General features: G+C 39.1%; 2 protein-coding genes across 5 annotated transcripts; both read right to left on the bottom strand.

Moving 5' to 3' along the window:
* Positions 1–38,724: 38,724 nt before the first annotated feature.
* On the bottom strand, positions 38,725–45,021 carry tbxtb (T-box transcription factor Tb). Of its 2 annotated transcripts, XM_077246267.1 has the most exons (8): positions 44,715–45,021; positions 44,078–44,342; positions 43,790–43,924; positions 43,620–43,681; positions 42,773–42,834; positions 42,406–42,582; positions 40,479–40,608; positions 38,725–39,283 (listed from the first exon to the last, which is right to left on the bottom strand). In XM_077246267.1, exons 1-8 carry the CDS (start codon positions 44,918–44,920, stop codon positions 39,013–39,015), a joined length of 1,308 nt encoding a protein of 435 aa, XP_077102382.1. In that variant the 5' UTR covers positions 44,921–45,021; the 3' UTR covers positions 38,725–39,012. The 2 variants fall into 2 exon arrangements, with proteins under 2 accessions (XP_077102382.1, XP_077102393.1); XM_077246278.1 differs by lacking the exon at positions 42,406–42,582.
* A 697-nt stretch (positions 45,022–45,718) lies between these two features.
* Positions 45,719–69,097, bottom strand: LOC143753658 (uncharacterized). 3 transcript variants are annotated; one of them, XM_077246253.1, is made up of 13 exons: positions 68,955–69,097; positions 64,939–65,073; positions 63,961–64,116; positions 61,121–61,207; positions 60,863–60,998; positions 59,590–59,705; positions 56,476–56,577; positions 47,704–47,790; positions 47,473–47,573; positions 47,311–47,374; positions 46,662–46,813; positions 46,454–46,574; positions 45,719–46,032 (listed from the first exon to the last, which is right to left on the bottom strand). In XM_077246253.1, the coding sequence occupies exons 1-13, from the start codon at positions 68,970–68,972 to the stop codon at positions 45,997–45,999; spliced, it is 1,311 nt and encodes a 436-aa protein (XP_077102368.1). In that variant the 5' UTR covers positions 68,973–69,097; the 3' UTR covers positions 45,719–45,996. The 3 variants fall into 3 exon arrangements, with proteins under 3 accessions (XP_077102368.1, XP_077102349.1, XP_077102359.1); XM_077246234.1 differs by having other exon boundaries at positions 46,662–46,816; positions 61,121–61,210; positions 68,955–69,090; XM_077246244.1 differs by having other exon boundaries at positions 61,121–61,210; positions 68,955–69,084.
* Positions 69,098–72,089: the final 2,992 nt, after the last annotated feature.

Genomic DNA, 72,089 nt, shown 5'->3' with positions numbered 1-72,089 from the left:
CTGCCGTCAGGGTCCCACTATGCCCGCTACAGGATATTTCGTGTATGCATAAGGGCTCTGAACAAAGAAGTAATACGGCCTCCTGTGTCTTTCTATTGCTGGCTCACAAAGCCCTGGAAAGTACATGCCATTCTCGTGGAAGTATGCCGTGTTCTGTGCTTAAAACAAAGTTGGGTCGCCGAGTGATCTCAGAATAATGCATTTAATCTGCAGTGATGAATAGTCTCCATCTAATTTGAATTACTCATGAAATTACGGCAGCACAATAATTGCAAGGAAAAAACACACCGATAATGACTGTCCTGTTAATGCCATTAGGTGTTTCTTCAAATATGGGCACTTTTATGTTCCATGGGGTCATCTTGGAAACTTTTTGCCATGCCTTCTGCATTTACTTTTACCTAGTTTTCAAATTTTATTTTTATAAAGATTTTATTATTTTACCACAGACCCCGACATTTCATCTTAAAATATGAAGAAATTAATTATTACATTGTGAAATATATTAATCTAAACAATAGGTGGTTTATAATACTTATAAAGGACTAACTTCAGTTTTTAAAGCCATTTTATTCCAAAAACCTTTGAAATGTTATTTTCATCACAGTCATTTTCACCACTTGCTATTGAGGAGAATACACATAAAACACATACAGTAATTTGAAATGTGGTGGAAAATATATGGTTGTGGAAATGTTCATTAAAGAAATAAGTGATTGATGTGCAAAAAGTGCCCATGATGAAGAAACACGTATTTATCATCCATACTAACCATAGAATGATGGTTCATATGAAGACATTGTGTTTTGTACGATCATGTTTTTTACTCTTGAACTTCAGTATTATGTCACTACTAAAAATGTACAAATGATACAAAATGTAAATGCAATTAGCTATGAATAATTCAAATGTAAAGTATAGGCTAAAATAAGTAGAGTCATAATTTAATTGTAAACCATTAGCAAAAACATTCAGATTAATAAATATCTAGGGGTAAATAACTTGTTGGATTTTAATGATCAGATATGTGTGTTTAAAATCAGTTATAATAAATAGACATTCAAAAATGCTAGGTGCAAGAAGCTTTAAATAATGGATCTATAATTACAGTACAAATGTATAGTAGGCGACGGCATATTCAACATACAGTATGGATATTGGTATCAGAGGGGAAAAGATTATACTCTTCATTAAGAATATAGGATGGGTCAGATATTATGTTTAGGCTTGCATCGATATATTGTCATATATTGTAATAATAAGATATACTAATTTTCAAATTGAGAGAAATGTATATGAATATGGGGAAAGCTGGTTTAGACTAATGTTTTTGTTTTTTATACTCCTACAAATCCATTAGTAATACTCAAAAAGCCTTTCATTTACAAAAGATGTGGCCATTTTAACTGATTTAGTATATAATTTAGTACTAAAATTATTAAAATGGCCATTATTATTATTATTATTATTACATATAATGGCTTTTGAACAAAAAACTTTCAACATTTTGGCTGAAAGACTGACTATGAGTTTCCTCTTCCTTTAATAAGTCAACTAAGTTTGTCTATCTATCACAAGCTTTGACAGTTCAGGGGAACAAGTGTATCTGACATTAATACTGTTGTAAATAAGAGAGAAGTGTGAGAAATTACTCAAGATTCATTATTTTAATTTCTTGATAGCTCTTAAATATAATTTCTGTTTAAAAGATTCTAACATAAAATCGAAATCTTTCCTTGAAGTCTTGTTGTCTTAGGAGAGACCAGGGAGTTTTGTTTGAGATAGTTATATGAAAAATATTCAAGTAGAATGTTAAAATTAAAACTGTAATATTACAACTAGTAGTATATGCATTGTGGTAATCAAATTTATCTGATTAAAATAAGTATTTAGCTACGCCTCATCACTATACCACACCATCTTTTCAATTTATACATTCAACTTCAACATATTTCTAATTTATTTCTGTATGTTTCCTTTTTTCATTCAACTGTTACTGTACGTGTTAACGTAACAGTTGAATGAAAAAGGAAACATACACAGAAATAAATGAGAAATATGTTTAAAAATCAAAATATTATACAGACATGACATTTCACTTTCTTACCTCAATTTTTTTTTTAAATACATTTTGGCACATATTCTTACAATTACTGTCACCTCATAAAGGTGGTTATGGGGACATTTTGTCTGGATAACGTAGGGTTTACCAAGGTCTCTCTCTCACACACACACACACACACACACACACACACACACACACACACACACACACACACACACACACACACACACACACACACACACACACACACACACACACACACACACGGGGACTTTCCATAGACATAATGATTTTATACTGTCCAAACCGTATATTCTATCACCTTGCACTTACCCTACCCTAAACCTACCCATCACAGAATTTTTTTTGCATTTTTAAATTTTCACAAAAAAAACATCACTGATTTATAAGCTGTTTTCCTCAGCGGGATCCAAAAAAATATCCCCACAAGGACAAAGATTTTGGATATAGCCATCTTTGTGGGGACATTTTGTCCCCTATACATAGGGTTTTACCAGGACCACGCACGCGCGCGCGCGCGCGCACACACACACACACACACACACACACACACACACACACACACACACACACTACACTGAACATATTTTTTTCTAATATTTTTCAGAAATCTATGATGTCATGTTAATTCTAGTATGACCCTCATTACACAGGTTCGGTGTTTTATTAGTATTAATTCTCATTTATCTAAATTGTAGCATATATAACAGATCATCATATGACATTAAGATTGTGACTTTTTTGTAAGATAAGTGTGATGATGATGAATGATAATCGTTGCTTCAGTGCCTGAGAAGTGACTCAAACCTTTAATGCCATCTAGTGGTTAAAAGGTTTAGCTATGCCTTTTTTTTCTTAGTAACAATAATATATTTTATTAATAATAACATTAACAAACATCATTGCATTATTATAAATTATTAGTTTCTCGGTTAACTAGCCTAACTTTCATCCTTTTCCACGTCCTTGGCTTACTGCACCACTGTACTGCCTGACAGAGACTTACATGTCTGTTTCATGATGGTTATGCACTGTACTCAACAGATACTCAAAAAATTATATTTTAAGTTTTCCTATAAAGATTGTTGATTATTTTTATTGAAATGTTATGTTTATCTTTTTACAGACAAGCGGTATCTTCATGGATTCATTTTTTTCAGATTATATTTTTTATTGTGCTTGGTATATTATTATTGCTGTTAGAAGGGCTGCACAAGCATCATACACACAATTTACTAAACGGGGCAAATTACCGTGAGAGCGCAATTACAAAAAAGCGCAGATGGGAGTGGAAAATTGTGCGTGATTTACTGACGACACGCAAATTAAAAACAAAGACGCAGCCGGATAATTTCCATAATGACTAATGCAATCTACCAAGAGCAGCGCAATTAAGCTTCTGGTTTAAGACATGCTTTTTTGGGTGGAAAATAATGACACAAATACCAGTAAATTAAATTGACTAGGGCAAATCTTAGTAAATCACCTTGCATGATTTATTTATACTCTCCTCTCATAAATTTTGTGTCTGAAATGGAAACTCCTATACAATAAGGTCAGCCGCAAAATAAGCCTGTCCACGCCTTTTCAGTTCTAATTTTTCACTGCGTACTTTAGTAAATCCTGACCGTAATTTAAGACCAAAAGGGGGGTTGTGCTAATGGAAAGCTGTCCCTATCAGTCAGTCACATTCGACGTAACCTCAGAACTGAATTGACGAATAGGGATCTCGACTGAGAGCCCAATCACCTTCAAGTGGTAACAGAACAAGCAATAGACATTGGCGAGTGAGGTTTGCATCGTGAACCACTCCCCGTGCAACAGGTATATAAGGAAGCGTGCAGCAATCAATCCTTAAGTTTTCGCTTCGGAGCCGAGCATTTCTGGCGAAGGTTCTGCTCTGTATTAATCTCTCATTTGGTAAAGAGAACCAGGAAGAAGTTCAGTATGATTGTTGCACGATGGTACATTAGCGGTGGTCGCCTCCCTGGGAGAACTTTGTACACTATGCAATTTTCTAATGCTGGGTACACACCAAAAGATAATCGGGCTGATTTTCGGCCGATTTCCCCCCTTCAGACAATCCTAGCTTTGTCCCGACTATCTTGATGGTTCTACAGATTATTTTATCAGACATTCCCTTGGTGTGAGGTGTGTTAAGAGTGTCCGAACCTGCTCGGAAGAACGTCGGAGCCGCCCCGATCGCGAATCGTAAATATTCAACATGTTAAATATTTACGACCAGAAATCCTGATGTGTGGGTGGGAACCCTGAGGACAAACGCCCACACGCTCTGGAGATTATCACGTGAAACTGTTATGAGGATGAAGGACGAACCCAATAGCAGACAGCAAATAACTCAAACAGGGGTTTATTAATGACAAAAACAGAAAACAAAACCCACGATTGGGCAAAATAAGACAGGGTAGACAATACTACACTAATACTCAGATAGTAAACTAACAGCTAAGACAGGATCAAAAACTTCTTTCTAGACAAGACTTTCAACAGGTTACTCACAGTTTGTTTCACACAAAGTATGACAAGGTACGATAGAACATCAATCAATGAACCGACAGCAAACACAAGGGGATTAAATAGGGAACACCAATGACGAGGACAGGTGAAACTGACTAGACAATAATGACAAGACGAGGGTAACAAGGGGGCGGAGTTACATAACGAGACAACACAAGCACATGGCCCAAACAACAGACCATGCGCTTTTACACAAAACATGGGTCTGTCATGATCCTGCCACAAGACTAGGACAAATCAAGGACATGATGGCAGAATCATGACAGAAACGAAACAATATCCAATCAGAAAGCGAGATGTTGGAAGAGGGAAGCATAACAAACACAGTCATGGCGCAGCACAAAGTGAAAATGATGTGGACAGGAGAAATGGAGGATCAGCTTGTTGATTTGTGGCAACATCATGAATGTTTGTACAACGTGTCGTGTAAAACCTACCATAATAGACTGGACAAGGACAAGAGTTAGTCAGAAATAGCTTCTGCAATGTTATTACCAAGTAGCTAACCAAATAGCAACAGAGTAGATTTTGTGTGTGTTTGTGTATGTGTGTGTTTGATTGAGTACTGGTTTGACTTACATTATGAGGACCCATATTTATTCAAATGTAAAATTTAGAATTTTCAAATGCTGAATTTTCCGCCATGCTTATTCTGAAGTCTCGTGAGATTTTGCGAGATTTTCTGTGTGCACAGTCGAGACTCTGATTGAAAATCTGTTCATGTATGGTATACTATAGGAGCAAAACCGTTAAATCTAGGATTTTTTGTCCTCTTGTTTGTGGTCTATCACATTTTGAAAATTTTATAAGATGTAAAAAATCTTTTGGTGTGTACCCAGCATAAGAAAGCATTTCGACCTTTCCCATGTGCACTTCAGTAGTAAAGAGCTTCTTTCCCTAAAAGAAAAAAACGTCTTTTTCAAGATGTCATTTCACCTGTGTGTTTCTGGGTGCGGTCATTACCGGGCCCCGGCTGACAGTCAGCGATCACTGTGGACAGAGAATCAAGTGTCTGGGCTGTAAACATGCTGAGACAGTGTTTGTGGATGAGTCATGTGCCCACTGCGGGAAGATGACCCTCGCGATCCTGAGATCTAGACTTAAGTAAGTTGAAAGAAATGAAGTCCCCTCTGCTATCCCCCAATGTAGTTCTTCTGCCCAGCAGAGAGCTACTTTGGTTGAAACACAGGGTGATCTGATGGTTACAGTGGGGGCTCTCCCGCTGGGTCAATCACCATGGCCCCCCACTCTATCGCATCGCAAGCTGTGGAGCTTCCGGGTGGTGGTGCTGGTCCTTCTCATGGGGGACCCAGCATCTCATTCGGGGCTCCACTGGAGGATCAGATGCCGATCGGTGCATTGGAGGGTGGGCTAGACACTTCTGGGGATGAAGATTCGGCTGTCTTGCCTCCTTCAGGTAGAATAACGTTGTTTGACCCAGAGCTAACGGCCATGCTTTTCCAGGCCACCTCGAGTGGAACTCTCCACCTTGTCCCAAACGCTCAAGATTGGATGATTCGTTTCTGAGGGCAGGCGTTACTGAACAGCCACCTCCCTGCACACCATGGCCCTCCAGCAAGTCTACCAGGCCAAGGCACTCAAAGAGCTGCACAAAGGTATTTCTAAGCCAGGGTTGATGCAAGAACTGCGTATTGCGACGGACCTTGTCCTCCGTGCGGCAAAAGTCACTGTGGTCCAAGAACGCCATCTCTGGCTCAACCTGGCTAAGCTGAGGGAATCCGACAAAGTTCGCATTCTTGACTCCCCCAATCAGGCCAGGCCGGTCTCTTCGGCAACGCAGTTCTCGGCAGTACAGAAGCAGATAGAGGCGATAAAACATATCCTGCCCTGGTGGTTTGCTGCTGCTTCCACCAATCCGTCTGCGGCAGTCCCCCCAGCTGCTCATTGCCGAGGGCATGCCCCGTGTCTACAATCTCCACTCCTGTGCAGCCACAGCAGCACAGTTCAACAAGGCTGGAACATGCAGCTGGCCGTAGGAAGGCGACACAGCCTGTTGCAGTCCCAGCCAGACCCTCTAAGCGTCAGACGAAGCGGTATTCCTGAGACGGGCGACCCAGAGTTAGAAGGAGCTGCTCTGGCAGGAGACGGTGGGTGCACCGCTCCTTCCCCCGGAGGGCCGGGTGGTGAATTCTTTGTTGAGTTTATTTTTTGTTCCGCCACTGGCCGCATGGTCAGTGTTACCCACAATTTCAACAAAAGAGAAATTTCCTCAATCTCTGGGTCCCAAAAGGGCTCGTTTGACAGTGAGCAATGCTATGCTCTCTCATTCCCCTCTTCTATTGCCAGTAGGCAGAAGTCTGTGGTTTGAGGATGCGACACCTTCTCACGCACTTCCTTCCATTCCCTAAGCCAGGTAAGTGTTGAACCGCACACTCAGATCCCACTCGGGATGCTATGCCTTCCAGGGCGGCCCCTGTGCTCCATCTTACTGCCCCGCCGCAAGTACGTCTGCGGTCCCCCACTGATCCTGCTTGCTTGGTGTCTGGGAACCTGGCTAGAGCTCCCCAGCCCGCCATGCTGGCTCCCTCAGATGATCAGACTCGGCTATGCAATTCAGTTCACCTGGCGTCCCCTCAGGTTCAGCGGCATCCGGTTTACCTTAGTGGCAGACAAGCACCTCAGCCATCTGGGGCTTCAGGTCAACTGGGAAAAGAGCAAACTTTCCCCTGTGCAGAGTATCTCTTTTCTCGGTATGAAGTTGGACTCTGTCAACATGACAGCACGTCTCACGAGTGAGTGTGCTCAGTCAGTGCTGAACTGCTTGAATTCGTTCAAGGACAGGACAGTGGTTCCAAAGAAACTGTTTCAGAGGCTCATGGGGCATATGGCATCTGCAGCCGCAGTCACGCCGCTGAGATTGCTTCATATGAGACCGTTTTAGCACTGGTTACATGGCCGAGTCCCGAGATGGGCATGGCACCGTGGCACACACTGGGTGGTGATCACACCGGCCTGTGGCCGAGTTTTCAGCCCGTGGTCAGACCTTGCTGTTCTACGGGCATGAGTTCCCCTAGAACAAGTGTCCAGGATTGCTGTTGTCTCAAAAAATCCCTCCACCACTAGCTGGGGTGCCATGTGCAACGGGAACATAGCCTCGGGCTCCTGGACAGGATCTTGACTGCAGCAGAAAATATCAATTGCCACAAGTTGCTAGCAGTATTCCTTGCCCTGTGCCCTGTGCTGGTTCTGTCCGTGGTTGCAGGACAAGCATGTACTGGTCTGGACGAACAACATATCGACCGTTGATGGTTGCCTGGACCTGGTTCCCAGAATTCATGCTCCTCACGAAAACCCTTCCCCGACGGATTCCCCTGAGGAAGGACCTGCTTTCTCAGGGACAGGGCACCATATGGCACTTAGGTGGCCTACCCCCAGCAATCAGACACTATCACTTCAGCTAGAGCCCCCTCTACGAGGTGCACTTACGCTTTGAAGTGGAGTCTATTTGTTGATTGTTTTTTTTTTCTCACCAAGAAGACCCCCGGGAATGCCAGATCAGAGTAGTCCTTTCTTTCCTACAGGAAGGGGCTGGAGCAAAGGCTGTCTCCCTCCACCCTGAAAGTAGATGTTGCCGCTATCGCTGCACATCACAATGCAGTAGACGGTAAGTCTGTGGGAAATCATGACCTGGTCATCAGGTTCCTGAAGAATGCAAGGAGCTTGAATCCTCCTCAACCTCGCCTCATTCCTTCATGGGACCCATTCTGGCGGGCTCTGGCGCCAAATCACCTGATTGGTTCGCGTGTCACAGGCGTTTTGCCATAGTATGTGCAGTTGTAGCAGCACAGACAATGGACCAGCTAGATGCTCTGCTCTGTTTGCTCCCTGGTCTTAACAGCCCAACAGAGAGCTCCTGCAGAGAGCTCCAGACATCTGTAGAGCTGCGGGCTGGGTGAAACCTAATTTTGGTCCCCAAAAATGACTCCAAGGTCACACTCAAGCCAAGGCATGGTTACGTACCCAAGGTGCTCTCAACTCCGTTCCAAGCGCAGGTCATTACATTGTCAGCACTTCCACCCTAGGAGAACGATGGGGAGGCTAATTTGCTCTGTCCTCTCAGAGCTCTAAAAATCTACCTGGAGCGTTCTGCACCGTTTAGGCAGTCAGAACAGCTCTTTGTATGCTTTGGCAGTCGCACCAAGGGGTTACCGATCAGGAAGCAGAGACTGTACAGATGGATAGTGGACGCCATCTCTCTGGCATACACCTCGGTGGGCCAGGTTTGTCCCATTGGCGCTAGAGTCCACTCTATCAGAGGCATCGCCTCTTCGTGGGCCTGGTCCAGTGGTGTGCCAATTTAAGACATGTGCGGCGGCCGGCTGATCTTCGCAGTCCACATTTGTTAGGTTCTAACACATGGAGGTACCTTGCCTGCAGGCTTGAGTCCTCCCAATATGATAATTGGACCCAACGGTGTCCGGTCTTATCAGTGTAACATGATTACTGTACATAAGCACAAGTTGTCAGCCCCTCTTATCATAAGACCCGACTTGGGTCCAGTCCCTGTTCTTGTGAGGGTTTATTATGGCTTGTTTCTGTGAGCCTTGGGATGCTTCCCTAGGCTCCAGTTGGATTAGAGCCAGTTGCTAATAGTGCGGTGTGTTACATTGCGTCCCCACTGCGTATTATCTACCGTTTTCGAAAGGGAACATACTCAATTACTAATGTAACCTCAGTTCCCTGAGAGTAGGGAACAAGTAATGCGTAGCCTGCCGCACTATTGCAATCTCTCAGTGTTTGTCACTTCAGTCGTTTTAACCTGCATATTGCCATTCTGGCGGGCTCTGGCGCTAAGTCACCTGATTGGTTCGCGTGTCAGAGGCGTTTTGCCATAGTATGTGCAGTTGTAGCAACACAGACAATGGGCGAGCTAGATGCTCTGCTCTGTTTGCTGTGCAGCTGCACTGCATATTAAAATATAGGCTGTTGGAGTGTGAGGCAGAGAGGCTACATCGGGGTTACTGCTCACTGGATTGACGAGACACTAGACCAGTAATCTGCTGCTTTAGCTTGCAAGCATCTCATAGGGCGCCACACATTCGATGTGCTTGCATCTGCCATTGAGGTTATCCACAGCCAATATCACAACCGTGACAAGATTGTCAGAACAACTACAGACAGTGGGTCTAATTTTTTGAAGGCCTTCAGAGGCTTTTGGTATGCGGGGAGACGACGTGACAGCAGCTGACACTGAGGCTGAGGATGAATCTGAACATGAAGAGGAAGCAGCACAGTTTCATGACATGTGCACAATTTTGGAAGCAGATACAGGTTTAGAATATCATTTTCCAAAACACCAGCGATGTGCATGTCATCTGTTGAACCTAGTGGACACAGCAGATGCTTCTGCAGCTGAAACTCAGAATGTGACCTACAGAAAGCTGTCACACTCTGCTTTTTCTAAGAGCCATGCTATTTGAAACAAAATTGCAAGATCATCAACAGCTTCTGAGTTTGTGGATGCTGAATGTCACCTACAGTTTATAAGACCAAATTAAACCAGATGCTGTTCACAATACCTGGCTGTCGAAAGGGTGGTCCGTATAATTAAAGACCAAGGTGAGGAGGCAATTCGGAATGTGTGTGGGGCCTTCAAAATAAACATGTATGTGTTCTCTTAGTTATTTTATGTGATAATTTGCCTTTATAAATCAAGGATATTACGGAAGCTTGATTTGCAAATAAACATATATTTTAGGTTGAATCCAGCTGAGATTGCCTTTCTCTCTGAGTATGTAGCAGTGATGAACCCTGTGACATCAGCACTCACTGTCCTACAGTCTGAGAGCAATACCCACGTGGGATGTTTGCTCCCAGCTGTGTTCCAACTAAGGGCAAAACTGAGGAGAATGGAGGCCTCCAGTAAATTATGTTTGCCACTGCTGCAAGCATTAGAAGACGGACTCCAAAAAGTATTAATCTTTATGAAGAATTAAATTGTAAATTTTTTCAGGTTACTTTTGTAATTAATATGGTTTATGTATAATATATTTTTATTAGGTTATCTTTAACTTTTGCTTATCTTTTTTATGGTTCTGTAGTTAGTCTACAGTACACATAAGTGAGCTTCACAGTCTTTTCCTTGCACTAAACCTGAATTTACATACACCCCCATCATTATAGGGTTAGATTACATCTGGAAACATCTGAGAACATTCTCAAACCAATAATCCCAGCCCCAGAGATGTGAGATGTCAGATGAAGAGGACTTCTTTTCATCAATGAAGGCAAGCCCTCCAGATGCCACAGGTGAACTGCAGGGATACCTGACATGCACCTCTGAAAACATGGAGCTTCTTCATGCATTCCCATGTGTAAAGAAATTCTCTCTACGTTTGAATACAGAACTTCCTGCTACGGTAGCCTGTGAACGTTTGTTCTACCAGAAAGACTCGGGAGATAAATTGTATAACAAGCGTATATTTATTAACAGCTCAGCAAGCATAAATTTATAAAGTATTTGCCGTAGGCCCCGTCCTTAGCGAGCAATGCGAGGGTAGCCGAATCTGCATGTCCTGCCTGAAGATGAAGGCAGGGGCGCAGCCGACCCCCTGGAGGTACAGGAAGGGACCATCCTGGTGGTGGTGGGGAGGATGAAGGGGAAGGTACCATCTTGGTGGTGGTTGGGGAGGATGGAGGTAATTTGCAGCGTCAGTATCTGCGAACTCAGACAAATGTAAGTACCAGTTTTTTATACTATGAGTGTTAGCACCTGATTGGTTAGAAGTGAGGTAATACGTGGTGTGCTGATTGATTCTTCCTGAAAGAACTTACGCTTAAGCTTTCATTTTAGTTGTGCTGGGCAACTGTTTACTGCCAAGCGATCTAGGATTGACTGTTCAAACTTTGAAAATCAACTTCTGGTAAATCTAAATGAGGCATTTAAGGAATGAAGTGTCTATTGTGGGATTGAAATTTTGTTGTTTCTGGTAGTTCAGTTTTCTGATAATTCTAAATATAGTGGCCTATAAATTTAGCTTTTAAGGAGTGAAGCATTTGATGAGGGGTCTTTTTTTACAGGTTAAATACTTAGCTAATGCCTTTTCAAGGGCTGAATATTTTGTTTTCAATAAATGTTTGTTATTTATAACATTTAGTAGTTCAGTTCTTTTTTTACTGTTTGGCACTTACTATAAGTGTGGTGTTGGGTATCGTTTCAATTATAGTGATTCTGCTTTTACTTACAAATTACAATTCTTATTGATTCCCAGTTTTGATTTTAAGAACTTACGCTTAAGCTTTCATTTCAGTTGTGCTGGGCAACTGTTTACTGCCAAGCAAGCTAGGATTGACTGTTCAAACTTTGAAAATCAACTTCTGGTAAATCAAAATGAGGCATTTAAGGAATGAAGTGTTTATATTCAAAATTTTATTTTGGCATAATTTTGTGTATATTTATGATCCGTTCAAGTATAAGAAAATATGAAAGGTTAGGCTATTTTTAATATTTGTGCACTGTATGAGAGGTGACTCTGTGTGCGCAGCCCTCAAAACAGTGCATAAGTACTGAATTGAGTTAGTACTTTGTAACGTAGTTACTTGAGTAGGCCTAGTTTTTTTAACAAAATACTTATTTACTCTTACTTGAGTCTTTTTATTTTTCAGTACTTCTACTTGTACTCAAGTGAATTATTTCTTAAATAGCAATTCTTTTACTTAAGTAAAAATTGCTTTTTACTTAAGTAAAAGTAACACTGCAAAGCAACACTGCTTTGTAGGCAGCTAGCATCACGCTGGTTCCCTCGACAAAAACCCAATAGGATTTTTCCATAGGCTTTTGAATTATTGCCAAAAACAATCTCTGAGATCAACAAAGTTTATGATACTTGTAAGTTTTGTCCATCAAGATAATTATCACAGATGAGCTCAACTTTTATGAATTTAAAAGCCTAATGAAGCCTAAATGCAGTCACCAGAAGTTAAAAGCTAAAGGTAGGCTATAAACAAACTACACCAACGGTCCCACAAATTCAATGTCACCATCACTAAGCTGCTTCCGACAACTCTTTTAGCATTTTTCAAAAAAAAAAAAATCCCAGAACGTTTGAGTAAAAATAGTTTGTAAAAGCACAATTATAAGCATGGCGATGCCGTAGAAGCAAACTGAGGTTAACTTTTCGGCGTGATGATGTTTAATCTCCTCGACAGCCTCAGTAGTCCCATTTAGCCATTTGTTAGCAATGGACTTTTTCAAGACACGCAACAGCTTAAAAAATTAAGAGTGGGGTTATATTGATGTATTTTATGTCGTAGAATAAAACGTGAAAGTGTCTTGAGCTAAACAGACCTTATTTCAGCCATTTAACCAAAACCCCATTCAAAAAACCCATTGACTTTGGGACGATGGAACCGGAAAAACTAAAATTCTAACTTGCTTCCATGTTTTGGCCTACAAAGTTATGTCATACTTGCACCACTCTATTACTGCTTATTAATAAGGTAACTACCTTTGTAAGGTAGTTGTTAGGTGTATGTATCGGGTAGGATTAAGAAATGTTAAGGTATCAGCAGCCATATCACCCTGTAACCCAAGACTGGTTGCCCACTGAAGCTAAGCAGGGCTAAGCCTGGTTAGTACCTGGATGGGAGACCTCCAGAGAAAACCAGGTTGCTGCTGGAAGAGGTGTTAGTGAGGCCAGCAGGGGTTGCACACCCTGTGGTCTGTGTGGGTCCTAACGCCCCAGTATAGTGACAGGGAGAGTATACTGTCAAAGAGCACCGTCCTTTGGATGAGACGTTAAACCGAGGTCTTGACTCTCTGTGGTCATTAAAAATCCCAGGATTTCCTTCAAAAAAGTGTAGGGGTGTAACCCCGGCATCCTGGCCAAATTTGCCCATTGGCCTCTGTCCATCATGGCCTCCTAATCATCTCCATATACTGATTGGCTTCATCACTGTCTCCTCTCCACCAGTAAGCTGGTGTGTGGTGGGCGTTCTGGTGCAATATGGCTGCCGTCACATCATCCAGGTGGATGCTGCACATTGGTGGTGGTTGAGGAGATTCCCCCTTCCAAGTAAAGTGCTTTGAGTACCTAGAAAAGCGCTATATAAATGTAACGAATTATTATTATTTTGTAGAATATGGTCATGCAGCATAAGGCATTAAAGGGATAGTTCGACAAAAATGAAAGTTCTGTCATCACTTACTCACCCTTAAAGGGATAGTTCACTCAAAAATGAAAATTCTGTCAGTAATTACTCACCCTCATGTTGTTCCATCCCCGTTAGACTTTCGTTCATCTTCGAAACACAAATTAAGATATTTTTGATTAAATCTGAGAGCTGGATCACTCCATAGGCTTCTAAGGGATTGAAACTTGCCAGCCCCGAAAAGTTATTTAAGACATCGTTAAAATAGTCCAAGTGACTACAGTGGCTCAATCTTAAGTTTATCAAGTGACGAGAATACTTTTTGTGCGCAAAAACAAACATAAATAACGACTTTATTTCAACTATTCACTTCCTTCTCTGTGGGCCTCGAGTGAGTTCACGTAGTGTAATAGCGTAGTGCTTCTGTGTTGTACGTCACACGTAGGCTAAATACTGGGCGACGCTGGTCATGTGTGTGATGCGTGTGACGTACAACACAATCCCTTAGAGGCCTATGGAGGAGTGATCCAGCTCTCAGATTTAATCAAAAATATCTCAATTTGTGTTGAGTAATTACTGACAGAATTTTCATTTTTGGGTGAACTATGCCTTTAAGTTGTTCCAAACCTATATACAATTAATTTTTTCTGCTAAACACAAAAGAAGATATTTTGAAGAATGTTTGTAACCAAACAGTTGTGGGGCACCATTGACTTCCATAGTATTCAAAAAAAAACTATGGAAGTCAATAGTGCCCCACAAAAGCAGAACAAATACATTTGTACACAGTTTTGGAACAACTTGAGGGTAAGTAAATTTTAGAGAATTTTAATTTTTGGGTGAACTTTTTCGTTATGTGCTTTATAAGTACTAAACAGCAAATATCCGAAAAGTGTTACCTGTTTTTTAGACATAGAGTTATGTAGACATTGTTAATGGTTTGTTTGTGAGATCACGATGGACATGGAGAACTGTGTACAAGCCTGCACAGTTACCCAGATGCCACACTCCACAGGCTAAAGGAAGTGCCCACTTCCCCATTTGTGCTAGCCAAGGGAAACTCGCATTCTGGCTCACGCTCACAAAATGCAGTCAACAAACTTGCTGCTGGGTCACACAATGTGTGTAGACAACATGACAGTGCTCCTCCAGTCACCCCGAGAGGGGCCTGACCTTCACATGGATTCACATAGCAACACAGAGCCATGCTAGCAGCAAAGCTGTGCTTAAGTGTTTGCTAATTTTAGTGAAATGCATGCAGCAAACAAACTTTTGACATGCTAAATGGATAATGAATATGGATGAAAAATTTCTATGTAAATACATTCTGAGTGGTTTATATTCTTGAAAGGCCCAAGTCAACAATACAATGTTGTGCGGTGCATGGACGCTAATATGGTACATTATAAATCCAATGTGTTGTGAGGTCATGATACTCTGAAATAATCCAGTGTTTATAATTCAAGCAAGCAATGGTAGACATTTATTGCTTGACAACATATTATTGAATTCACACTGTATGAGCCGATGGAGGCTCCTATATGTGCTATCTTGTACTCCACCTCCATGTCTATCTTGCTTTCAAAGTTCTTCTCTTTCTCATGAGTTTGGCCATGAAATATAGTGGCTCACTCAAAAGTGTTCGTTTTCTGACAGAATGTTGAACCTGAAAGACACATTTCAGCACAAAATCAAAACAGACCTAAACTTTCCAGGAACAAACTTTCCAAACTTTGGCCAATTTTTTAATGGTGTACACAATTATTTTTTGCCAATTGTCCATATTAATTATTTTAATTGTAGTTTTCTACTGTGTATTTTTCGGTTGCAGTATAGTTAACTGAGCATGAACTTGGGTGTACTAAGAAAGTACTGGGTAATATTAAAAGTAACTACATGGGTTAAGGTTAGGTGGAAACGCTTAATTATACAGTACAGTACTCACAGTGTACTTACCTAAAAGTACTGAGTAATATAAGGTAATTACATGGGTTAAGGGTATGTTTAGGGGTAGGTTCAGTGTTAGTACCAATTATTACCCAGTTATTGCCCAGTTATTGTAATTACTATACTAAGTACATGGGAAACAGGACTGTAAAATGAAGCGTTACCGGTTAGACTTTGGAATCGGTTCAGGGGTAGTTCCTAGTTATTACTAAGTTAGTGCAATTGCAAATACTAAAATTTACATGTACAGTACTGTAAAATAAAGTGCTGCTATTATTACGTCGACAACTATTGCCAGGAGTGAAGAGCAAGTTTTTTTTTTGAGAGTTGAAGAGTTTAGGTTTTCTCTTGCGAGTGGAAGAGTTGTGCGATTTTGTAAAATCAGAGTGAAGCTGAATACAGAACACTATACAGCTCCACTCCCGCTTGCTGCTCCGATCCGAGGTTTCAGTCTGTGCATTGCTCTGTTACACCGAATGTTCGATGCTGATCATCACTATCTATCTATCTATCTATCTATCTATCTATCTATCTATCTATCTATCTATCTATCTATCTATCGGTATGTCTATATCATTAGTGCGGTCACTGTCCTTAGATATGGGTTAATACAACAGGGGGTTGAGTATCAATTATTTCTGCCAAAATTTAGACCAAGTTAGAAGAACATTTTCAGAGAATCTGAGGTTAAAGAGGTTAAATTAGAAAATACTATTATGTTTTCTTCCGAGTCTCTGAGAGCCCAATAGTGACATTTAGTCAATCTCAACAGTGATAAACACGACGCTTGGCTTTTGAAATACTGCCTAAGCTGCATATGTGCTGATGCCGTCAACATTTTTCTGAAATGACCCCGCCATGAGAATCTAGTTTAAGTATGGAGGAATTAGCTCATACCTTGCTGAAGGGAATCCTCAGTGCCCGCAAGCTCCCCGCCGCCTCCACCACCGTCGTCTGGAGTTTTGCGTTTCTTCGACATTGGCGGTCTAATATGACGCGATCTCTGGTGTCTATTTGTTCTAGGCTCACAACGGATATACGAATGAGGACGATAAACACTCAGTTGTCTGGTCAAGTACATAAAATTGGCAGGATGCTGGCAGTTGAAATCTTCACAAAGCACGATCCCCATTCATTAGGGCATCCACAGTGTCCAATTCTCTCCACTACGAAACAAGCGCAACGGGAGCAAAAGTTGGCATGATGCGCGGGTGATGATGCTGGTAAAGTAACCTTTAAAAAAAAAGAAGAAGAAGAAAGAAAGACGAAAAAACCTTCAAATATGTTAAGCTTCAGGCTTAAAGTATAAGAAACACGCACGGATTTCCCCTGACAAATGAGAGATGCTGCTACAAAGTGGTTTGCGCATCACGTGTGCCCGGGATTATACTGAAGCAGAAAAGTACGCATCCACAACATTTTGCAACTCAAATCGCAATCACTTCGCAGAAGCACAAGCACCCACAATGTTGACCATGTTATTGTGCTACAAAACAGCACTATCATTTTCAGGTATGTTAGATATCAAACTGTCCGTCAGCCGAGATCGCCTTACAGCCAGTGAACTTGTAACCGAGCTGCAAAGAGTCGATTTGAAAAGTCACCGTTGTCTGTTTCTCAAATCAACGCAAAAACAAGAGTCATCCAGGGAGATTTTCTCTTTTTCTGGGTCCAGTTTAGCGCGCTGGTAGAGCTCCAATCGATACCATCAAATTCTGGACGGAGACGGACAGAACACAAAACTGTACCTTTGCTCTTAAATAGAAATCATCTGTCCATCGATGCATCAATGACGTTCGCCTCTGCTCAAAACTTCTCAGTCCGGTTGCAAGGAAACCGCAACGGATTCATAATCTGGTGCTCTCTTGATTTAAGTGACTTTAACTTTGCGCAGGGATAGCTTTTTTTTCTTTCTTTTTTTTTTGCGTAAACGGTCTGTGTGTGTTTGGTGACACGAAACAGTTTAAGAATTCTGTATCAAAGGCTACATCAGCAGCAGCATCATCAGGGCTTTGGCTTTTCCATTTCATGTCAGAAGCCTCCTCCGCAAGTGGTGCCATGGCTACAGTTTAGATTGACTCAAGAGATAATCTCGCGTATGTTACGCAATAACATTCGAAATGACCCGTTTGTCAGACCTCACGAATGTTGCTCCGATTATTTATTTATTTATTTATTTATTGCCTACGTTTGATAGAAAAAGCCAAAGAAAAGTAAAGCAAAGAAATTTCCATTCAGTCAGTTTTTTTTGTGTGTGTGTGCAATTATCACATTGCAGAGCACGTTTGCATGTTTTAGGTGATGTGCTCACGTGAGGGATTTTACTGTGTTGGTTGTTTTTACGATTTTTTGACATGCTGGTCATACTGATTTAAACCATATAAAACCAGCAAACCAGCTTAGGCTCGTTCATACAGTTTTTTAGGGGTTTTTCAGCAGTTACCCATATGCGTATCGCAAAAAATACAAGAAAATATTAAAGGTGCATTGTGTAATAATTCTGAGGATCTATTGACAGAAATGCAATATAAGATCTATTGCCTAACTATGTTTTCAGTGGTGTATAAAGACCTTGCATAATGAACCGTTATGTTTTTATTACCTTAGAATGAGACATTTATATCTCCATAACCGCGGGCAACCCCCTTCTATGGAGGTCGACATATTGTGTCGTCATGTTTCAACCGTAGCCGACAGCGAACACACAGCGCTACAGAGCGTGTTTCCTCACTACCTTGTAGGCTAAAAGAAGTTTTCAGTGGTGTATAAATTAACCGTTATATTTGTATTACCTTAGAATGAGCAGTTTCTATCTACACACACCGCGGCTCCCCTTACATTGAAATGTGCCGACATGTTTCTACAGTAGCCCTAAACGGACAAACGCGTTTCGTTACTATGTTGCTCTTCGTGCAAGGAAGCAAGCTTAGTTCAGGGAATAAAACACTGACACAATGATGAACAAGTAACAATGATATTCGCAATAACAGTTTTACCGAATGATTAAGTAAACATAATTTCTTGATTTATCCTTGTAATGAAACCTCATTGCTAAACTGGCTACTCTCTGCTGTCTCAGACGATGACATTTTCCTGTCGGCCACCGTAACTGTTGTTGGATGCAATTCGTAACCTAACCACTAGATGCCGCTAAAAATCACACACTGCACCTTTAACTTGTATTTTTTAAACCGAAAACAGCACGCTAGGAATTCACACACTGGATATGCCGAAATCAGGACAATGGGCAAAGTTCTGTGTGCTGAAAAAATAACTGCATTAAATAACAGTTAATACTTTTCCAGGACACATTCTAAATTGCATGTTCACGGGTTTCTAAGGATAATGGGTATCTTGCATGTAAAAATATGCACTCATTAATTGCTGCAGTCTATTTCTTCGTTTGTTACATGTTTCTGTCATTACCACCTAACCCTAACCCTAATCTCACTGTTTGTTTGTTTGTTTGATTTTATTCGGATGGCCAGTTCTATTTGGGATAGTTCACCCAAAAATGTTGTCATTACTTAGTCATCGTCAGGTTTTTACAAACCTGAATGAGTTTCTTTCCTCAGTTGAACACAAAAGAAGATATTTTGAAGAATGCTGGTAACCAGACAGTTGGTACCCATTGACTTCCATAGTAGGGGAAAAAAATACTATGGAAGTCATTGGGTGCCATCAACTGTCTGAGGTTACCAACATTCTTTAACTTTTCTTTTGTGTGTAACAGAATAAAGAAACTCATACAGGTTTGGAACAACATGAGGGTTAGTAAATGATTACAGAATTTTAATTTTGGGGTACATTATCCCTTTAATTCACCACACCGATCAAGGTTGATGTTTTACTTGCATGATCTTGCAACACATTTTCAGGATTTCAGTGACGTGACATGACATGACAGCTGTCACTTAAGCATCACTTATGCGTTGTTGCCAAATTTTCTTGCTCTCTAAACAAATTGTCAATAATGCACTCTTCAGAATAAGAATTAAGACAGTTAACCACAAATTCAGTCAGTGGAAACCTGTTGAGGCACAAAGCTTTGTGTTTATGTTTGTAAATCATAAAACAAATAAGTCTTCAATTGTTTCTGTCTTAAACTATTACATTGTTAAAATGCATTTTTTTTGCATAAATTATTGAATTGTTTAAAACATTTTTAGTTGCCTGTGATTTGTATATGTACATTTCTAAATTGCATGACTTAGTTATGTAACCTCTTACATCAGTTACCTCTGACAACAGATGCTTTAAATTGTAATGTGGACTAATGTGGCATTTTCTGTAAAGCTGCTTTGAAACTATGTGTATTGTGAAAAGCACTATACAAATACATGTGAATTGAATTGAATAAAGTATTTTCTGGAATAAATCGAAAACAAAATGGCTAGGGTACTTTTTAACAAGTGTGGCTAATTGTATGCAGCAAATCCAATAATAAGCGACTGCTGAATAATAACGTGGGTTCCTTCGTAATCCTGGACATAAATAATTCACATTCATAACTCTGTATTTTGTATTTAACCGGCTGCATTGTCACTTGCTGTGAGAGGACTATCTCAGATCACCCTAGCACTTCGAGTGACGTTCGCCTATAGTGTTTATTGTGGGCAAACAGGCTGCAAGCGCTCCTCCCCCTCCCCCATACACTGCAGCTCTATTGACGTCAGAGCTGCTTGCGTCAATGCTCTCTCTTTGACAGAAAGAGCTTTTTTCCTTGGATCCTAATAGGATTATTATAGAAAAATGCCCACAAGCCTTTTCAATGTTGGTAAAATGGCACTTTCAGTCCCTCGTGTGATGGATTATATTAAAATGTGAAACAGAACTATAATGTATAATCTATAGGTGTGGGTTCTCTCTACAGATCCCCATGGGGTGTAGGCTTTGTGTGCTCAATATATATTGTAGTATTTTTAGGTTCATGATTTGAAATCTACACTGTAAAAAATAAAATCTTTAAAAAACGGTCAATGACAGTCAGCTACAGCTGCCAGACAAAAAACTTAAAAATAAAGTAAAATATCCTAATTTAAATAAAGTGCAAAAATAATTTCAGAAATTTTCCTTAAATGTTTTACAGAAAAACGCTGTTATTTTACAGCTATATGTTGGACACTTTTTAATGATGATGGTCATCATGTAGTGGCCTGAGTTATTGATACCACCTGAAGTCTAATATCTTATTTAGTCATTAATAATGCTGCAGAAAATCCTGCTGTGCTGTGATACTCTGAAAGATTTTTATGAAGTCATTATACAGAAAATGTTCTGACAGGATCATATAGACTCACACAGAGATCAAGAATCAGCATATGAATCACAACAATGGTGACAATGAAAAAAATTCAGATAAACTCTGAACTCGTCACAAAAAAGCTTTGTTGATTGTCACCATTGTTGAGATTCATATGTTGATTCTTGATGTCTCTATACTCTTAAGTTAAACCAGCTCAAAACTTTTTCTGTATAATATATTTTTTAATTTCAGAATATCAGATTGTCTAGTACTGATGCCACAATAGCATCAAGTGAAAAATGGTGACATTAATCATACTCTATATATAACATTAAATTATATCTATATACATTATGAATACTAACATATTCAGAGATTTGACTCAAAGTCATATCAGTGATTCAGGCCACCATATGATGACTATATCATCATCATAGTCCAACATCATCTGATGATATTTTCTCCTGCATTTATTGCCATAAAAAATGTGCATCAAAAACACAGTTAAAGCAGCCAGCAAAACACTTATGTTAAAGATTCTAGGGTCATGATCCTAACAAAAGCAAACACTGATCTCCATCATGGTGACATCAAATTTCTGTTAAAGTTTTTTGCACTTTATTCAAATTAGCATATTTTACGTTAATTTTATGGTTTTTGTTTGGCAGCCGCTTCATTTGACCATTTTTTTTACGATTTTTTTTTACAATGAAGGTGTATGATCGTGATAATTCAGGAAATATCTGTAATTTTTTGTTTGTTTATTTAATTAAGGATGTTTTACTTTAGTGTTACAGGTTTTTTTTGGGCTGCCAGTCATTCGACATTTTTTTTATCAATTAACTGTTTTGTTACTGTTTAATTACAGATTATATTTATAATTTTTATTTACATTTTTATGTTATTTAAGAAAACAGATTATCATTAATCATTAATGTCACAATACCTAAAATAATAGCAGAATTTTTGTTTTACAGATATTATTTGTAATTTTACAGAGTTTTGAGTACAAATTAAAAACATTTTAAGAAAATGAACGTCAAAAAAATCAGTTATTTTCTGTAAAATTAGGATTTTTTTACAGTGTAGGCCTACTATTCACAACATGTAAAATTAAAAATCAGGCACATATTTTTTGCACAGATTACAGATTAAATAAATAAAAAAGTATCAATGCCTTTTTGTAGTTTTTTTGTAGGGGGGCAGACTGAGAATATTACCCCCACCCCCTTCTGAGAACACATTACAGAGCAGAATTAATCCTTTGCGTGTTAGCGCAATACGAAACTATGACGTCATGTTTCATGTTTCAAACAATGTTTTTTAAGCTTGACTACTCTCCCAGTGCAGCATCATAAATGCTTTGCTCTTGCGTGATATAGTGTAGGCAGTTCAGGAGTGATTTGCAAATTGGTGCATGCTTCTTTTTTCATACTCCTTTAGCAGTATTTAAAGTGCCCCTAATATGGTTTTTCAAATATTCCCTTTCAGTGCGTAATATAGCTGTTTGTCAATGTAAACATTCTGCAAAGTTGTAAAGAACCACATTAACGAGTTGTTTGTCATTCGAATCTCACTGTGTGACAGTTAAAGGGGTGGTAAAACACGATTTCACTTTTCTAACTTTAGCTAGTGTGTAATGTTGCTGTTTGAGCATAAACAACATCTGCAAAAGTTACAGCTCTCAAAGTTCAAAGCAAAGGAAGATATTTTCTTTTAAAGCAATCAATTTCTAAGGACTACAGCAAACGGTCGGAAGGGACTACACAACATTCCTCCAGGGTTGCTGACATCACTAACCCCAGTAAACCCCTCCTCCGAGAATACTAAATAAGGGGGGCGAGGCCATTTTATGTTGCGTTGGAGAAAAGTTGCTGTGGTATAGGAGTTTTTTTGCTGTTATTATTGTAATAACCGCTGTTATTTTCATCCGGATTGCAGGTCCACTTTGTTCAGCCTTCCTAGGGTCGTGGGAGTTAGGGATCAATGGTAAATTATTACCCAAATCTCGCTCTCTGTGCTGCACATTTTACGGAGGAAAGCTTCCACAATCTTGGCGAGTTCAATGCAGGATTCGCACAACGGCTTGTCCTGAAAGATGGAGCAGTTCCAACTTTAAGAACAGAAGCTGTTGTTTACGGGCCACAACCTGTAAGTATGATTTATTTTTCGTCTATGTGTTTTCCTGTAATAGTTCGTTTTGTTAATTGTATGTTTTAGCAAGGAAGTAAACAAATTACAACGCTGTTTGTCTCTGCAAACCAGCTTGTTAAATGCTCATTCATACTTAACGTAATCCAACAAACACCTAACGTTTCAAACTTTTTTTAAATCTCAACAGCGAACTTGGAATTAGTGTAAATTATTCTTTGATTAGTGCTTTTATATATTGTTTATCTACATACTTGTTTACTTCAGGCATGCCAAACATGGTTCTGTGTTTGATTTGGCTACTGTAGTACAGCCAATGTTTAGTGTTCGTTTTGCCTTTTTCCTGGTTAGCGAATTTACCCATGATTCATTGCGGGTTTGAACCGGAAGCCGGTTGTCCTTTTCCGGTTCGAAGCTTTATGAAGATTAAGCGCCGCTTGCTCAGAACGTCGCAGTGATGTGATGGTTAGAAAATATGTGAAATAAGCAGGGCTGCCCCTGCCCGTGCACGACTGAAGTTGGTTTGGAAGTTATGTATACTATATGGGAGAGATTGCTAAACCATAATGAGCGTTTTCGTAATATATTGCCTATTCTGCATCTCAACGCACGCATAAGCTTGCCACAAAAAAACCCCGGCAAAAGTAATGATTATGCATTAAACAGTTGAATTGTTTATTAATAACTAGTGTTTTCTGTAAGTGTCGACTGCAAAGATAAATTTGATGATGCTGACTCGCCATCTTCGCAGTAGTGAACGCGCCTATAGAGAGAAATGCACACTTCATTCGAATTAACCTATAGCTACATAAGCAGAGAGCAGCCCATTTCTCGTTTTTAATTATTTTGTTTAAAAGTACACATTTCAAGCTTTCTATAGATATACTTATCATGTATGTGAGGCAAGTAACTTATACGCTGAGTTTCGTTGATTAATAAGACGCGCTCCAGTTCACGCGCCCGCGCCACCGTGTCCTGTAGGCCTATATATCTACTATTTGTGCCTTTTATTTATTATTCCAGGCAAATTGTTGATAAAACATTGATTAAAATGAAGATACTATTTATACTAAACGAAATTCACTTTAAAGAAAGGCTTTCTACAAAACAAAACTTGATAAGTGGTCAAAATCATGTCTGAGCCATTCCAAATGTTTTCCAATATATTGGGCATCTTATGATCATATCTGACTCATCTTATGCGGTTCCCTTTTCATATAATCAACATAGATGAAATAAATTAAAAAAAAAACATTATATTGTGAAACTTAAATATAAAATGTATGTTTAGTTGTTTTTTGTTTAAATTATATTTAAGCGTCACACTGCTCCGCTTTGTTCATATGCTCTGGTGTGTAGCCTATGCATGTGTGCGTGATGTGATGGAGGGGTGCGATTCTCGAACATTAATTGCATAATACCCAGCGATCTTCGAATATTATTTTTGCTTGAAATGCCCATCCCTACTGGTAACGTATTAACACCTTTTTTTTTGGATGCTTCAGTTTTAGCACAGCTAACCAAAAACGTCTACTCTCTGGTATTGAATGTAGCTGATACGAACCGGACATAGGCATTCTCTCCTTTTTATCTTATGCTAAAAGCACCCAGTTTCTAAAAAGTTTTTTATCTTCTTTGAGTTGTTAAAACAACCAACAACAGCACATGTAGAGCCTGAACTCATTCTCTCACTGTTAATACAGTACGAACCGGAAGTAGGCAACCGGAGTCGTCGTCATGGCGGCGCCCATTGTTTAGAGCAGAATAAGGTGGATAGTTCTGGCGACAGATATTTAGCTTCAATCCTTCTAAAAATACAAAAGTAACGGTGCCATACAGTCAGTAACGATCACTATAGATCCGCAGTCTTTACTAAAAAAAAAATCCCTTTGAGAACTGTAGTATAATTTTTTAGACCGATTATATGAAATTCTTGTTTATGAAGCTTTTTTTTAAAAAATACTATAATAATTAGTACAATTAAATAACAGCGTATCTAAAAAGTAATGAGACAACAAAAAACAAACCTTTCTGAAACGTCGTTTAACAGCTGTTCTTGAACAGGTTCTACTCGATCATCTTCACTAACATTCTCTGGGTCTGATTCATGGCTCAAATTGGTATGGTTTTATTGACGCCATCGTTTATAATACACCAAAGCACAAACTACCGGTAAAGGTACGGGCGTGACGTTTCCGGAAAACGTGCACTAGGTGGTTAGCGAATCACAACACACTGGGCCAGCTAACCAATCTGAGCCCATTGCGTAGTTTTGAGGGACTGGCTTCATAGAACCAGGAAACCATCAGACCGTTTTTACAAGGAGGGACAGAGCAGTGTAGAATAAAGGTAAAATATATGAAAAATAATTAAAAAATTTAAAAACGAAGCATGAACACATGTTACAGTGCACCCCACAAACACAATCAAGCCTTTGAAAAAATGCGTTTTACCACCCCTTTAAATGGACATTGGCTTGCAAGATTTGCATCGCGCACCCCGCCCCACGAAGCGGGTATTTAAGGAAGTGTGCTTGCACTCGCACATTCAAGCTATCGCTTCGGAGCCAAATGTGTTTCGTCGATTCTGCTCTGCAATCATCAGTAGGAGTGTTCGACGAACCTGGAAGAAGTTCTCCAGAGATTTCCCACCGAAAGCCTCCGAAAGTCTTGCTCGCTGTGCAGCTACCATTCCCTGTGCGATTCAGCTAAAAAAAATTCTTTTTTCCCTAAAAGAGCAAGCACAAGATTGACGTGGCATCGTTTTAAAGTGTGTTTCTGGATGCGATCGTTTCCTGGCCCCGGCTAATGCTGTGTTCCAGGCAACCTGTAACCCTTGTTTTTCCAACCTTATACCTGTGAAAGGGCACTGGAACGGCAGTCAAACCCGTGACTTCCCACCCGTGAACTCGTACTAGATCGATGTACTCCCAGTTACGAGCTCTGACGTCACAAAGCCCGCGAAACCATACAAAACAACAATGGTAGCCCCTACGGATGCAGTGTTTCTGCAGGCGGTACACGGTGAGAATATACTTTAGGACAATATAAAGTTGCAGTCAAATTAATAATAATATAATAATAATAATAATAATACACACACGATTATGTATTACAATGTTAGGTGTCTGAAACAATAAGTATGTATATTGCGCTCAGGTAGTTTGGCGTGACTGGCCTGGAACGCTTAAAAGTCGTGAGTCGTGGTTTGAAGTCGTGATTTACGTGCTCAAAAACCTGCCTGGAACGCAGCATAACAGTCACGATAGCTGCCTCACATGTCTGGGCTTAAAGCACGCTGAGGTGGCTTTTGTGGATGAGTCATGTACCCATTGGGGGAAGATGACCATTGCGGTGCTGCAGGTGGGGTCCCCTCTGCTTTGCACCGATCTAGTTCCTCTGCCCAGCAGAAGGCTACATTGGTGATTACACGGGGTGACCTGATGATCACAGTGGAGTATCTCTATGGGCCCCCCACTCATCTAGGGCATTGCAAGCTATGGAGCTTCCGGTTGAGATTGCTGGTCCTTCTCATGGGGGACCTAGCATTTCATTCGGGGCTCCGGAGGGGCGTCAGATGTTGATCGCTGCATTGGAGGGTGGGCTAGAGTCCTCCGGGGATGAAGACTCGGCTGCATTTCCCCCTTTTGAGAGAGATTGGTGTTGTTCGACTCACCAACAGCGTCCCGCCCCAGTGCTTTTCTTTACGGAAGTGCACAATGAGGTTGCCAGATCGTGGAAGGCACCTTTTTCTGCCTGAAACCTAGCTGGTGCCTCCTCTGCCGTCCCTAACCTTGATTGCAGGGTGGTCAAGGGGTACGTGTAGATCCAGTGGAGCGAGCAGGTTGTGATGCAATTGTGTCCACAAAGTGATGGTGCCTGGTGGGAAAATCCGTGTCTCCCATCCAAGGCCTGAAAGTTCTCGTCTGCGCTTATGGGCAAGGCTTAAAGAGCCACTGGACAGGCCACCTCCGCCCTGTCAACCAGGCCAAGGCACTCAAAGAGCTGTACGAGGGTAGTTCTGACCAAGGGTGGATGCAGGAGCTGCGCACAGTGACGGACCTCGCCCTACGTGTGACAAAAGTCACTGCATGCTTCCTTAGGCAGACGATGTCCTTAACTTGTGGTCCAGGAACACCACCTATGGCTGAACCTGGCAGATATGAGGGAGACCGACAAATATCGATTTCTCAACTCCTGATCTCCCAGGCTGGCCACTTCGGCAACGCAGCCGAGAACTTCGCCCTGCAGTTCTCGGCTACACAATAGCAGACGGAGGTAATTACGCACATCCTACCATTCTCGCTGGCTCTTTCGGACTATCAGACTCGGCTATGCTATTCAGTTCACCCAGCGTCCCCCCAAGTTCAGGGGCATCCAGTTCACCTTAGTGCTGTCCTGTGTCTAGAGATCGCAGTCCTATTGGCGAAGGATGCGATAGAGCCGGTCCCTCCAGCTGATATGAAGTCAGGGATTTACAGCCCCTACTTCATTGTAACCAAGAAAGGTGGTGGGTAGTGACTGATCTTGGACCTGCGTGGTTTGAATCAGGCCCTTCACAAGCTCACGTTCAAAATGTTGACACAGAGACACATTTTCGGATGCATTCAACTCCAAGATTGGTTTGCGATTGACCTGAAGGATGCATACTTTCATGTCTTGAGCCTTCCTCAACACTTCCTGCGCTTTGTGTTTGAAGGATGGCATAAGAGGATCTAGAGAGGATTAGGCGGCCCATGGACTCCTAAACAAAGGAACTGTCAGAGTTTACATAAACCATATCCAGAGGAATGCTACCCCCATTATATAAATCCAACATGGCTTGTCTTAACCAAGAAGCAGTAATACCACACCTTCGGAGATGTGACCAAACTGGATTCAGACAAAGAACCACAGAGCAAAGAGAGGTGGTTCATTCAACATTATATGGTCAGCTTCAATGACAAAAATCGACAGATCTTCAACTGCTCATTCCAGTTCACCTGGCCCAGTACTTGGTCCGTCACTCCTTGAAGTCCTGATAAGATTCACAGAGCATTCTGCAACTGTGGGATGTGAAGGGAATGTTCCATCAAGTCTGACTTCTGAGAGATGTAGAACGAGACAGAGAAGTGGATGTCTATGAATGGCAGGTGCTCCCATTTGGGACTACTTGCAGCCCCTGCTGTGCTTCCTACGCCCTGCACAAGCATGTTCAAGCATACACATACAAAGTTTCTATGTTGACAACTGTCTTCAGAGCCTGAAGCTGATGGGGCCGGAAAGCTGGTTGACCATCTTAGATAACTGCTGGCACGTGGAAATTTGGGATAGTGGGCCTCAAAACAACCTAGTATAGTCAGTAGAGAAGCACTGATTCAAAATTTCTCTGCTGACAGAAAAATATCTGCTGATACCAATAGTCTGACTTTCCTAAGGGAAAGAAAAACTCTCCCAATTAATGCTGTAAACTATATTTTTTATACAACTATAATAATAGAGAAATATTTATTTTCACTCAAAAAAAAAACTGAAATGTTTGTATACAACTCAGTTGCACATAAGGTAGTTTTCAAAAACACTTGTCTTCATGGCAAAAATATTCAGACATACATAATTAACAGTAAATAAGCTCCTCTCTAGAGTTTTTTATAGCTAATTAACAAACTGTGAACAATGAATAACTTTCCTCAGGTAAATGCAAGTTGTGTCATTTTGTTCAAAAACATGTTGACATGTGACATGATATTTTGGTTAGTTTTACTGTATTTTTCAACATGCCTATTGATGTTCATGCATGTTTTTCGTGCTATAACTAAAAGTATTAAGAAAGTAGAAGAAAAGCTCCCGTTCTGTGCTGCTTCTTGAACTGAGACGCTACAGCAATGCCACGTCAAATTTAAGAGGGTCAAAACGCCATTTATCATTTTAATTTTGTGATAAAATGTTTGGTTGTTGGCTGCAGATTTGGGAGGTTCTGGGGCCTGTACCATGATGGTAGTTGAACAAACTCAGGGTTGCAGGATTAGTTTCGAGTTAACAAAACCAAACCAATCCAACCAGGCTTTGTACCATGATGCTGATCATCAACTTTCTCTGTCAACTCAGGCTTTGATCTTGAGTTTAGGAGTTTAGGTGTGACATCAGTAGCAAACATCCAATCACATGCTGAGAAAGAGTGAAACTGAGATTCATTTCTCACAAGAATAGCAGCACGATTCACTTCTCTCTTCTGCAGGATATTACGAGATTGAAAAATATTAAGAATTTAAACAAATTTACACAGCAAGAAGAAAATAGCTGTCTATGAAAGAGGACTACTAAAAGAAAAAGTCTTGCTATATCAGTGCAAGTAAAAGTTGTGAAGTTAGTTTATACAGTTGATAAAGGTATAGAGAGAATTGGACATTTAGGCTCACATGTAGTCATTTTATAGCTTTATCTATTGATTCTAAAGCTTGTTTATATTATCTTTATATATTTATTCATTTAAACTGTGCGTAATAATAATTGATAAACTAAAATTGTACATGTGTGATTAATTAAAGGTGTAATAATAACATAAATAATATCTATATCTATAAGCATTACTAAAAGCCAGATGATTTTGTCTTTAAAAAATCATTTGTTATGTAGTGACCTTTAATTTGGAGTAGAAACAGCTGGAGTCCCTTTGCTCACAGCTGAATGGTCCAAGTTCTGTTTACAACCTCTTACCTGTAAAACAACCTGTCCTGGACCAGGTTAGCCGTGGAACGGTAGTGACTATGGCGATATACACTGCTAAAAGCCAAACCACTTTCATGGTGCCAAAAACCCAGGGTTGGCGCAAACTAAGCTAAAACATACCGTCTTCCGGCTACCGGCTAACCGGCTTCATGGTATAGGCCCCTGGTTAATGAGGGGCAGAAGTGGGACTGGAGATTGATAGACCTGCAAATGACGCAGGAGATGTTGTGGCAGCCTAAGAAGTCCAGAGTTCCACTGTGCATTTATAATTTATGGTAAGTGTAGATGTGAACGATAGGGATGATTCAGCAATGATAGATTAAAAAAAATAATTCAGTTCTTTGCATTTGTTTGGGCAGACTGAACAGATAACCTTGGTGAGCTGATGTAGGTAGGGAATATCTTGCGAAGGGGAGAAATGGGGCAGGCACCTAATGTGAAGGCAGCCTCAGACTAGCTTCTGTGCTTGTGTAAGGAAAGTTATAGGAAGTAAGGACAGAAGTATGCAAAGACACCACCAGAGCGGTTCCCAGTTGGAGAGGCAGTGGGGGCCACTCCGGAAACAGCTGGGAAGGAGGCAGGAGGAAAATTAAGAGAGGAGAAGTAATGATGTCACACAAAGTTGAAGGAAGAACAAGATGACACAGTTTCAAAAGTCTTTAATAATCCACTTAAAAGGCAATCCAAACAGGCATGCAAACAAAACACTACCTCTAACATAGACATGACCAGACAACTGGGTACTGAAAAGACTGCAACTTGCCACTGCAAATACAAAGCAAATGAGGGTAATGTTGACACCTGTGCAGATTAAATTAATCTCCATGACAACTACAGAGTGACAGGAAACTGAACAAAATAACACATGTGAATGAAAGTCCATAAAAATGAAACTAACTAAACAGAATCATGACATCACGCCCCCCCCTGGAAGGCGCGACCAGGTGGTCGAGACTCAGAGCACAGCATGGATGACAGTCCACGGCGGAGTCGCAGGACGGAGGAGACATGTTACGGTGGCCGACGACATTCTGGCGATAACGACCAACTGAGAAGGAGTCGATGGATCCCAGGGCGCAGACGAAGAGCCAATGGTACAGAACAACACTGGTGGAGACCAAGGCAGTGTCGCAGTGACGAGCGTCTGAGGAGTAGCCAGAGTCCCGGAGGACTAAGGCGGAGCCGGTGTGACTGAGGCGGAGCTGGAGGGAAGGAGGAACCTGCTGAAGCCATGGGGTGGAGAGATGGAAGAAACAGAGAGCGGAAGGATTGCAAGTCCATGGCATAGGTAGAGTGATGACTGACCAAGGTGAAGCCGGTGGAACAAGGGAACCCATGGAGCCACAAGGTCGAGGGTCTCTTTTGGAGCCAACAGGTTGATGGGACGAGGTGGAGTGAAGGGATCAGAGACAGAGCCAAAGGATCCTCTCAATCAGGTGAGGCTGGTGATTGAACGACCTGAGGCTTCACGTCACAGCAAGGCGTCATCGCTGAAGACGAAGGGCTGCAGGCATGGCTGAAAGACTGGCTGAGCTCCAGAGGTGGAAAGAGTAATAAAATATTCTACTCAAGTAAAAGTACTATTACCTCAATTAAATTTTACTTAAGTACAAGTAAAATTACCGGTCTAAAAATCTACTCAAGTAAAATTAATAAGTAGCTCATTTAAAATTTACTCAAGTAACAGTTACTGAGTTACTTTTTTAACAGCGGGGTGGGGTGGGGGGCTCCCCCGTGTAGGGTTGTAATGGTATAAGATTTTCACAGTATGATCACGTCTCCGAAAATATCACGGTTTACAGTATTAATCAATTATTAAATAAATAAACGGTATTATTAAATTATGGTTATTATTATTATCATCAGTTAAAATGACAATTAAATTAAAGTAAACAGGTTTTTTTGGGGTTGAACGAATGCTTTTATTATAACAAACTTGAAACCATTTATTTGTTTTGTTTATTAAAATTTCAATAAAACGAATCAATTAAATTCAATAATTGATAATGAATTAGATTAACAACTTATTTTTAACATGAATAATTTATTAAAATGTTTAAGAATAATATAGTCCTATGAAATGTATTTTATTCAGAAAATTAATGTTTCTTTTTATGATTTAATCCAAATATATTATCAAAACGGTGGTAATCAAATTAAAATTTAAACTTGTGTCCTTTTATTTTTTGGGGAAGAGCTGCAAAAACAGATTTACTAAATTAAACAATGGACAAAAAATATATTCCTTAAATAATGTTTAAATAAATTGTATTATTATTGTTGTTGTTGTTATTATTATTATTATTATTTTGAGGAGTATGTTCTATTGTATGCCTACAATAGTAATACATTTCTTTCATAATTTCTCCTAGTTAAACCAAACTTTTATTTTGACGGGTTGTAGTGAAGACCTGTTTCAAAGTGTATTTGACAATGGTTTTTCTCAAATAAAATGGTGAAAATGTTCAATAGGCGTTCTCTCAGAGCAGCTCTGGAAATGTTCATCTATTCATGTCCTCAAATTGTTTGTGAGATGCTGAAAAGAGCATGTACTTGAGTAGCCTATGTAGTAACTTAGACCAAGGGGAGCAGCTCATTCACACCGATTCACACAGAAACGCAGAACAAGCAGGTTATATATTTACATAGCAGTATTTTTGCGCTTAAATATTGACAGACCATGTTGCGATTGGAATTTTTGCACAGTTCTACTTTCCATGTATTCATCCATCCATCATTTTGCGTGTTTTAGCCTACGTGACATCTGCGTTTTGTAAATTCCATTTTCATGACTGGATTCCGGGATTCCCTCTGCATCACGTAAATTATTCGGCCTTAAGTTATAATCGGGACATACCTTTATCTGCAGGAGGGATGGTGTCCTATGTATCCTCCTTTTGCAGCCACTTTGTGTCCACATTTTTTGCAAATTGGATATCTATCCTCGAGGACAACCACACTTTTTTCTACATCCGAAGTATTTCCATACTGGCCATAATTCGCTTCATAAGAATTCAAGGGCGCTTAGCTTTCAGCTTCAGATGGGTCTGCGTCACCTTTTTTGCACGTTTGTTCTCCCGCCTTTCAATCAATGCAGTTTCCGGAGTGTGATTTTTTTTTCTCCCTTGTATTATTTTTTACTCAGTAACGGATATGATGGATATGGCAGTCTATCAGCCAGTCCTGGGTGTCCAATTCCACCAGAATTCCCTCCTCCACAGATGTCGGTAGCTCACACCCCTGGTCAGGCCCACTCTGGGGCTCCGGCTCTGGATGGTCGGCGCTGTCCTTTAACAGGCTCTGGCTCACACATCGGCTGAAGCTCTCTGTCTGCGGGGGGCTCAAGTGAAATCTCCTCGTTTGAGGGTGGTGGTGCAAGATGGTGCTGAACGTTGATGTTATCATTGACATCCACTTCACTGTGAGCGCGGATCCATTTACTAACAAGACAAATCTGATGTAGAGGCTAAGTTAATCTACGGTGGGTGAAAGGTGAGGCTGAATGGTAAAACTTATGTTAGTTGCCATGACAACTAGACAAGCCCTAGAGACATATCCCCTGTGAAGTACTTGTCCATCAGCACAGCCATCAGCACAGATTCTCAGCACAGACCCCTATTGACAGCTTCAACAACTCCTCACAATATGCCGGCATGATGTATCCCAACTTTTATGCAGAAGGAACTGGATGAAATGTCAAGTCAAGTCATCTTCATTTATTTAGCTTGTTTAACAATATAGATTGTTTCCTTACAGTGAGAATAGGAAATTAAAGTAACAGAGATTGTTTTGGCTTTACAGCAGCTCTAGAATAAAGTTATTGCCCAGCTAAAGTTAGTTTTGATTGATTCACTTCCGTTGCAAAGATCATTAGTTATTAACTATAGGGCCGCTTACACGACACTGTTCTAACAGAAAACCCTTAATGCGCTCCGGCCCACTCATTCGCACAACAACAGTGCCTGGTGGCTCGAGAACGCAAACCTTGAAATAGATTCCAAGGTGCAAGCGTTGAATTAAAAAAAAACGTTATCATCTCCGCGTAAACTTCAAAAACGCGAATCTGTGAAAACGCTGACGGCGTGCACATGCATATTACATGTTCACTCTATAGGTATGCGTGTTTCAATATATATGTGCACAGGCGTGTAGTCTTTTTTAACAAATTGACCTCAACAAATTACTTGTCTGGCCCTAAAAATTCACAATAGAGATTTTTTTTATCGCTTTCGCATATCCATGTGAACTGGAATCATTTGGTCGTTTTATCTGTACAGAGGTAAAGGCAAGCGAAGGAGGCCTTCACAGGGAAGAGACTAGTTGACACTTGTCATCGTGTCCAGGCGCAGGTCCTTCATCAGATCTGGAAAAGGCCTGGATATGGCGGAGTGCGGTAAACCTCGTGATAAACAGAGACTAATATTAGCGTAGATGCCATTCTTTTAAAGAGTACATCAGGATTTATGGGAAATGTTCCCGGTTCTGGCTTACTATGCAGCCTAACATTGAATTTTAGAAGTTGATAATGTGTTATGTGTAAGCTAGGTCAAAGAGATGTGTTTTTTAGTCTAGATTTAAACTGACAGACTGTGTCTGCTTCTCGGACAATGTTAGGAAGACTATTCCAAAGTTTTGGTGCTAAATAAGAAAAGTATCTGCCACCACCAGTCGATTTTGATATTCTGGGTATTATCAACTGGCCGGAATTTTGAGATCGCAATAGACGAATGATGTATGATACCATTCTACAATCTGAAATGTAGTGCAGTCTCGAATAATAATCTCGACATGTTCGTTCATTGGATGGAGGAGAACAGTACAGAACAGTAAACCCAGACAGCAAAATAGTGTCAGCCCAGATCCGGCCCACATCTAGAACACATGGAATCCACATGTACTGTACCAGATGCGGGCCGGATCTGGGCTGACACTATGTTGCTGGCTGGGAAAGAGCATTATATAGACAGGGCATCATACAACAGAATGGAATCAGGCACAACAAAATACAGAATACAACTTAAGAATGATAACATTCAGAAAATAAGAGAGTTTTGAGTAATTTTTTTAAAATTCAGAAATATTATTAACACAACAGACTGATCGAGGACATAATTCCATAGTTTAGGTGCTCTGCCCTCATTAAAGAGAAGGCAATACCGAGGGACAATGAGAAGGCCAGAGTCAGAAGATCATAGTGAGTGAGTCGGGGTGTAGGATAGGAGCAGTTTACAAAGATGATGGGAGCCAAGCCATGCAAGGATGAGCAGGAGAATTTTGTATTTAATACAATAGGCCACTGGAAAGCAGTGGAGATCATGAAAAATTGGGGTGATGTGAGCAGAACACTTGGTATGGGTAAGTATTTTAGCAGATGAGTTTTGAATATATTGTAATCTGGAAATGGAGCTGGCGAGTAAACCAATGAAAAGGGAATTACAGTAATCAAGACATGATGAGACAAATGCATGGGTGACAGTTTCACAATGCATAGATGGCAGACACTTATGAAGGGATGGAGCTGGGCAATGCGACGTAGTTGAAAGAATACAGATTTGGTGATCGAATTAATATGAGCCTGAAAGGAGAGAAAGCTTGAGAATAACACCTAGATTTTTAACAGTGCTTGAGGGTTTGATGTGAGTAATAGCAAGGCGAAATCAGTAGGAATATTGATAGGAGTGATAGAGTTCCAATAAAAATGATCTCAGTTTTGTCCATGTTTAGTTTCAAGAGACAACTCTCTTTTTGGGGAGTTTGCGAAACCATACGAGAGGGTTTGCAATGTGATGGTCTTATAATTGTCATTAGATCAGCTTCACCAAAAAGACCATGAAAGCTTCATGGTCTTTTTGTTTAATTGGTTTACAGTTTAATTGGTGAACAGCACCAATTAAATTAGTTATTAATTAGTTAGTAATTAGTTTAATTGGTGAACAGCAATCATTATTATTATTTTTTTTACAGAAAATGTTATTAAAAATGCAAGATCATTTATTTATTTATTATTATTTGCAATATGATAACTATTTGAAATATTTGTACATTTCTTTCTACATCTTTCTATTCTGTAGACCATTTTGGCAAACTTGAGTCCAGCTTTGTGCTTTTTAAATATTTTTGCTTTCCTGCCATCTTGTGGTCAATGTGCATAATTAATAAAAAATGGTTACAAGCAAACCAGTTCATCTTTAACTTTAACAGAGCTTATTATATTGTGTTATTCATATTGCATTGATTTAGAAGTCATTAAAATCCTTATATTTAACTGAACAACACATTAGTAATTATTATAATTAATACAATTAGTCTTAAGTGCGTCTGTCACATTTATGGTAGTTGGGTTTAAATGTGCCAACAATTGTACAAATACATTTAATTTATATTACATTACATTAAAGACGTTACTTTTTTTCTTAATAAAATTCTGGTTATTCGATAATTTGTTTTGTCGGATAGACAATAATGGAGAAATGAAAAGCATTTTAATGAGAATTAAAAATAAAACGACAGTGAGAGAACAAAATTTCAGGATTTAATTATTCCATTCTCATGGATGTGTGAATTAAAATGACTAATATTTCTTAGAGACCTCAGTATTTTCCCTGTGTTGACACTGGAAAGTTTTGGCAATCACTCATGCTTCCCTCTGGCCCCACTGCTGAAGTGTCTGAAGATAGATGCAATTCCTCACCTAAGTGAGTGGAATTTTCACATGAGAGAGGACAACACAGCTTTGACCTACTGGGTGCAGAATCACATATAAAAGTCCTAGAAAAAAGGTGCAATGACGTCATGAGGTGCAAGCGATCTCAGACGAAGGATCTAGATCCATTTAAAAGTTCAATACTTAGATTAATGCTGAAAGTAAGCCTTATGACAAGGGACAAGATGTCTGTAAAATTTAAATAATATTATTTATGAAGATTGTTTAATTGACACAACTGATTATATAAATGTTATTAAAAAATTGGTCATTTATACAAGCTTTAACCATCTATTGTATGCATTGTTACATGCATTATTTTTTTTTCTATTTGTTTTCTATTTGACATAAAAAAGCTCCAGTAACAAAGATAAAAAGAAAAAGAAAAAAATATTGCCATATGTACAGTGGAAAATAGGTGGTCTTAAAACGTATTCATGTTTCTTTTATCAATTTACATTGATTGTAACTTGTAAATACTCTCTATTTGGTTCCAATAGCAATGTTCATATCTCAATTTTCATCAAACTCTGTTAGACTAAGTAAGTTTATCTTTAAACCACATTCCCACGGTTTCACAGACAAGGCGTAAGCCTATAGTCCCAGACTAAAATTGTTTTAACTGTGAGCACCTTGCAGTGACGTATCATAAAATCTGTCAGTGCCATTGTTTGTCTCGAGATGCACACCAGTAATGTTTTTTCCAAGGCCTGTTTATAAATGCTACTTAAATATAATTGAACTAAGGCCTAATCCTGGCTTAATCTAAACCTTGTTTGAGAAACCAGGTCTTTAAAGCTCCAGTAGGTAGCATTTGTAAACAAATATTTGTTAAAACTAAAATTATGTCCTGAAAGTAGAATATTAGACAGATAATCTGTGAAAAAAATCAAGCTCCTCTGGCTCCTCCCTGTGGTCCTACTGCCATTTGCAGAAATACACCGCTCCCGGTCAGAAACAACCAATCAGAGCCAGGAGGAATGTCTTAGCAGTGTCAATCACGCTCGTGTACGCGCTGATCACCCCTCTCTTGCACAGCGCGAGCGCGTACCGTGTTCTTGACTCTCCTGTTCGAACTCGTTCATCCAAATGAACGAATAATTTTTCGAGTCATTTCGTTCATTCAACGAACGAAATGACTCGAAAAAAGATTTGTTCATTTTGAACGAGTCTTTTTCGGAGTCATTTCGTTCATTCAACGAACGAAATGACTCGAAAAAAGATTCGTTCATTTGGATGAACGAGTTCGAACACGATCACGAACGTGCATAACAGAACAGAGCAAGGCGAGCGTTTGTGCTTATAAAACTTAAAGTTTTTTAGTTATTTTTGAAATGACCGATCGTTTCGCTAGATAAGACCCTTATTCATCGTCTGGTATCGTTCAAAGCCCTTTGAAGCTGCGCTGAAACTGTCATTTGATCCTTCAAACGTTTGTGTCCTATTGAAGTCCATTATATGGAGAAAAAGCCTGGAATGTTTTCATCAAATAACTTAATTTCTTTTCGACTGAAGAAAGAAAGACATGGACATCTTGGATGGCATCGGGGTGAGTAAATTATCAGCAAAAGTTTTTTTTTTAAAAGTGAACTAATCCTTTAACGTTATCTTAGTAGCTATTTATAACTTATAGAAAGAGTGCAACCTTATAAAGTTACATGTATTGCAAAATACATAATGATTTGAGGACCAAGTTTGTAGTCAAAGTATGGGCAGGCCATAGTCAAAATGTAAAGCATATTGTTGATGTTTCGTCCCTATTAGTGAATGTTCCATAACTGTTTATAATCCTCCGTCATCGGTGGTCCTGCTTACTAGCCTGCGCGTTCACGGCAGGCTCCGCTGTGGGGGAGGAGCTGTGGAGGGAGGAGCTGTAGCGCAGCAGAGAGCAAGGGGGTTGGACCTGTAAGTTGTGCTTGTTCAAATTTTCAGGCTAAGTCAACATTTTCTCAAAACTCCTTTTGAGAAAGCTTTAAATCACTAAACATGCAGCAAGAAAATAAAATCAGGTTGTTAAATAAATTGACAGAAATGAGTTTAATAAACCAATTTGAAGAGCATTTACATTTTTATCTATGCTGAATTAAAATCCAAAAATATAAACATTAATTCTTTTTACAAAAGGTTTTCTTCACAATTGTGCACATATAGTATCCTTCATAAGAAGACAAAATAAATAAGCATTATGTACAATATGCTTTAAAATAATGACTTGCATATTTAAAACCCTCACATGACTAATTGGCTGAATTAGCAGGACTGTAAACATGTTTACAATTAGAGTTTTGAAGAAAGAAAGATATATTTCGGTTAGGTCTTAATAAGGCTTTAGTTTGGAATGTAAAGCATACAAATCTCGAAATTAGTTTTGTATGTAATGCATGCAAATAACGCTAACTTGAGTCAATTCCACAGCAAAAAATAGAAACGAGTTGATCTAATATATTTGCGTCAAAAGCTATTGCATAAAAGCAATGATAGTTCAGCTGTATACAGCTTTAATTTACTCCGTAGGGTCAACTTCCTATAAGGAGGATGGTGTTACTTGGGTCCAGGCTGTAGGAAGGCGTACATGGGCTGAACTGTCATATTGTGGGTCCTCGTGCACTTCAGTTCCAGCCGTGGAGTCATATACCTGACAGCCAGAAGAGGGCGATGTGACTGGGGGAGCCAGGCTGCTGCAGTGACTGGCAGAGCCGCGGAGAAACTGGGAGCCCAGACTGCTGGCCATACTTCCAGCCTGAGACACTGGGGTCAAAGGTGAGTTCCCTACAGACCACAAGCTGGTGTACTGACTGCAAACAGGATACAAAACAACCAAGAGGAAAACATTATTGGTCAGATTAGCTGTGTTCAAACCGGAAACACTCAGAGGTCTGCAAGGGTGGGCTTTTAAAAACTGTAAATGTGAAAAGGTTTATATACATGATGTTACATTACTCAAATTATGTCTTGAAAGAACTTGAATGACATAGTTGAGATCTCTAATAAAACTCACATGTAAGATCATTGGCGTTTTTTATTTTCTCTAGAGAAAGAAAGAAAATGTAAGCAAAAACCTACAACTAATCTCACTTCTCTTTAAGAGAAGCAACTGAGACATTAAAGGGATAGTTTACCCAAAAATGAAAATTATCCCATGATTTACACACCCTTAAGTCATCCTAGGTGTATATGACTTTCTTCTTTTAGACAAATACAATTGGAGTTATATCAAAAAAATGTCCTGGCTCTTCCAAGCTTTATAATGGCAGTGAATGGCTGTTTCTGTTTTGAAGTGCATAAAGTGCCTCTATCCATCATAAAAGTAATACACACCTCGTTTGTGTAAGAAAAATATTCATATTTAAAACTTTATAAAGTAAAATAACTAGCTTCCGGCCAAACTAACATACAGATTCGACTTAAGTCTAAGTGCAACTTATGCGAGGAATGCGACGTACCGCTGATAGTTACGCTACGCCATGACACACTACACTACTTTTGATGTCATGAGTTGCACTTTAGGCATAAGTAGACTGCGTATGGCCGTTTGGCCAGAAAAATGTTAAAAATTAATATTTTTCTTATACAAACGCATCACTTCGCTTCAGAAGGCCTTTATTAACCCCCCGGAGCTGTGTGGAGCACTTTTATGATGGATAGATGCACTTTTATGGACTTCAAAACAGAAACAGCCATTCACTGCTATTATAAAGCTTGGAAGAGCCAGGACATTTTTTTATATAACTCTGATTGTATTGGTCTAAAAGAAGAATGTCATATACACCTAGGATATCTTGAGGGTGAGTAAATCATGGGCTAAGTTTCATTTTTGGGTGAACTATCCCTTTAAAGAGATCGTGTTTGTAATTTTACTTTCCTATATGGATGTTTAAGAGCTGAAGGTAGAAACAGGAACAATTATGTAGTGTGTTATTAATTACTTCAGAATTAAAAAAACACTTGGTTACAATTAAGTAGTAGTGAAAGTGTGTGATTCATTCTCACCTAGAGTTTGAGTTTGGGGGAGAGCCGTGGCCCATTGGGAGCACACCGGAGTGGGAGGACATCTGAAGACTGGACCAGTTATCATGAGACGGCAACATGGAGAGACAGGTTGAGCTTTCAGAGTAACCAGCTGCAATATAAACAACACAGAGGATCTAGTCACATGATCAGTTTCAAACCTGCTCGGTCAATAGCTTTAGAAATCTCTCTTCTACACCTGGAGGTGATGTGACTGAGCGTTCAAGCATTCCACCTCCAAAGTTCCCCTGTTTATGAGCGTGAACTCAAACACAAAAGCTGCAGGAATGTCAGACACTGCAGTCAGTAGAACTAGTTTGAGTGGCTCATTAAAGGAACAGTTCAGGCTAAGAAGGAAATTCTAATTATAACTCTCATTAAACAAGATTAAAGGGATAGTTCACCCAAAAAGGAAAATTATCCCATAATTCTCTCACCCTCAAACCATCTTAGATTTATATGACTTTCTTCTTTCAGCCAAACACAATCGGAGTTATATTAAAAAATATCCTGGCTCTATCTTTATAATAGGAATGAATAGTAACTGAGATTTTGAAACCCCAAAGAACCACATCCATCCATCGTAAAGTTAATTCATACGGCACCAGAGGGTTAATAAAGGCCTTATGAAGTGACATGATGCATTGTTGTAAGAAAAATATCCATAATTATAACGTTATCAGCTATAATCACTGGCTTCTAGTAACGGCCGAGTCGAGTTCTAGCCGAAGAGTGACCTCTGACTTGACGCATGACATATTGACAAACTCGGAAGCGCAGAAAGAGCAAAACAAAACACCAGTCACGAATTAGAAGTCTAAAATGAGAATTTTTGAAGAGAAATGTGGCAGGAGCTTGAGTTTGTTGCCCAGGCCTGTTTGAATCGCAAGCGGCGTCTACTCTCACTCGACACTCTCGTGAACGTGCAAATGGACGTTACCGGAAGCTAGTGATTACAGTTTATAAAGTTATAATTATGGATATTTTACAAAAACACATCATGTCACTTCAGAAGGCCTTTATTAACCCCCTGGAGCAGTGTAGAGCACTTTTATGGTGGATGGATTTGCTTTTTTTGGACTTCAAAATCTCAGTTACTATTCACTACCATTATATAGCTTGGAAGAGGCTTGAGGATGAGTAAATGATGGCTTGAGGATGAGTAAATGATGGCTTGAGGATGAGTAAATGATGGGATCATTTTCATTTTTGCGTAAACTATCCCTTTAAAGGCCAAATCTTCAGCAAAATTTCCAACATCTTGTTTACATTCAGTAAAGTAAATAGGGACAGGTGTAAATTGTCTAAAAATTGTACATTGTGTAAAAGTGAAAATGCAATATAGAATAGTTCAATTATGAAATTAAAGGCTGCGATTTAATTAAATAAGTACAATATATAGACTGTAGCGCTGCGTGTTTCAGAGTGATAACCATGTTTACAATGTTTTCAGCATCTTAGTTCATAATATGCTGCTTTTCACGAACTTCATCTCTATATGAACAGTGAGTTCAACATGCATTTTGGGAACGCAATGTGCTAGGTTCACTGTATTTACACATTTGCATAATTTCCAACCATACCAAAAGATTAAATATCTGATCTGGGTACCCCTGTTATTACAGATAGCAATGTCGTATATTCAATGTTGGGGGTAACGCATTACACGTAAAGCAAGTTACTTTTTTTTTTCAAGCAACTGTAAAGTAATGCAATACTTTTAAATTTACAAAATATCTGAGTAACTTTTTCACATAACTAATGTTACTTTGTTTTCCCATGTATTTACTGACACCTCTCTTGTCCCCAAGTTTACAAATTAGAATTTAGCCTGTTGTCTATTTCAGAAAGTATGTTTTTAGGAAGTATGTTTAGCAGAAGCTGGACAATATGGAAGGGAGTAACTTACCGGGAGAGGCAGTCGGGTGGGCATATGGGCTGGGGTATGGCGTAGACCGGTGACTTCTCAGAGTCGAGTAACGTTCACAGCCATGGGGTGAGGATAGAGACAGCGGGCTCCCAAAATGTGCGTGAGGGTTTGCAGAAGGACAGAGAGACCCTGTGGCTGGCAGAAACCAGCTACTGACTAGACCAACAGGAAAATCAGAGTCAATAGGAAATTCATTTTGCACTTAACTGAAATTATTATAACTGCTGCACAACATTAACTGGACAGGATCAGTCCACATTTAATAATGAATTGGTAAATAACTTCAATCCAAATGAATGACATTTATCATTATTGAGATGATGTATAAAATTAATTTTGCTCTTACATTGAGAATAGCCAGACTGTTGACTTTCACTGACATCCTCTATTATGTCCTTATGATCACTTCTGTGGGGGAAAAGAAGATACCTTTATATATCAGCTGACAAGTCCTCAACAATATTCACATGGAGGGGGATTGGGGCTAATTGTTCCATTGCACATTTGTCCATGGTGAAAGTTATGAGTTAAAACACCAATTATACAAATGCTTGACTCTTATAGTTGGACTTGTAAATGGTTTAAAACACAGCTGCAAATCCTTGTAGATTAGGACATTTTTAATGGAATTGTATCCTCCAAAGTGAAATTCCAATACATTTCCATATATATATATATATATATATATATATATATATATATATATATATATATATATTTTTTTTTTTTTTTTTTTTTTTTTGGTATACAGTTTACCACAACAGGTATGTTTCTGTCTACACAAAATATTACTTTCAAACATAAAAAAAAATATCAACTGGAATAAAAATTGACAACAAGCCCCACTCATGTATTTACAATACACATGTATTACTTTTTATTGTAACACTTTATTTTGATGGTCCCTTTTGAACATTCTGCTGACTATAAGTAACTTTGCAACTACATGTCAACTTATTCTAACCCTAAAACTACTGTACCAGTCTACTAATAATCTATACTAACATTCTAGTGAGAGTTAGTAGACAGGTGCAATGTTACTAGACAACGGACTGTGTTAAAAGGACCATCAAACTAAAGTAAAACCATATATATGTATTATATATATATATATATATATATATATATATATATATATATATATATATATATATATATATATATATATATATATATATATATAATAACCATACCTTTCCTTGGCATCCAGGAAAGCTTTGGCGAATGGATTGTATTTAATTTTGAGAGCAGTAACCTAAAAGTGCAAATTGCAGATGTTATCCAATGTCATTATGAACCATATAATTGTTAATTTGTTGACATGCTTTATAAAATCACATTGTAGAAAAATAAAACGCGTTACCTCTTCATTCTGGTAGGCAGTAACTGCTATGAATTGTGTCTCAGAGAAAGAATGAGTGGTGATCATTCTCTGTGGACCACCAACGCGCACTATGTGGATACGTGGCTCATATTTGTGTAGCGAGTTCAGCATAATCTATGGGGGGGAAAGGGACATATTTTCAACTTCCTATTTTTTTTCTTCTATAGTATAAGCAATTTACTGGACCTTTAAACGTAATTCGATTGTATCCAGTGTGTTAGATAAGCTTAACATATGAACTGGTTTCGCTTAACAACCACCACAAACCTGGCCACCTCCGTTCAATTTGTTGGTGAGTTTGACTTTACTGAAGGAGACTGAGGTTTTCATCCAGTGCGCACCGAAGTTTGGTGAGTCTGGATGGATGTAGACGCAGCTCGGGGCTTGTGGCTCGGGTTTGCCACCCGGTACCCATTCACCGTTAACATACTTCCACCTGTGATTGTCTGCTGCCACAAAATCCAGTAAGAAGGAGTACATGGCGTTTGGATCCAGACCGGACACATTCACTTTTAGCACTGGGAACATGCGCCTGATCACAACAATGAACAGAGACATTTCGACTTAGAGGCATTATCGTATTTGATTTCTTTTTCAAATAAATTAAACAATTAAATTCCGCTAAAATGAATAATAGCGTAAAAGAAAAAAGAGGAGGGATTTTTTAATATATAGCCTACCAGGGCAATACGTTTGTACACTGACAAAATAAAATAAACCTAACATTTTATGTGGCAAAAGCTGAATGAACTACTTTTATAAATATTATTTAATATGGGAATCAACTAATCAACAGTTCAATAATGGTTTAGATAAAAAATGCACATTTTGACTTTTTAGAGTGTTTCTATTGCTCATTAAAATACGATGATATGAATAATGTTTATTCTGGCTAAAAAAATACCTGCCATTCTTGGTCACTATCATTTCATTCGTCAGTTCTTTGAACTTCTGCCAAAGTTCATTTTCATCCAAACTGACTTTAAGGTCCCTTTCTGTTGGATCTCCTTTCTCGCTGCCAGCTTGAAGTTCATTTTCTACTGCAGTTAATAAATGATCCACCCGATACTGGATGTTCTTTTCCAGACAGTCACTAGTCCCAGATGCCATCCTGCTATCCGATCGGCTCCGACACGATAAATAAATATCCAAACTGCGCGAGCTCTTCGTTCAAAATACGCCCAAAACTGGAAGAGATGCATCCAATTAAATACTACCCAGGTAAAACGCTCTCCATGCTTTGCTCAGGAAAGCTCTGATTGGCTGGTCTCCGCTTTGATGTGCGTTCTGACCAGTCATTGGTTCAGAGATCTGGTGTACAGAAATGCGTAAATATTTACACATTTAGTCACAACGGCACATTTAAAAACGGATTGGAGATTTTCACAAAAACTTGATTAAAAAAATCAATGCAGGTCAAACGATAGGTTTACATTGTTGGAAAATGTATTCACAAACTGACTTTTTTTTGAAAGCATATAGGCTACGTCTTCAGGCCAATTCAAACATTAAATGTATGTCTGTAAGATGATGTTATGCTGAATGCCACTGGGGAAAATGCTAAAAAATAATAATAATAAAAAACATAAATATTTGCCTACGTTTATTGAATCGAGTAGCCTGGATAATTTTTTTTACAAAAGTTCAGAAAATTTGATTTGTAAAAGATTAATACAATAATTATACACCCAATGGCAGTGTAAGTCCATGGCCGTGCTGATGAAACGTTATAGATGTTTATGAGTTTAAAGCCCGTGGGAAGCTTTCTCCAGAGGTGTCAAAAGAAGAGGAAATGCCATCCGACTCGACGCCAGGACAATGGGTGTTCATAAAATAGCGTGAAAGCGTCATCTAGGCGACAAAACTTCCGGTAAAAATGGTTGAGATTTCATAGGAACAACAAAACCGTTCTGTAATTATTTTTATTTAAAAAGCATCTGAACACCAAAATATGTGTACAAATGAAGACAGGCTTGAAACTTTAATATTCATCCAGACATGATTTAAACAGAAGTCTATAACATAACAGAATTTGTGTAAAACTTATACGCTGTAACATCTAGATTATCATTGTGTTTGATTCATAGTAAATGAAATAATGCAATTAAAATCACAATTACATAATTTGCAGGACATATTTTCCCCATTCTCTTAACAGCATTAAAGTTACAGATCATCACAGTGGTCTATGTATAATTTGTCCACATTTTCACGTTTTCCACCTGAAACAAAGTAAAATTGCAGTTTACTTAAATTTTGATTTAATATTGTAGTTGTATCATGTAGTTGGTTTGCTTGTTTGAATTTCATTATAAAAACAACTTTATACTTAACTTTATACTTATATTAGGTGTCCTTAACTATTATGCGTCTTTAACTAGTATGCTTACATATACATTATTGTGTTCATGTTGTATTGCAAAACAACTTTTCTGCTATTGAGGTGGGATATGGTTAGGGACAGGTTTGGTTATATGGTCAGGTTTAATTGTGAAAGTTATAGATCAACAGTGTAGTTATACAATTAACTATTGTAATGCATACAGTTTTTTATAAAAATAAATAAATAAATAAATACAATGTAAAAACATGTAGGCTACACAATAAGTGCTTTATATTAAATGTTTAAAACACAAACAGTACCTCAACAGCATGACCAGTATAGATGTCAGATAAGCATAGAGGCACGTCTGTATATGATAAATGAGGATCTCCAGCACAACTTGATGGGGATTCCTCTGTGTTTTTCCCAGCTGGCTGGAAACTATGTGCATGAATGAAATATTACAAAGTTTGAAAGTGAAAATGACTGACACATTCCTTAACACTCTTCATTCATATAGTTCCTGACCTTGGTGAGAAATGTGCATTTACACGTTCACTTAAGGATTGTGGGTTCTCAGGTTTACTCTGATCAATCTGGTGTATTGTAGGGTCCGGCTCTGGCTCTGCAGGGTCTCTGGTCTTTCGAATTTGGATGTTGTGAGAACATTCATGCTTCATCTCCTCAAAATAAAAAAGTTTTGATGTTGAGCAACATTAGATAAAGGAATAGATACCCCAAAATTAACATTTAGTCATCATTTACACATCTAAAGGCACAATTTTTGAAGTGAACAAAAGTGTGAATTGGATTTGAACATTAGTGACTATTAAGGGTCTAAACTCCTCAAAAAGGTAGGCCTACTGTTGAATTTCAGAAGACATAGAATATAGTGCATTAATCTTATGGACTAGTTTTGCTTTCATGAAACTTTTATGTTCTTTTTCTATTCTTTTATTTATCATTTGTTAAGATAAATCATAAAAACTATATCACTGGATTAAAAACAAAGCTCGGACATTCTGTCTTAAATTTCCTTTAGGGTTTCATGATGAAAGAAAACATGTCCAAACAACAAGAAGGCGAGTAAATTTAATTTAGTTGAAACTACTCCTTCTATAAAAAGTAAACTAATGTGAATTTGTAGTGCTGAGAAAGCTTGTGTTGTGTGACTAACCCATTCTTTGATGCTGAAACCATCTGTGCATTGTAAGCTCCATTTTCCATTTTTTGCCATGATTCTGCTCACATAAAAAAGTTATAATAACATAAAAAAGTTATAATAACATCAAATATCCATACATTTAAATTAGATGATGAACATGTGTAAATTTCTCACCTCTGGGTGTCAGCCATGTGAGAAAGCGAGAGGTTGTGCATTAGTCTCATTTTGTGGCTGATGTCAGTAGTCTTTGTCTTGAACAGTGGCTCATGGGTTCTCTGTTATGATGAAAACAGAGAAACATGGACACATAATCCAAACCTGTGCACCAAACTGATAGCCCTATATTGTATTGATTTCCCCCTGGAGAGGGGTGTCTGCTACATAAATAAATGTGAATGTAGGTACCCCAAAAAGAAAGTTAGAGCTGACTTTTTCCAGGAAGGTGGACTGCAGAGTGAAAAACTTTGGCACTTTGAGCTCCCGAGCGAAGATCTGTGGAAACACTGCATATACAGTATATACAGTATATATATATATAGTGCTGTGGAAGTCTTAGGCATGTTAATAGTTTCACCCCAGAAAAATAGTTTTAAGCCATATTTTTTACTCTATTGTGTCAGTAGGAAATATCAGTCCCACCATCATCGAGTCTGTGTGTGATTTCAAATTGAGACAGACTAAATCCAGAAGAACTGCGGCAACATCTCCAAGACGCTTGAAGAAATCTACGTGCAAAGCTACAGTACTGTGAAAAGTTTTAGGCACTTGTGTAAAAATGGTGTGAAGTCAGGATGCTTTCAATAACAATGTCATAAATAGATTTTAATTATCAATGAACTTCTATTAACTAAATCAAATCAATATTTGGTGACCACCCTTTGCTTTTAAAACTAGCATTTGTCCTTACACTTGCACATAGTTTTTCAGGAAGCTTTGCAGGTAAGTTTCTTCAAGCATCTTGGAGACGTTGCCGCAGTTCTTCTTGATTTAGTGCGTCTCAGTTTCTTCCCGTAATGTTCATTCAACATAAATAGGAACTGTTTTTTTGTGTATTCCTTCATTGGTGATTATTCATCACTTCCATGGGTTATATGATATCAGTGGGATGTATCAGTCAGAGGTGACAGCACAACAAGTGTCATCTCTCTCAGTTGCTGTGCCACTCTATGCACCTCACAACCTTTCAAGCCACACAATGTGTCGTCTCACACCCTGAGGTGACAGGATTTGAGCGAGCGAGCCATCTGGGACAGCTGAGCTGTTGATTTAGGTGCTTATTCCCACACGTCACAAAATGAATGATGTTAGGTGGACCTCACGTCTACAGCTTCTACACAACAGCAACAATTGCAGTGGTAAAGCCTTGACTGTTAGTCATGCATATGCAAGCACATTGTAATGTAAGTGGAGAACAGGTGTAACATTTATTAAAATCCCTGTAAACCAAAGTGAGAGTGACATTAGATCACATTCAACTGTTTACATGAGAAGTAATGACGGATTTTACATGCCTACACTTACATACCTAACTACAAGAAGTCCAAAATTAGATTAGATATGGCTTTTATTTTTTTACTGGGCTTATTCATTTTTTCATTAATTTATTTAAAATAAAAGACACATGTGCAGACTATGGGGAAGCGTCCGTGGAACCCAGTGTCTGAAGCACTTTTGATCACCCGTGTGTATAAAAGGGACCCTGCATTACACATCATTAACTGTGTTGTCTTTAGTAAGCCACTTCGTTTGTGTGGATGTGAAGAGTGTCTGTTTAAAAAAAAAAAATAGTAAAATGACAACAGTTTAGACCATGCTTGTCACTGTCACTCGTGGTCGTTCAGACAAGCAATTCCTTAAAGAAACACGCCGACTTTTTGGGACTTTAGCTTATTCACCGTATCCCCCAGAATTAGATAAGTCCATACATACCTTTTTCATCTCCGTGCGTGCTGTAACTCTGTTTGACGCACCCACCGCTAGCCTAGCTTAGCACAAAGACTGGATGTAAATGGCTACAGCTAGCATACTAATCCCAATAAGTGACAAAATAACATTTTCCTATTTACATGTTGTGATTTGTATAGTCAAGTAGTGTACAGATAACAAGGTTATATGAGACACAGACATCTTTTAACTGTATAAATATTGGGAACTATATTCTAGGAAGGCGAAGCACTGCTACTTGGGCGGAGTGATTACCGCAGCACCTGAGACACACCGTGCTGAGGAGCAGAGAGTTCGCTCAGAGTTGGAGTAATAGAGTCAGCAATTACTAGATAGTATAAGCATAGTTTACAATCAAGTGTGTTTGCTTTATTGTAAAGAGCTGCGACAATAAACAGGAGAGACTAGGTAATACCATGATGTTTCATAGAATTCCAATCAAAAACGCTGACCTGAAGAATCAATGGCTTGCTCTGGATATCGATCCAAACACACCTGAAGAGAAGAGATCATCAAGGACCATCGTGTTTGCTCATTACATTTTACTGAGGACGACTATTTTGAGAAAATATAATTTGCCTCATGGACCATGAAACGTGTGCTGAAGGATACGGCCATCCCATCGATAGCACAGACGGGACAAAGTGGATCACCTGTGGCTGCAGTAAGTGTTCCGTTATGTTTTTAGATGACTAGCCTACTGTAACAGTGCCATTAGCTAGATCTAATGTAACGTTACTAACACTATTATATGAATAGGGTGGTAACTACTATTGCAGTTGTTCCCGGGCTCCATGTATCCCCTGTGATGTTAGTATTGTGTTGTCATGAATGCGCTCTATCGCCCCAGTAACAAATGAGCGGAGCTAGAGTTTAACTTAGTCATGTTGGTTTTGTTGACGGAAGAAACAGCGGTGCGTCTCAGGTGCTGCGGTTATCACTCTGCCCAAGTAGCAGTGCTTCGCCTTCTGAGAATATAGTTCCCAGTATTTATACGGTTAAAAGATTTCTGTGTCTCATATGACCTTGTTATTTGTACAATCTGCGACTATACAAATCACAACATGTAAATAGGAAAATGTTTGCGTTATTTTGTCACTTATTGGGATTAGTATGCTAGCTGTAGCCATTTACATCCAGTCTTTCTGCTAAGCTAGGCTAGGCTTTGCGTCAGACAAAGTTACAGCCAAAAAAGTCGGCGTGTTTCTTTAAGTGTCATAAATATTCCATTCTGGTGAGCCTTCCATTTCTCCCTGACATGCAAACTGGGGTGTTGGGCTAGTGGAGAAAAACGTATTCCGCTCGTGTATTTAACTCAGCACGGGTAGAAGATCCCCTGGGTTGGGATCAACAAAGAAGGCTCCTGTTTTGCCTTCTAAGCCATGTCAAACAACATTGTGGCTGTTGGGCGAATGCGGCGGAAGGTCAGGCTGGTGGAGCCCTACCAAACAGACTTATTGAGAGAACTGGATCAGGGCGAAGGGTTGTCTCCTGAGGCAGTTAAGTAGCTGCGTAAAGCTACAGATCTAGCCCTCCGCACCACTAAGCAGATGGCCCATGTCTATTGCTACTATGGTGTTGACAGAAAAGCATCTGTGGCTGAACCTGTCGAGCATAAGGGGAAAAAAACAAAAATATTCTCCTCGATGCTCCGCTAGACCACTAGACTCTTCTGAATTGCCATTGAGACAGTAGTGAAGAAGTTTAGAAAGACGAGGACTCTATCCTCTGCCTTCAGGAAATGTATTCCTTGCTGGGTATAGGCTCTTTCTAGCCCTCTTAACCCTTTGCCAGGAAGAAAGGCGCTGTGCCAGGAGGAAGCCGAAATCCAACTAAGAGGGTGCATAACAGATTATATATTGCCGCTACAAATGGTCGTTTGTGGGGACCAAGATAATGTTAACACCCCCCAAACCACCTTAAGGAAGAGCTTGACAGATGAGAGTTGAGGTGGACTAAATTGCAAGAAGCTCCCCACTCTCTCATCTGTTGCCCTCCCCAATGTATCCATCCCGGGGGAAAACATTTGATCATAGCGATGTGGATATGTTTGCATGTGCTCTGTAATTTGGCACTCCAGTGAAGTCACATCACATTTATTTATATAACACTTTATACAATACTATAGATTGCTTTAAAGCAAGCAGGTTATGTTTATTAAACATGAAATACGTTAACACCTTTAAATGGAAGTAAAACTAAACAACAATTTCTACTATAAAGCAGCTTTGCATTGTGTTTATATTTTTACACGCATCTGATCTTGACGGACTGAACAAAATAAATTAACTAGAGAAGATGGCAATCTGTTTCAAACTCCTAAAATGTACCCAAAACAAATTTTGCTTTAGTCTGATTTTGACGCCACACCAGTTCATTCTCCGATTTGGCTTTAAGTATACTTGGGCCTTCAGAGACACAAATTAGAGTCTGACCTGAAACTTTACGAAGTAATTTCTTGTGTCTCCCCATTATTAATAAAAATAAATTTTTTTGCTTAAAATATGAAATACTGTTTCTCTAATACAATAAAGTATTCAGCTCAAAGACAGCCATAGTAAAACAGATATTTTCTCATGCAAGTATACGTGAGAGATGTTTGGATGTCTTCTAAAGGGCTATATTCTCTCACACATGCAAACAATGTCTGTCCATGTGATGGATGTCTGGTACCTTTTTTCCCATGTGATTCTGACTGTGTTTTCTTATGTGATGACACCGTAAATGGGCCGTAGAGCCGATTAATACCCCTGACTACTGGTCCTTCCCAACTCTGTTTGCCATCCCCTATCCCTCTTCCAGACCCATGCTCTGTTTGCACACATCCACTATGACAGGGAGGTGTGAGAAAAATGAACCTTTCGTGTGTTTCTGCAGGTTCCACTCACATCCCAGATTTACTCCTCCTACTCTTCAACCTCCTTACCTCGCCTCTATGCGGTCTGAACTGGTGTCTTGCTGTCAACTTTAGTCTACCTAAATGCTAGTTTTCACATAGCAGGCAACTAAAAAAACCTGATATACCCTAGATTTTAGGTAAAAATGTTTACTGTAAGAACTCCTAAAGCTTTCAGTTAAGCTAGTCCTTTTGACTTTTTGTTTACTTCCAATATCCCAAAGAGTTCTACTAAGAGTTCAGTTGACTTAAGAAACATTTTTTACATCTATCAAAGTATTCTAAGTAAATAAGTCTTCTATAAACTTAAGCTTTATTTATTTTTTTTACATTTAGACTTTCAGACAAAACTTTTTTAATAACTTTAATATTTTAAAAGTATGAATGATGTGCTGGATTACTTTCTAGACTTCACAGACCAACACTATTAACCCTCTGGGGACTGAGCCCTTTTTAGTCTGGCTTCTCTATTTTTACATTTGGGCTTATACACTATATGTAATGGAGAACACTATGTGTTTGGTATCTACAGATTCAGAAGACCCTAAGCTAACATAAGCATGCATGTAATGTGTTTATAATGGAAGTATGAGTGAAAAATGTACAATAAACTAGAGAATTTCAAAAATGGAAATTCGATTTTTGTCATTTATTTCTGAAAATCACACATCACACAACAATAGTGAACAGTTTTTGAACAAAAAATATATTTTTCAAAGCCTTTGCTTGACAGACATGTGTAATTGTTAAATAAAATGAGTAAAGAACAATGAAAAATCTAACTTTATTAACAAATAGTCCCAGGCGTTTTTCTTAGGAATGCTTAGAATTTTCCTAGCAATGCTTTCTCCTCGTCACTCTCCAGTAATTATTCCAGAGCCTGTTCCACCGTAAATCGTTTACTGCTTGCCTTCATAAAAGTGCAAAAACAATCAATAATGCTATAATTGTTTATATATATATATATATATATTATAATTATTCTGTCTCTCTCTCATATAAATCTCAGCGCGCTCTCGCTCTGTAAAGCCTTGTTTATACTCGACGCGTCTGTTCGCTTTCTGTCGTCTCCTCCACTCGACACTGTTTGCGTTATAACCCTTACTATATAGTACCACCCCTTGCAAGGCTACAGAGTCCTCCGATTTGCTAGAATACGTCATGGTAAACTTCCCCTGATTGGGTAAGAAAAATATTCCTCCATCGGCAATTTTTCCATTGGTTGTTGCTCGTGAATCTGCCAAACAACATCGATTTCATTGGCTTTTGACGTAGTGGTATTGCGCAACAAGGAAGTGTGTATACAAGCCGTGTAAGTTATCACTGTTTTCAGCTGAATCTGAGGAATATGGCAAAAAGACCGCACCTCTCTATCATTAATAGTTTTTAAGATAATTACACATTTGTAAAAGTATGGCATTTTGGGCGGTACCGCCCAATCCGTCCCCAGAGGGTTAAACACATTGTCAGCGTGGGGGTGCAAAAAGGTATAATTAAAAGTGCTGGATGTATTTGTAAGCAGTTTTCTTTAATCAAAATAAACTCAGGATTGCACTTCTTAGGCTCCACCACCAAAATTATAGCGAGATCTGACAAAGACTAGAAACTGAACAAGATAATTAACAAGACCGGTGTACACATGAGGGCAAATCAAATGGGGGGATGACTGACAGAAGTGGAGCTTGTGGAGGTGGAGACCCAGGTGGAGTCGAAGAGACCGGGCGACACCAAAAGATCCTGGAGGCCGAGGCGAAGGTGCGGGGATGGGTGGCCAAGGTAAAGCCTGGGGGCCGAAGGACTAAGGCGTAGCCAGTGCAACTAAGGACTGAGTTGGAGCTGGATGGAAGGAGGAGCCCGACGGAACCAATGGGGTTGAGGGACGAGGTACAGCTGGAGGCTCGGATGTCCATGGCGAAAACGATGACTGGCCAAGTCAGAGCCAGAGGGACGAGGAAGCCTGGTGGAGCCATAAGGATGACGTCCCAGGTGGAGTTGAGGGAGTGAGGAGCCAAGGTGTAGCAGACTGATCGACGGGCTGAGGTGGAGTGAGAGTTTAGAGGGTCGAGTAGAGGATAGAGGGTCGACAGACCAGGGCGGAAACCCAAGGCGGAATCGAGCTAATAAGAGGGGACAGTGAAGGAAGAGCCGAAGGGCTGAAGGGAGCCAATGGAGACAGGGAAGAAGAACTGGATGGCACCGGGCAGAGGGTTACAAGACGGCCTCCCTGGCTGTGACAGGGCAGGCAGAGAGTTAAAAAACGACCTCCTTGGCAAATACAGGACAAGCAGAGAGTGAAAGACGGCCTCCTTGGCTGTGACAGGACAGGCAGTAATTTCAAAAACTGCCTTCTTGGCAAATACGGGACAGGCAGAGAGGTAAAACACAACCTCCTTGATCGATAGGGTACAGGCAGAGAGTTCAGAAACGGCTTTCTTGGCCAAAATGGGACACGCAGAAGATGTGGGAGGCAGAGTATGAGCATCACCAACCACACTGATATGGTGCTATTCAGCGTAACAGACTTGGTACTAGGTGACAAAACAGACATGGTGCTGGGCGACGAAACAGGCTTAGTGCTAATCCTTTCACTCTTATCTGTGATTACAATGTGCTTCAAATTCAGCACATTCACTGCAGCCTTAGTACTTTGAGCGGAGCTCCACTCCATTCTCTCCCATTCCTACTGGAACAGACACAGGGACTTTCTCACACACCTGGTCAGAGTCCTTTTTTGGCCCTAGCTCTTGGACAAGGGTAGCCATAGGAGAATTGAGGGTCGGCTCACGCACCTAGTCAGACAAGGCACTTTTCGTCTCTGGCTTCTGGCTCACCCCCATGCAGGGATTTGGCTCATGCATCGTGGCAGGCTCACCATGATGCTTGTTTCACACTGGATGTGTATTTAAAGAGCGGAAGCAGCACACACCCATTGTGCTTTCACACTGGCAGTGTTTGTCATGCAGAGCTAAACCGGGGCTTGTGTTCTGCAAATACAGATGAGTATCACCCATTGTCACCTTTCTCAGGTGTTCTTCTCTGACCACTGTCACGTGCTTTGATTGGGCAGCATAGTCCGTGAGGGGCTGCCACTTTACTTTCGTTTTGTTCTTTATGTTTATTTTATTGTTAAAGTTAATGTTCGCTGGTTCCCACCTCCTTCTTCCCTGAACTTGAACTTTGTTAGATTGGTGCTGAAACCAGAGAAGAAGGAGGAACGTGCTGTCAAAGAGCTAGCAGGGCAGGGCACGAGCAACAGAGCGAGGTCGGTGACACGAGTGCTAATGTGCGACAACTGCATGCCACACCATTATTGAGTCCACGGAGGAGCAATGATAAAAGGAGGAGTGACGACAGTGAAGGACGAGAGAGGACGAGGCCTGGGATATTCATGTTGGTGTTGTTGTTTTAGTTTGTGGCAGTTACCCATGAGGGGCTGCCACTTTACTTTTGTTTTGTTGTTTATTTTAATTTTATTATTAAAGTTATGTTTAATGTTCGCCGGTTCCTGCCTCCTCCTTCCCTGAACTTAAAATTTGTTACAGTGAGGTTTACAGGGGTGAATTTAACAGAGGTCAGTTGGAATGAGATGGATGTGCAGGTCAAATCTCCTGGCCTCAAGAGGCACACTAGCGCATCCATGCTGAGTATCACGTTTCAAGCCCAGCTTGGAGCTTGCATGTAACAAAAGTCCTTGATGTTGCAAATTGATGAATTAAGAATTAAAAAAGACGCCAGAAAATAGACCAATCACAATTACATTGTGCCATTGAATTAATTGCAGAAGTTTAAAACTTTAACCCTCTGGGGCTGATGAACACGTCAGCGTGTTCTGGCACATTATTTATTTTCCTGATAAGAGCAAAATTAACTTAAAATACTCATTAATGTCATCAATGCCATTATTGGTCAGATAAGAGTAAGACATCATTCGAAACTGTAAAGTGTCTATTTTTATTTGAAAAGTGTTTTTATTTTTATTTTTAAAAAGATTTTAAACAAACCCTGCAACCAGAATGTTTGAGGATTATCAAATCAGTACTGTTGTAAACACTGTTTTTTGAGGAGCTTAAAAAGGTTAGCTTATGACATTAGGCTTTTTGGTTCCTATTTGGAACCTTTAAAAAAAAGAAAGAAATACAATATCTAGAATTCTTATTTTAATATGAATTCTTATTTTAAAAGTTCAATATAAAAGTCTCTAGTTATAAGTGTAGATGATTGTGAGGGTTATGCATGTTTGTGTGTGATAGAATGACAGAGAGCACGACTGCTGCAGGTGTGTTTGCCTCCATGTTCCTGCTTACTGGGATCAGAGACACTTGTGGTTTGACACTTACTTCAGGAAACATGAGCTCAGTTTCGTCTTGTCCCCGGGTCTGTTTGCCCTGCAGTTGGAAAGCATTCACCCCTCCTCCACCCCCTCTCAGGGAGACTGGCATCTGTGAAGAGAGCAGACATTACAAACAGACACAATTTATAACTCAGATTTCACTTCAACACCACGTTGAAAGTTATTTTTCAGTTTCATTAATCATCCTTTTAAATTTGCATTATTGAGGATGAACATAATGAACACAATGCCCTGTTGACATGGTTTTGCTTTTCTACTTCTCTCTGAGACAGATCTCCACCTCTTTCACACTTTGCAAGATGGCCAGATACATGAGCTATACATGCGAGCAATCCTTGAAGTGAGCATAGGATTATATGTTCCTAATTATGTGCTACTTCTCAAGCAGATCCTCGGACACAGCGCAACTCACACCCGATAACACTGCACACCCGGGTGAGGACACACTTTGTCTGCTGGGTGCAAACTGGCCCTCCAGAGTGATACAGTGCAGGAAAGTGTTTCCTCAAACCACTGTATAGCAGCTGAAAGACCTGGAACAAGCCTGTACACTAGACACCGACAGGGAGATTGAGAGTAAAATGAATTTGTGTAGGAAAGGAAGATTACATTGATGAATGATTTTAGCTATAAGAAAAGTCCACAAACATTGGATTCAAAATAAATGTTCTGGAGGAAAAACATGGGTGTGTAAGTGGACAAATAAAGTGGGAACAATTTGTTCTGTCTATTTCTCCTTTCAACTCAGTGATGATGGAGCAATGTTCCTCAGACAAATTTGACTGTCCATCCTGAAAATAAAAAAGTGTGAAATTCAACATAACAGATAGATGTTGTGACTCAGTGTCTCTCATAGAAACCAAACAATCTAAGGTAAATATAAAAAGAAATAGTCTCAAATGTATAATTTATAGATCTCAAAGCTGTGATTATTGTGGTTGTGAAGTTTGACAAGCTGTACAGAACTAAGTAACCAGCCTGCCACCTAGAACTTAGTAACAGTGACCCAGGGGAAAATCCAATTGCTCAGAGGTTGCTACGTCATAGCTCACAAGATGTTACAAATTTCTCTGTTAAAATGCTTTAGGGTAATAAAAATAGAAACAAACAAGACCATTGTTGGTGATAAAATCAGTGTGGATTAGCATATCACAAATAATTAGGTCTTGGAAGAACATGATGAGAAATGTGTAATTTCATGTTTTCATTTTTCATAGAAAACTCACAATAACAGACTTTGGTATCTTGCCAAACGGTGAACGTGATTTCATCAAACAAGTTCCTAGATCAGAAACTTTGTTGATCATTAAACAACATTCAAATTAACTAATCACATTTCAGGGACAAGTTTACAGTTTATGTCCAGTTTTAGGTTTACAAACAGGGTTGTGTGCTTCTACATCAATGTTATTCACATATCATTTCCCTCTGATTTTAGGGCTATGTTAGGGTTAAGTTTACGGCGGAATAGGGTTAAATTTTTGGACAGGAATATTTTTCAAGGATCAACAACATATGTTGATTCAGGAACATGTCTTACTGGGTAAAATCACAGTAACCCTTTGGAAACCTGACCATGGTTTTGGAATATTGTTGAAATCTATTTTGATTTCTTTCTTGGAAAGGTTGTTTAACCCTTAATCAGTGCTCAAGTGGGGTTTACGTTTTTGGTGTTAGGGGTCAGATAGAGGTTTGTGGAAAAACCTAGTTAAAGAAAAACGTTCAATGACCACATATCTCCAGTAGAGATCCATTGGGACTCATTTCATTTTCAATTCATTTTTCTTGATGCTTCAACTTCTCCTCACAACTTTATGATATATATTTTGTAAATATATATTTAAAAATTCTAAAATACATAAAAAATCTGTATTTTTGTCAAAGTTAGAATTTGTTGTTGTTGTCTGATATATTTTGAATTGTCTGCTTTTGCAAACTATTATACATAAATTTGCAGAAACGTTACAAGTCACCACTAAAAGTCATGACTGTAATCACATACTATTTATTTCATTAAATAGTTAAATAGTTAGAAAATTATTTAGCACAAATTATTTATTTTTTTAGAACAAGAGATGATTTTGAAAAAGTAAATAAAACCAATATAATACAAAACAAAACAACAGCACCAATAAACTGTAATGAACAGAAGTGAAGGGTACACAGAACAATAAATTGGACCTAGAGTGTGCTCTAGTATTACTCCTTCAATTATTTATGGAAATATTTCAGATATATGCCAGTTTTGTTGATTTTATTTGCCAATTTCTATAAAAATGCTTTGTGTTTATGCTCTAGGACCAGACCTTGATTTAAATGTAGAAATTTTCAGATTTATACTGGATTTATTAGATTTTTTTTTGACAAACAAAATGAAAAAAAGTAGGCTATTTTTTTTCATTTTCCCATTCATTTTCAATGTGGGGTCAATCTGACCTTAAACAGTAAAACATTTTTTACACACCTTTAGAACAACCAAATCAAGCCCAGATTTTTTGTGCGTGTTTAGATAGATTATTTAGGCATAGTCACTGAGTCTCATGCCCCTGCGATGAAGGTAACACTTTTTAAAAATGAAGGAAAAGTCCAGTGGGGTCAGCTGGACTCCGAACACTGATTGGTCTAGGTCTAGGAGATCTTTCCCAAACAGTTTAACTCCTTCCCTGACCTCCGGCATGATGTGACATCCCAGGCCAAATTGGTCAGTCTCTTTTGTGTGTGAAATGAATTAGACATTCTCCCCTGGGTGATGTTTGTCCATGATGTGCTGACTGAAGGAGATCCTCCTCCACTACTGTGGGTCATCTCACTGCTATGTGAACAATCAATTCTCTTTTCCCATTGAGTTGAGTTTAAAATGGCTGCCAGCAGAATGTGAGTTTGTGTAAGGCCAGCAGTGCAAACAGCATGGAGAGAGAAGAGAGTTGCAGGCCTTTTCAATCCCAGCAATATTTGAAATAGTCTAAATAGAGGCTAATTTCAACGTTTCAGAAAATTAACTGAAACCGTTTTTGTAAAAATGAGTAGCTAAGAAATGCAAAGCAAAGACAGAAGGCAGAAAGGCAAAGGTCAGTGATTTATTGAATGAGCAGAAACTTACATGTTCATGTTGTGCTGTGGAGTCATCAGGTGTGATCTGAAGTTTCGGTAGAGATCCAGACTTCTGGTTTAGCAGGTCCTTAAGAGTCACATCTGAGCTGAAATTACTGCTCTTCTCTGCTAGGATGAAATGTCAATGAAGTTTAAAATTGAAGTATAGCCAAAAAAAATGCATTAGAGTTGGTAAGTTTGATTTAGTTCCCTTTTCAGTACAAGTTTTTCCTATTTCAGTAAAATCTTACTGATCCAAAACTTGTGACTGGTAGTGTATACACTACCAGTCACAAGTTTTGGATCAGTAAGATTTTTTATGTTTTTAAAAGAAATCTCTTCTGCTCACCAAGGCTGCTTTTATTTGATTAAAAATACACACACAAAAACACCCGGTAATATTGTTAAATATTATGACAATTTAAAAAAAACTGTTTTCTATTTAAATATATTTAAAAATGTAATTTATGCCTGTGATCAAAGCTGAATTTTCAGCATCATTACTCCAGTCTTCAGTGTCACATGATCCTTCAGAAATCATTCTAATATGTGGATTTGATGCTCAAAAAACATTCATTATTATTATCAGTGTTGAAAACAGCAGTGTACAATTTTGTTTCAGGATTCTCTGATGAATAGAAAGTTCAAAAGAACAGCATTTACTTAAAATAGAACATTTTGTAACATTTAAATGTTTTTACTGTAACTTTCGATCAATTTAATTAATCCTTGATGAATAAAAGTATTTATTTCTTTTATTTCTTTCCCCCAAAAAAGAAAAGAAAAATTCTTACTGACCCCAAACTTTTGAACGGTAGTGTTTAATGCTACAAAAGCTTTCTATTTCAGATAAATGCTGTTCTTTTGAACTTTCTATTCATTAAAGAATCCTGAAATAGGAATGCAAATAACTGTTTTCAACATTGATAACAATGAGAATGTTCTTTTGAGCATCAAATCATCCTATTAGAATGATTTCTGAAGGATCATGTGACACTGAAGACTGGAGTAATGATGCTGAAAATTCACCTTTGATCACAGGACTAAATTACACTTTACTATACTGTATATTCACATAGAAAACAGTAATAATAAATTGTAATAATATTTCACAATATTACTGTTTTTTTTGTATAAAATAAATGCAGCCTTGGTGAGCAGAAGAGACTTCTTTTATCTCTCAATAATATATATATATATATATATATATATATATATATATATATATATTACCCATCACAAGGTATTACTACGGTACCTTGTCTAGAAAAACATTGTAATACCATTGCCAATTGCCTGTAGTTGCTTCTCTAGTTGACTTGTGCTTCTGTGTTGTTCCGCCCAGACCTTGAACACCTCCTGCTCCCTGCGGCTCTGAAGATACCCGAGTCGGGTCAGCTGTTTCTGCAGCTCCAGAACCTCATGAAGGCCAGATTAGAGATTACATTAGATGAGTAATCATTCACATTCATTCTTAAATCCAAAGAATATATCTTAGTTAATATCCATGGAGAGAGAAAGCGGAGTAATCCTGGTCTCACCAGGTAGTGGTATGTTTTAGGTAAACTCCTCAAGTATGCGTCCTTGTGTGTGAGGGTTGATCTGGTGACCCTCTGAATGTTGACAATCTTCTGTGACAGAAAGAGTAAATTGAGGATGGATAGAGAATGAACTTTGAAAAGGGAATCTCTAACTTGATCGCAGACACTGATAACAAATCTAGGAACACCTAGCAGCATTTTTGAAACTGAAGAGACACATGAGGTCTTTTTCTCTGGAGAAAAATCTGACATTTAAGCACAATTTGCTCGCCATTTAAAGGTGCTCTAAGCGATGTCGGGTGCATAACTTCTTGTTGACGTTTAAAGTATTGTCAAGCAAAACGTAGGCTAGCTCGACCCTACCCTCCTCCTCATCCGCGCACTAACCCCCCAAACCCTTCTTGTCTGTTATTGGCTGGAACAGTTCGTTTTGTTTCGTGGAGCGGGTTAGCCCAGTTTGTTTTTGTTGCCGTTTGTGGAGCCTGGGGTGTCTGCAGAGACCGCGTTTTTTACAGTGTGTTCAGGGGACAGGGATAGTGAGGAGATGTTTGCTGTATGTGACAAAAAATGTGTTGGCCTAAAAAAACACGTGACATCGCTTAGAGCACCTTTAAGAGTCAAAGAGAAACAACTGAGATTTCATTTGAGATTTTTTCCAATGTGTTGGAATTCCCATCCCGAGGTTGCAGAGAGGACCCGTGTCTTTCAGTAGAGCTGGGAACCCCCAGCATACAAAACAAATGAGAAGTAAACATGCAACCACAGGAAGCCATTAACTGCAACAGGGACCAATTAGGTCCCAGCAGGTGTCCATGGCTCGTCCTGTATCATCATGAAGTCTGGATAAAGTTTTTCGGCCTGAGCTGAGGAAACAACAGGGCAGTTTCATTTGCTCAGCAATTTGTACCAGGTTTCCAACTGGCAACCCATAAAGTCCTTTATAGCTCTCCCTTTGTCCTCCCCTCCAGTGCTGGTCATTAGAGGACACAATTACAGCCCACTGAAGAAGGCTTGCTTTTATAGGAGGAGATTGATAAGCCAAAGACCCCTCCTCCACATCCTTACCCCCCAGTTTCTACCTCTTATTGTCCTCAACCCAGACGGCCAAAATCAAAGTCAATCACAAGTCCACACCAACTACTTCCCCCATATTACAATGATGGGCTTCCTCAATCCTCTGGACTTCAGTAACACTTCAAAGTGGCTCTGGGAGACACACATCACACTACAATGGGTTGCACTGTGTGTGTGTGTGTGTGTGTGTGTGTGTGTGTGTGTGTGTGTGTGTGTGTGTGTGTGTGTGTGTGTGTGTGTGTGTGTGTGTGTGTGTGTGTGTGTGTGTGTGTGTGTGTGTGTCTGTGTGTGTGTCTGTGGTTATACAGTAGGTGCTCTAATATAGGTCAGGGAACTTAATGGAGTTGAATATCTTTGGCTCTAAATGTCCTTTTAGGAGGAATAAAAATACACACAAGAGACAATTAAGACAATTGTTGACTGACATTCAGTAGGAGTACAGACTAATAAATTCTATGTGGACAGTATAACTGACATTTATTTGATCTTGGGAGAACTTGAGGAAAATCATTTTGAGGGTAGGATCTCTAACTTTTGCAGACTTTGGTGTCTTGGCAAATAAGCACAGTCTGAGACATTGTTGATATTTCTTCTGAACTCTACAGGAGACACTTGTGAGATTAGTAGGATGCAAAAGTCTCAATTTGATCTAAATTTAATCGCTGTCTATGAAAACTTTTTTTCTCAGTTGTTTTTTCTTTTCTATGGGAGTTTAGCAATTTTCAGGGTCATTCAGCCACAGTAAGGAAATGAACACCATACAGTTGCTGGTAAGGTTTCAGTGGAGTACTGTCATGAATATTTCAGCACAGAGACTTTTTCTCCTTCTCTAATGGAGAGACAGGAAGCAGGTAACTTTATTTGAAATGTTAATGGCAGATGTAGATGATGTGCTTGTATGGTGTCCTCAAACGTGTGGAGATGTGTGTACGTGTCAGGTGGGTGTGATTGGCTTTGGCCTGAATGTCTACGAGCTCATTTCAGATGGTAGAGGAAGTTTGAGGCAGACATGTGAGTTTGGTTTACAACAACACCAGTAACAACATTCACAATGATAAACCCTGTGCAAAGAATGAAGAGAGCTTTGATTATACTAGTCCTACTATCCCGTGGATGTTCTGTAAGGAGAGGTGGGCTATATATCCAATCGCATAAAAGCTTGTTTTTTCGCTAGCAGTGAAAAAAACAAAACAAAAACCAAGCATTGATTCACGAACTATAGTTCTAAATAACCTAGTTCACACATAATTCTAAATGAGAACAATACATTTTAGTTTTGTCCACCATTTAAATACCATTATACTTACACTTCTATTGGCCAAAACAATATATTGATATTTTTAAATGTTACCTTTCCAGTTTTGCTGTTAACTAAAACTAAAACCATACAAAAACATGAATTACTTGAAATAATTAAAAAAACAGTTGCCAAGCAAACTAATTGCCAAAATAATAATAATAATAATGCATTACATTTATATGGCTATTTTCTCTGCACTAAAAACGCTTTATATGGGGGGGTGGGGGGGGGGGGGGGGTGTCTTCTCAACCACCATGTGCTTCCTTAAATATAAAGAGATACAACGGAAAACACAGGAAAACAATGCAACCTTTTCTATCAAAGTCTTCTTTTCTCAGCACTGCGTTCTACTGGCGAAATTTTTAACCGCTAGGCCTACTCTCGCTTTGTGCAAGAGTTTGTGTTTCTTGCTCTATAATGAAAACAATTTAGTAATAATTAGTCATTGATTCCAGGAAGGGTGTACCTTCTCTTTATGCCCTTCCCCGAGTCTGGAATTATCTGAATCAAGGGGCTTCCTCTCTTGCCTTTGTCTTTGAACTTTTTCCCTCAGTAATGTAGCATACTGATATGAAAGCATGTCTTTCAAGTGGTGTATTCTGTAGTATGTCTCTAGATGGCGCTAGAATGTAGGAGACAAAGAGAACAAAAGTATCAGCGTGTGACAGAACAAGAGCAAAAGAAAACAATTCATTTGTGAAACTGTCGTCAACTCTTTTATCCATACAGAATATTGATTCCTATATAATATGACTACCAATAAATAATTTGATCATTTAGTTTCATTGTTTAATTGTTGATTAGACTACTAAAAATGATATAGGCCTACTGGTATACACGAGGTAGGAGCTCTCAGAATATTTCCAGTTTACAAATTGTAATTATGAGCTATACGACTAGGTGAACGCTTTTGTTCTTGAAGATGAAATCTCAAAAATACGGTAATTACGATATGGCGTGAACACACATTATAGGCCTATATGTGCTCCTTTTAATGGCACATTTCTGGCAACCACAGCTACCAGTGTGAGTAATTAAACTGTAAAAGATAATCAAATAAATTCTTATTTTTTTACAGGGCAGCAGTGCAGTGTATATTGATACTAAATAAAGCGAGAAAAATAACTAGCACACTGTGGTCTTTTTCCACACATGTGAGGTTTCTAAATGGACTTTACTTTGTGTTTATGGTAATCCACAGAAACAGTTGACAGTGTTTGCACCTGGACCTTTGTTGGCATGCAGCTAGTCTTTCCATCATGGCATTTGGATAAGACTACTAATTGGGTTTATTATGTGCAGCTGCAATTTAATTCCAATTTAAGCAGGCTACCATAAATATTCTGGACTTTGAGAGTGAGTTGACATGATGTTTATTCTACGCTTCCATGAAGCACATCTGATTGTCTTTTGATTAGGAACAGAATAGGCCTAATGAAAGTACCTGATCTAGAAGAGCATTTCGTTTTCGTTCAAGGACTTGATCAGGATCCACAGCATAAGCAGAAGTCATTGCTATCGGTCCTGTTCTGCTGGGGTTTTGCTGTCTCCTCTTCTGACGGTCAGATAGACTGGCTGCCTTTTGGAGAGAGAAATCACACTTGGTTGACAAGACACAACAGCAGCTGTGCTCTTGTCTTCTCTTGTCACAGAGATCACAACACACCAGTGATTAATTGCATGGGTTTTCCGGAATTGGCCAGTAATCAGTATCAAATGGCAAAGAAATTAAGCTTGTACGATTGCAAAAGAGCGCAAATTACAGTAATAAGTCAAGTCAAGTCAAGTCACCTTTATTTATATAGCGCTTTTTACAATACAGATTGTATCAAAGCAGCTTCACAGTGATAACATGAAAATAATATAACAGAGTTTGTTTCTAAAAGTAAATTGAGTCAACATCCACCTTAAGTAAGGCAGATCAATAATATTATTGAATAATAAATGTCCCCAACTAAGCAAGACAAAAGACAAGGCAACAGTGGCAAGGAACCAAAACTCCATCAGGTGACAGAATGGAGAAAAAAACCTTGGGAGAAACCAGACTCAGTCGGAGGGCCAGTTCTCCTCTGGCCAACGAAGGAACAGTGCATGATTTATGATTTATAATAAGATTTATGATCTTGTGGCTAATAAGCCACAAGATGTTATTTGTGACTGATTTTTCCATGGCTAAAGAATATGGGTTTTAAATAATTTCACTATTTTGGTTTACTGGATGTTGCCATTTTTGTCCTGCACTGAAAACTTCTAAAATTAAAATGTTATGATTTAGAGAGCAAATGGTGATTTTTATTAAAAAATATTTTAGGTGTTTCTCTTTCTTTTTTCCTTTTTTTTTTTTTATAAATCAAAATGCAATATTTTTTTGGTGGGTCGATATGCATTTGGTAATAGAGTATGTCTTCAATGTCAGTCTTATTATTATTATTATTATTATTATTATTATTATTATTATTATTATTATTATTATTGTAATATCCCTTCCAAATCCAGTTCCTTAATGACATCATACTCCAGAAAGTGACATCATTTTTGTAAGCAAACAACAAAACATTGGTAGGTATTAGCAATGAATTTGATTAACTCTGTCATATTTAGGCTATAGTGTATAAGATAAGACTACAGAAACATATTGACAAATACGACATTATAAATACCACCGCAGAAACATTGCTAAGCTACGGACATGTTAACTGTTTGTAGAAAAGCTAGTTCATGCATTTATAACCTCTTGACTAGATTACTGTGATGCATTACTAGCTGGTTGCCCTGCATCCTCCATAAACAAGCTACAGTTAGTCAAATGCAGCTGCTAGAGTTCTTACGAGGTCAAGAAAATATGATCATATAACATCAATTTCTACACTGGTTATCAATTAAGTTTGTATCGATTTCGAAGAATTGCTTCTGACCTATAAACTCAATCTCAATTTCTTTATAAAGCACAATTTAAAAACAACCACAGTTGACCAATGTGCTGTACAATGTTCTAAGGCCAAAAACAATGCATACAAATAAAACAAAACAACAAGGGACATCACAAGTTATAGGCTACAGAGAAAAGAGCCGTTTTTAATTTTAATTAAAAAAATTGAATGTTGCTGCAGTTCTAATATAAATCGGTAAACTGTTCCAAAGTTTAGGTGTGGCTATGGAAAAGCTCGGTTACCCCTAGATTTTAACTTTGACTTTGGAACAGTAAACAGTTTTGACTTTGGAACAGTTGGCAGACCTAAGAGTTCTCAATGGATTGTGTGTACACAACAAGCCCGAAAGGTAAGAGGGGGCGAGGCCATTTAAACATTTTTAAAAGAGCAGAAGCACTTCATAGTCAATTCTAGTGCGGACTGGGTGGCAATGAATAGACATTAAAAACGGAGTAATATGTTCACGTTTGCGAACGCCGGTTAAAAGTCTTGCAGCTGCGTTTTCGACCAGTTGTAATATAGGTAAGTAGGAAGAATTGTTTATTCCTAAAAACAGGAAGTTACAATAGTCAATTCTAGAAGAAATAAAAGCATGGACAGCTGTACCAAAGTGCTTGAAAGGAAAACTCTAAATTGGTTTGCTTATCAAATTTAAGTGCACTATCAAATAAGACACAAGTTTTTTTACACACGATTATAAGGCCCTAAATGGTTTAGCTCCGATCTCCTATCGCCCTAAAATCCATCACACTCTTTAAGGTACGAAACACAACTACAACCTTTGGTTTTACCTAAGTCCACTAACGGAGGGAGAGCATTTTGCTCCTACACTCTAGAATAGCCTCCCTGATATTGTTTGGGACTCAGACTCAATATCCCAGTTTAAATTTAAAGACACATCTCTTTAGCCAAGCATTCAGATAATGTATCTCATAACCGTGTACTCCGTTATATCAGATCAAATGACACTTTGCTTAATGTTATGAACAGCAGCTATGCTAGTCATTTTCCATTTTCTTTTCTGTTTTATCTCAGGATGCCCATTCTGAGGTAACTAGAGTGTACGTCAGCTCCAGTTTGGATCCAGCCTCTCACGAAGACTTCAGATGCCCAACACCTGTGAAAATACTCCAACTCCTGCAAAGACTTCAGATAACACAAACTCTGAACCAACTTGCACCAATGCTTAAATTTCTATATAATTTATAATAACCGTGTGATTTATATATGTACATTTCTGAAATGAATTATTTGGACACAGTCACCTCTGATAACAGATCACTCTAAATTGTAATGTAGACATATGCATTTTCTGTAAAGCTGCTTTGAAATCGAAACAAATTTAAATTGAATTAAAATCACACAAACATAAATTTTTAGTTTAAGTTTTTGCTGCAGAACAGAAAAAAAACTGGGCTTTCTTAACCTAAAACACCTTAATGTCTTATTGCTTTTAAAAATGGCACCAACATCAATATGATAAAAGGCCAAATACTGTATTATCTTTTTTTTATTGTAAGAACTGGAATAAATATCTTTTTCCATAAGTAATATAAGCATCTTGGTGTAATATAGAATCATCATTCATGGGTGTGTCCTTTTACTTCATGTGTAGCTTATACAATCAGAATTTAGGTAATGGATGTGACAATGTTGATATGTTTGGTCTTGGAGGAACAGTTCTGCTACGCTGCTGCGGTTATTGCTGCTGCAGCAGAGCGAGTATGGGACTTGCTACTGCCAATACATGCACAACACGCTGATGCTATTCAAAAAGGCATACGTGAATTACCCATAGCAGATCTATACAGGTGGAGTTGGGGAAGGTGAAGGGTTTCTGAAAGCACACAGCACTATTATTGCAAATGCTGACCAAGTAGGCCTATTTGAAGGTTGAGCACGTGAGATTGGCTACTGATCCAGCAGGAACCAATCAGCTCTGCCCTATTGAGAATGATGTGATTGCAAGCAGACTAAGATAAGGATCTATCAGCCTGTGCCATCTAGAGTTTCACGAGTTCACACTTACATATAACTAGATAGAGAAAAGGATATAGAAATTTGGCGTGCTGTCCGAGGGCAGGGCTCCGAGCTAGAAATTTGCCACAAACCCGGGGTGCTTCTCATAAGTTGTGCATCCTCGTTTCCTTTCCTCGCTTCCTTTCCTCGCGTCTCAGCTCCACCCCCTGTAGGATATGAGGGAAGGATGCGAGGAAAGAAAACGAAGACGGAGGAATCGAATGAAAGCTTTTTTATACATTGGAATACTTGATCACTCGAGCGTCACATTATAGCGTCATCAGCAGCGTTCAAAGTATCTGCCCTCATGTTGTTGAAGTATGCTTATTTAAGAAATTCATAAATAATAATAAAGCAAGATACCCTGTTGAAATATGTGAGATATGTCGTTGATATAAACTGCAAAGGTAAAGAATAAATTAAAATGATTGTGACCGATGTGAAGGGGGAGGAGAATTGATACGTGCGTAACGTTTAGTCAATAAAACACTTCTGCATAGGATACACGTACCTGTGTATCCTCGCTCATGACTCCTCTGGAAGCCTCCTCGATCCTCGCCTCCTCGGGGAGCCATAGGGTGCTTCTCAATTCTTATTTGTGCATCCTTGTTTCCTTTCCTCGCTTCCTTTCCTCGTGTCTCAGCTCCACCCCCTGTAGGTTGTGAGGGAAGGACGCAAGGAAAGAAAAGGAGGACGGAGGAATCGAATGAAAGCTTTTTTTATACATTGGAATACTTGATCACTCGAGCGTCACTTCACAACGCCATCAGCAGCGCTCAAAGGATCTGCCCTCATGTTGTTGAAGTTTGTTTATTTAAGAAATTCATAATAAATAATAATAAAGCAAGATATCGTGTTGAAATATGTGAGATGTGTGGATTATTTAAACTGCAAGGGTAAAGCATAAAATAAAATTATTGTGACCGATGTGAAGGGGGATGAGAATTTATACGTGCGTCACGTTTAGTCAATAAAACACTTCTGCATAGGATACACCTGTGGGTGCTTCTCAATATCCCTCCTCGTCTCCTCGCTCCTCTGTCCTCCATCCTATGACCCGGAAACCAATCAAGCACAGCCATCTTGAAGGATATCTCAATTCTCTAATTGCACCGCGAGGAGTCGAGGAACGAGTCATGAGCGAGGATACACAGGTGTATCTTATGCGGAACTGTTCCATTGACTAAACATGATGCACGTATACATTCTCCTCCCCCTTCACATCGGTCACAATCTTTTTAAATGATAGTTTACCTATGCAGTTTATATAAACCACACATCTCACATATTTCAACAGGGTAACTTGCTTTATTATTATTCATTATGAATTTCTTAAATAAACAAACTTCATCAACACAAGGGCAGATGCTTTGAGCGCTGCTGATGACGCACGAATGATCAAGTATTCCAATGTAGAAAAAAAGCTTTCATTCGATTCCTCCGTCCTCATATTCTTTCCTTGCGTCCTTCCCTCACAAACTACAGGGGGAGGAGCTGAGGAGCTAGGAAAAGAAGCGAGGAAAGGAAACGAGGATGCACAAATAAGAAATGAGAAGCACCCTGTGTATCCTCGCTCATGACTCCTCTGGAAGCCTCCTCACTCCTCGACTCCTCACGGTGCAATTAGAGAATTGAGATGTCCTTCAAGATGGCTGTGCTTGATTGGTTTCCGGGTCATAGGATGGAGGACAGAGGAGCGAGGAGACGAGGAGGGATATTGAGAAGCACCCCCAGAGTACTCCCCAATCCCAGGTTTGGGATAGGACTAGTTAGTGAAGAGATGGTGTGGTGGAGGGATGCTGGAAAACTGTCATAGAAGAGTTGACTAGATGAGCTCCTCCCATGATGATTAGATTAATTATCTGATAGTGCTTCTCCCGAAATTTGTTAATAAAACATAATTTAATGTCAAAACTTTGTATTTCACTTATATAATCAAATACACAGAGAGCCAGTAAACTTTTTGTTAGTCTCTAGCTTCCTAGAAACCTATTTTATGAGGCTGTTATTTGCCATCAGCTCAATATGCGACTCAATTCCCTGCTGTTGGCACTCACTTTTTTATGTAATACTGGCTGGCCTCTTGTGATGCTGGGCGCTTATTGTTGCACAACTCTTCCTGTGCATCACTGCCTAAGGAATGTTCTGGAAATATTGGATGGTACAACACTGGTAAAGGTTTGACATGTATTACATATTTTGAATTGATCAAAGGTTTCCAAAAATATGCAACTGGTGTCCTGTGAATTTCAGAAAAAGGTGGGGCTGGAGTTTCAACATAATTTTGACTATAATTAAAAATATTTCCCACCATTTCTTATAAAAGTACTGTATGAGAAACATATGCTAAGATAAGATCTCCCCAGCTATATATATATATATTTAATGTAAGAGCAGCATCAAATGTCTACACTCATCAAGTATTAAATAAGGCAATAATAATGACATTATGAAACAAATACCTCTTTTAAGGAAGCATAAAACAAAGGGAAGAGCAGACTGTGCTTTTTCTTGTACAGGCAGTTCATGGCGTGTCCATCTCTGGAAAAGGCCAGGCGGGGTGGCAAACATTCCTTCATTTTACAGGCTTGACCCGTTTAGGAAGTGGATGCTTTGTGGTCGTTCACAAAGAACATTAGAGGAAGGCGTTATTAATCAGTTTGTTGCCACAGCAATAAGAGGAGGGTGAAGGGGCACATAGTTATCTTGTCTGTTAAATAAGGATGATGTCATTAAAGGATGGCAGTAAGTAGGGGTTTTATATTGTCATGCATGAACAACTGTCACACTGATTCTCACAAGCCTTTAGTCCAACATACAGTCTTGTATATGACGAAAGTAATAACTTGCGGTTCGATAAATGAGTCGGAATAAGTTGATTCAGTAAAGAGCCGATTAGAAGCAGAGCTGGTCCTAAGGGTGGGCTAACGGTGCTTAAGCCCTGAATGTTTTAGTAAAGGCCCAAAATGTTCTTACTTCTTGTCTTGGTCATATATAGAGCTGAAAAATAAATCAGAATAATAGTGAATACGATCACAGCAGCTGCAATTAACCAATCATGAAAAGTGCATATGCATTATATTTATATTTTCCCTCTTTGCCTCAAAGATTACTACTTACGATGTGCTTTTGCAACTTTGGGCATTGTAGCCAATTACAGACATGTCTGTTGAACTCAACAGCCAATCAGAGGCGTTTAAACGAGTTGCTGCGCTGAAGATGTTTAGCGCTCAATGAGTTCTACACATTTGCGATCATTAGTCTGTCATTAGTCAATAAACTGTAGGTGCAAATAATTCACTGCTATGTATATGATATTTTTAATGCTGCTCTGTTGCACCCCATTACGCACTGCTCTGTTTGATGTTACGATGACTAAAAGGTCAATGTCAAAATTAATTTGATGGCCATACAAATAAAAAGACGGGGATTACCCTTAACAGAAGATGCATGTGAATTTAACGCTTTTAACCAACAGTGAAAGAGTGTGAAGTACAATATAAGTAGCTAAACATTTAAAGGTAGGGTAGGCAATTTTCGGAGAGGCTAGCAATAGCAAGAAGCGCTAGAACCACCCTTGATTGTGAGAGCCATTCATTCTGGAATCTGACTATAGCCTAGTCGTTGCACTATAAACATCTACATA

This window comes from Siphateles boraxobius, unplaced genomic scaffold (assembly GCF_051911475.1).
Source record: "Siphateles boraxobius isolate OS27281-9 unplaced genomic scaffold, OSU_SipBor_1 104, whole genome shotgun sequence".
In the NCBI taxonomy this organism is placed as follows: domain Eukaryota; kingdom Metazoa; phylum Chordata; class Actinopteri; order Cypriniformes; family Leuciscidae; genus Siphateles; species Siphateles boraxobius.
This window is presented reverse-complemented; position numbering and strand designations above follow the sequence as displayed.

Coding starts and splice junctions, on each gene's coding strand:
- tbxtb (XM_077246267.1), bottom strand. CDS start 44,920: ATGGCATCTGGGACTAGTGACTGTCTGGAAAAGAACATCCAGTATCGG. Junction 42,835..43,619: donor TTCCTGGATGCCAAGGAAAG/GTATGGTTATTA, acceptor TTTCCCCCACAG/AAGTGATCATAAGGACATAA. Junction 40,609..42,405: donor CCACCCGACTGCCTCTCCCG/GTAAGTTACTCC, acceptor TTTATATTGCAG/CTGGTTACTCTGAAAGCTCA.
- LOC143753658 (XM_077246234.1), bottom strand. Junction 61,211..63,960: donor GGGAAGGGCATAAAGAGAAG/GTACACCCTTCC, acceptor TTTCTGTCACAG/AAGATTGTCAACATTCAGAG. Junction 60,999..61,120: donor CTAAAACATACCACTACCTG/GTGAGACCAGGA, acceptor GGCCTTCATGAG/GTTCTGGAGCTGCAGAAACA.